Source organism: Meriones unguiculatus, chromosome 2 (assembly GCF_030254825.1).
Source record: "Meriones unguiculatus strain TT.TT164.6M chromosome 2, Bangor_MerUng_6.1, whole genome shotgun sequence".
NCBI lineage: Eukaryota > Metazoa > Chordata > Mammalia > Rodentia > Muridae > Meriones > Meriones unguiculatus.
In genome coordinates this window covers 191,124,548-191,189,523 of record NC_083350.1, presented here as the reverse complement: position 1 = coordinate 191,189,523, position 64,976 = coordinate 191,124,548, and the positions used below count along the sequence as shown (strand labels likewise).

At 44.3% G+C, this 64,976-nt stretch overlaps 3 protein-coding genes across 10 annotated transcripts; 2 read left to right on the top strand and 1 right to left on the bottom strand.

Moving 5' to 3' along the window:
• Nucleotides 1-26,042: 26,042 nt before the first annotated feature.
• Naxe (NAD(P)HX epimerase) lies at nt 26,043-28,156 on the top strand. Its single transcript, XM_021661850.2, has 6 exons — nt 26,043-26,251; nt 26,340-26,448; nt 26,554-26,664; nt 26,749-26,862; nt 27,502-27,649; nt 27,900-28,156. The coding sequence occupies exons 1-6, from the start codon at nt 26,088-26,090 to the stop codon at nt 28,100-28,102; spliced, it is 849 nt and encodes a 282-aa protein (XP_021517525.1). The 5' UTR covers nt 26,043-26,087; the 3' UTR covers nt 28,103-28,156.
• A 298-nt stretch (nt 28,157-28,454) lies between these two features.
• LOC110564399 (G patch domain-containing protein 4) lies at nt 28,455-44,074 on the bottom strand. 5 transcript variants are annotated; one of them, XM_060378587.1, is made up of 11 exons: nt 43,886-44,074; nt 40,666-40,728; nt 37,408-37,492; nt 37,196-37,316; nt 33,814-33,947; nt 33,340-33,413; nt 33,151-33,243; nt 32,981-33,067; nt 30,218-30,309; nt 29,731-29,781; nt 28,455-29,528 (listed from the first exon to the last, which is right to left on the bottom strand). In XM_060378587.1, exons 5-11 carry the CDS (start codon nt 33,890-33,892, stop codon nt 28,766-28,768), a joined length of 1,239 nt encoding a protein of 412 aa, XP_060234570.1. In that variant the 5' UTR covers nt 33,893-33,947; nt 37,196-37,316; nt 37,408-37,492; nt 40,666-40,728; nt 43,886-44,074; the 3' UTR covers nt 28,455-28,765. The 5 variants fall into 5 exon arrangements, with proteins under 5 accessions (XP_060234570.1, XP_021517527.1, XP_060234572.1 ...); XM_021661852.2 differs by lacking the exon at nt 37,196-37,316; XM_060378589.1 differs by lacking the exons at nt 37,196-37,316; nt 37,408-37,492 and having other exon boundaries at nt 40,656-40,728.
• A 3,473-nt stretch (nt 44,075-47,547) lies between these two features.
• Hapln2 (hyaluronan and proteoglycan link protein 2) lies at nt 47,548-53,101 on the top strand. 4 transcript variants are annotated; one of them, XM_021661854.2, is made up of 7 exons: nt 47,548-47,673; nt 48,139-48,201; nt 51,092-51,200; nt 51,415-51,768; nt 51,882-51,998; nt 52,119-52,301; nt 52,645-53,101. In XM_021661854.2, exons 3-7 carry the CDS (start codon nt 51,113-51,115, stop codon nt 52,926-52,928), a joined length of 1,026 nt encoding a protein of 341 aa, XP_021517529.1. In that variant the 5' UTR covers nt 47,548-47,673; nt 48,139-48,201; nt 51,092-51,112; the 3' UTR covers nt 52,929-53,101. The 4 variants fall into 4 exon arrangements, with proteins under 4 accessions (XP_021517529.1, XP_021517528.1, XP_060234568.1 ...); XM_021661853.2 differs by having other exon boundaries at nt 51,059-51,200; XM_060378585.1 differs by lacking the exon at nt 47,548-47,673 and adding an exon at nt 47,804-47,857 and having other exon boundaries at nt 51,059-51,200.
• The last annotated feature ends 11,875 nt before the right edge of the window (nt 53,102-64,976 follow it).

Here is a 64,976-nt window from a genome sequence, read left to right as displayed (position 1 = left end):
CCATCTCTCCAGCCTCTAGATAAGTGGCTTTTGTTTTGTTCTGTTTTATTGGAAACAAGGTCTGTATGTAATCCTGGGGTATCCTGGAACTCACTATGTAGAACAGGCTGCCCTCAAATTCACAAAGATCTTCCTGCCTTTGCCTCCAGAGTGCTGGGACTAAGGAGTGCACCATCAGAACCAGCTGTTGCCTAATTTTTTTGTAACCCCAACATACAGGTACTGTTGTAAGTCTCAGTTTAAGAAGCTGGGCTTAGAGGCCGGGCAGTGTCTGACAGTCTCTTGGCCACTCACCAAAAGCTGAAGAAGCTGTAGGTGATGCCCACAGACAATGGCAACTGCTCAGGGAGGAAAAAGCTTTCATCACTCTCTGGCTGTCTTTCTCTTCTTCCACTTTTATTCCAGCCAGGCCCCTGAATTTTGAATGGAACTGTCTACTAGATTCAGGGGTTAGGGAGTGGTTCTCCCCTCACAGGAATACCCAGAAGTGTTCTTTATTAATCCTAAGTGTCTCTCAGTCTAATCAAGATGACAATATTAACTATCTTGAGCCAAAGGCAGGAGTTTCACTTGAGCCTAAGGATTTCAAGGCTCCTAAGGAGTTCAAGACTCCTGAGGCAGATACAGGATCTCTGTGAGTACAAGGCCAGCCTAGTCTACATAGCAACTTCCAGGTCCACTAGGGCAACACAGTGAGAATCCATCTTGTGAAGGGGCAGGGAATTCAACCTTGCTTACATGCCATTTGAGAGGGTGATCCCTGCTCTTCTAGACAAGCTGGTCTTTGTTCCCTATGAGCCTGGCTTACACCTTAATGGAGACATTCTCTTTTCAAGGAAAGCTTCCCTGAACTGTTGGAGGTTGGTCTGATGCATGTCACTGGCCCTCAAGATCTGGTTACTGAATGGATATGCCTATCTTTGTTGTGTAAACCTGAGTGGCTGATTAAACAGTCTATACCTGGGCAGAGCAGAACGGGGTAGGCATGGCGAAGGTTCCCAGGCTTTTGAGGACAGGAGAATCACAGGAAAGAAATGGATGGGAAGAGAAGAGGAAGGAGGACACCATGATGGGTTAGTGTAAAGAAGAAATCAGGTGGGGCTGAAGGAAGGACTCCAATAATGATGTGAAAAGTCCCAGATGGAGAATAAAAGTATTTATGAGATTATAGATGGAAAATTGTTGATGATCATTAATATTTAATATTGATTTATCTTTTCAACAGCAGTTATTCTCAAACCAGCTGTATACCCAAATCACCACACAGAGACTAAGATTTATTTAATTAACTTAGAGCACAATGCTGGGCAAAAATTACTCCCTCAAAGCTCCAAGTCAGCATAGCTTACTCCCACTAAGATTTCCCACATTATACTTGCTTTTTAGTCGTATCTTAGAACCCGTTCATTTCTCCTGATGTTTCCAGGTCCTCTCCTCTCAGATCTCTCCTCCCCTCCTTCTTTCTCCTCCCATCCTGACCAGGTTGTCCTATTCTTTCCATTGCTCATCATTGGCTGGTTGTTTTTATTGGCAATACAGAAAATAAACGGTAACATGTTTACACAAACTTGAGACAGGTGATGCCTGGAATAAGCAGCACAATGTAATGTCCAGATTGAAACCAGATAGTGGGGTAGAGAAATCAACATTTGAATGGACAAGGGTAAATTGTATACATTGCACAAGAACACTATACCAACAGAAGATAGCTCAGATGAGGACGATTAAAGGAGGATGGCACTGGATGGCAGCTGGGAGGTGAATGATGAAGTTGAGATAGAATAGGTGAAATATCTCCCCAGCCTAATAAAAATTAAAAAATAATAAAATCTACCATGTGTTTGTGTCTTATTATTTGTGATAGTGGGCTAGATGATACTGCTGTGATAATCCCAGGGCTAATAATAAACATTATATAGTGCAACACTCATTTTCATTTACAACAACACTGAACCCATATGTGAGTTAGATCCAAGAACCGCAGCTTTGTCATATTGATCATAGTTACAAAGAAATCATTACAGACTATATTATGGCTATTCTTAATTGCAAGTGTGATGTGATTTAGAGACACCTAGGAGACATGGCTCTTGGTGTGCCTGTGAGCACATTTCTAGAAAGGTTTAAGTGAGGAGGACCCACCCTGGATGTGAGCAGCATGTTCCCTGGGCTCAGGCCCTGGACTGAGTCATAATTTAAAATTAGGTGAAAGTGAGCTGAGCATCAGTATTCGTCTCTGACTCCTGACTATAGAAGAAATGTGACCAGCTGCCTCACACTCCTGTCACCACATTTTCCCATCATGGCAGATCATACCTGTGGACCATGGACCAAAAGAAACCCTTCCTTCCTAGAACTGCTTTTGTCTGCTATTTTGTAAAAGCATTAGGACAAGTTGCTGTTAACACAGGTCATATGTGTTAGGGGCCTGCTCCATCTTATGCTGAGAACACCATGCTGTCACAGATTACTTACGCCTGTTTGCTGTCCTGTTACCAGCCTTCAGTTCAAAGTATAGTTGGCAAGTGAGATGCCAACAAATAACAAATAATTGAAATGGGCCACTGTATATTTTTATATTATTTCAAACATTTGCTGATCTTTGATCTTGGTTAGTTGGTTTGGTTTTGGGTTTTTTGTTTTTGTTTTTTTGGTGTTTTGTTGTTTGTGTGTGTGTGTGTGTGTTTAATTTGAGACAGAGTTTCTCTGTGTAGCCTTGGTTGTCCTGGACTCACTTTGTAGACCAGGCTGGCCTTGAACTCACAGAGATCTAACTGCCTCAGCCTCCCATAGTGCTGGGATTACAGGCATGTGCCACCAGACCTGGCTTGGTTTTGATTTTTGAGACAGGGTTTCTCTGTGTAGCCCTGGCTATACTGAAACTCTTTCTGTAGACCAGGCTAGCCTTGAACCCATAGAGATCTGCCTGCCTTATGAGTGCTGGGATTAAAGGCATGCACCACCACCACTTAACGTTTTAATCACCCTTTTATATGACAATGGTGTCATAATATTATTTCTCATGGAAATATTTAAGATAACCCAGTCCCCGATATTTATATTCTTGGTGGGTTTTCTTCCCATATTGCTAGCTTTTCAAAGTTTATAATGACACTTCAATTTGTTTTAGTAACATCAAATACACTTTTAGAATAGTTGTCAAATTAGGAAAAATCCCCATCATATTTCCTTCATATATAAGATGAATGTCAATCTTTGACAACAGCATGAGTAAAAGAAGAAATTGTTACAATTATAAAAAAAAAAAAATCCCTGCACAGGGGCTAGAGTTTGGAGTACATACTGCTTTAACATAGGACCAGAGTTCGGATCCAAGCAGCTATCATAAATGCCTGTAACTCTAGTTCCAAATGATCTGATGCCTGATTTTGATCTCTGTGAGCCACTGTGGGTGCCTGTACACACACACACACACACACACACACACACAGAGAGAGAGAGAGAGAGAGAGAGAAGCAGACAGAGACAGACAGACACACACACACAAATAAAATCTTTATATATATATAAAAGCCAGGCATAGTGGTACACACCTTTAATCCCAACACTCAGGGAAGCACAGGCAGATGGAACTCTGTGAGTTTGAGACCAACCTGGTCTACACAGAGAAGCCCTGTCTCAAATTAATAAACAAACAGAGAAACAATAAGAAGGCCTACAGGGAAATTTGTGTGTTTCATATCTCTTGGATAGTAATAAAGCTTAAATACAACGTATTGTTATGTTTTGTATCTGTGATGTTGGAGAGCAAACCCAAGGTCCTGTGTGTGCTAAGCCAGCACCGTACTTTTTAGTTAATTAGTTAGTTAGTTAGTTAGTTAGTTAGTTAATACCTGCAGGCCAGAAGAGGGCACCAGATCTCACTATAGATGGTTATGAGCCACCATGCAGTTGCTGGGAATTAAACTCAGGACTTCTGGAAGAGCAGCCAGTGATGCTCAACCCGAGCATCTCTCCAGCCCCAGCACTATACTCTTCACTGTTCACTAGTGAGTTGTTGCGGTATAGTTCCTGGAAGCCATTCCTGCACTGGGATAAATCATAATGTTGTAAGGAAGCAGAAAGGTGAATAGAAACTGCACAAATCCCAAATAAATGTATTCTAAATTCTGCTTCTCCGCAGCTAAATCCCCAAATGTCTATGGGCTTTGTACTGCTGTCCATCATAAGGGCAGAGCTAAATGGAAGCCTGTTGCTGAGGCTTTTGGTGGTGGGGGGTTGGGTGGGGGTGGTTCTAATTTTATAGCTTTTTAGTCACTTAGTAAATAGGCCCACATTTTTTTCTTTTCTTTTTCTTTCTTAGTTTCTGTTTTTTCAAGACAGGGTTTCTTTGTGTAGCCTTGGCTGTTCTGGACTCACGTTGTAGACCAGGCTGGCCTAGAACTCACAGAAATCAGCCTGCCTCTGCCTCCTGCCACACCCAGCTGTCCATTTGTCCTTTTCTTGTGGTAAAAACATGAAGTCATCAGTAGTGATGGCACATGCCTGCAATCCTAGCACTTGAGAGGCTAAGACAGGAGGATCACAACTTGAGAGCAGCCTGAGCTATACAATGAGACTCTGTCAAAATAAAAACTTTCAAAATCTTTACACATTAAAGCAGATGAGGAGGAAGAGAAGAGGCAGCAGCAGCAGCAAGCTGGACAGTGGTAGTGCACACCTTTAATCCCAGCACTCAGGCAGCAGAGGCAGGCAGATCTCTCAGTTGGGCCAGCAGGGTCTATAGAGTTAGTTCCAGGACATCCAGGGTTACACAAAGAAACCAAACCAAAACAAAACAAACCAACAAAGTCCCCCACAGTATTACCTAAGTTGTTGCCAATAACTGTACAGCATCTTTTCTACAGAACAATCTATTCCGTGTATTGCATTTTTATCTCTTCGTTCATCAGCTATCTGGGGGGCACTTCAGTTGTTTGCAGCTCTCTGCTATTCTGAATAGTGCTGCATCGAACACGGGTGTAGATGCCTCAACACAGTAACTTAATTTTCTTTAGATATACATCCAGTAGTGGGATTTTGGATTAAATGGTCTTTCTATTTTTAATTTTTTAAAAGAACTCCCATACTGTTTTCCATATGGCTATACTAATTTAATTTACATTCCCAACAATGGTAGGTGCTCTCATACAACCATATCCTTGCCTGTGTTTAGTATCTCCTGTCCTTTTAATAATAGCCATTCTTGCTGGGGGTGGGAGGAGACACTGGACTATTCTGACTGCTGATTTAACTGCTATTCATATACAGTGGCTCAGCCTACCTCACCTTTGGTGATCCGATGCCACTGCTTGGCCATCCTGGCATCTAGTCACTCCCACTGAATTTGGTTTTTCTAATTAAATTGTGTGACTACAGTTCCTGAAATAAGGTCTGGCCTGCGAGAAGAGTGATCACAGAGCTCTTCAGAGATTTTGGGGTTCCTCTCACACAAATGCAATTTTCAAATTTCATTTCTCAAAAAAAGTGCGTGTTAGGTAGAAACTTAGGTTGAAAGCACATGAAGCAAAAGATATCATAAGTGAAGACATGTGTTCTCTATCCTAGACAGAGAGGGCCAACACTCTACGGAAAATATTGGCTCTCCATCGCTAGGGGACAGAGTTTGTATAAGGTTGAGGGAAGCTAGTAGCTGCTTCCTAGAAGTCATCTGCAGTGCAGTTGCTAGGCTGGTTCAAAGCAGCAGCCTGCAGGGTGGTAGGATTTCCCTCTTTTGTCTCTTATCTGGCTCAGCAGACTGATGTCTCAGGGTGAACTCAGTATTTTTCCACTCAGCTAAGACTTATAGAAATCTTAAAGACTGGAGGAAAGCTGTTTTTTAACTTAGAGCCGTATTAAGTTTGGTCCTTTCAGTAAGTCTTCTTGGCTCTCCTAGTAAAAAGAAATAATGTTACTGGAGTTAATGCCTGAGCTAGCTAGGCTGTGCCAGCTACTCTTATGTCTACTTGATACAAGCTAGACTCCTTTGGGAAGAGGGAACCTCAGTTAAGAAAATGCCTCACCAAATTATCCTGTGGTGCATTTTCTTAGGAGTGATTGCTGTAGGAAGAGCCAGCCCATTGTGGGTGGTGCCACCCCTGGGCAGGTTGTCCTGGGGTGTATGATAAGGCAGACTAAGCATCCCAGGGAGCAGGCCTTCCTCCATGGTTTCAGCTTCAGTTCCTGGCTTGAGTTTCTGACTTAATTTTCTTGGATGATGGATTACAAAATGTAAGACGAAATAAATCCTTTCCTCCTCGAGCTGATTTTAGTCACTGTTTTTGTTTTTGTTTTTTCTTTGTTTGAGACAGGGTCTCACTGTGTAGCTCTGGCTGTACTAGAACTCATTATGTAGACTAGGCTGGCCTCAAACTCACAGAGATCCCAGAGATCCACTTGCCTCTGCTTCCTAAATGCTAGGATTAAAGGTGTATACCATCACACATGGCTTTGGTCATGCTGTTTTATCACAATAGAAATTCTAAGATAGCCACCTATCCTGAAAGGCAAATTAAATGGTCAAGAAATAGAGAAAGGATAACTATTCAGTGTGAATCCACTGTGAAGAACAAAAGTTATCTCTCTCTCTCTCTCTCTCTCTCTCTCTCTCTCTCTCTCTCTCTCACACACACACACACACACACAAACAAACAAGCATGCAAGCAAGCATGCACAAACAGTACAAATCCATCTTTGGGGTCCTGACATGGGGTTGAGGTTTAGGGTTGTGTTTGTTTTAGGTTTTGGTTTTTGGAGGCAGAGTTCTCTATGTAACCTTGGCTGTAGACCAGCTTTGTAGATCAGGCTGGTCTCAAACTCACAGAGATCTGCCTGCCTCTGCCTCCCCAAGTGCTGTGATTACAGACACTCACCACTTCACCCAGCTGAGTTTTAGGTTTATTCTGTTTCATTTATTTATTTTGGAGACAGAAAGGGCTAGCCTCAACCTGATATGCAGCCATAGATGATCTTGAACTTCTGCTCCTCCACCTTCCCCAGTGTTGGTATTAAAGGCATGTACTACCACACCCATTTATTCAGTGCTAGGAATGGAACAAAGTGCTTCCTACTTACAAGGCAAATGTTCTATCCACCAATGTAACAGGCTTCTTACTGTTGCTGCTGCTGCTGCTGCTGTTACATTTGTTTATCTGTGAGAGGCCACAGCACTCATGTGGAGGTCAGACAAATGCTGGTGACTGACTCAGGTTGTCAAGCTTGGCAGGTGGCCTTACCTATGAGCTCTCTCTCCAGCCCAGGCTTCAGTTTAAATGGAGGGCAAGAAGTACAATTTAGCAGTGCTGCTCAAGGTGTGGCCTTGCTTACCATCATTGCCAGCCAGCTCCAGTCTCTCCTGCAAAGTGACCTGACAAGTTGTCAGACTGAAATCTTCCTTCCAGACAAGCTTCTCCGTGGCTGTCACCAGGCTTCAGAGACTTTTCCTTCTCCCATCATGAAATTCCTGAAGAAATTCCAATTTTTTGGGGAGTGTTCTTTTTTTTTTGGGGGGGGTGTTCTTTTAACAGTCTAATAGCCAAAGGGAAAGGCACAAGTATCTTTAAATCTAACACTGTGATGGTCACAGCCGCTACTTAGCTATCATCTGACCATACAGTATATGTGTCATGTCAAGGAACCAATATGCAGAGGACCGACAGACGAGATCTGCCTACCCAATATCTTCAGCTCAGCTTGGTCTACACTGCAGAGCTGGCTAATTGTCCCTCTGAACTCAGTCCTGCACCTCACTTGAGCACCTCCACTCAACCATGAGTCTTGTTTATTTTCTGACCCAGGGTCTTATGATGTTGGTTGCCCTGGGATTTACTATGTAGACTGGGCTGGTCTAGAACTCAGAGATCTGCCTGCCTCTGCCTCCTGAGTGCTTGGATTAAAGGTGTGTGCCACTACCATGCCCAGCTCAAAATTGAGTCTTGGCTCCAATCTGTGACTTTGTCTTTACTTTGTGGCAAGCCCTCCAGCAGCTATTCAGTAGAGAGAGAGTTAACAAATTAACTAAGAGCCTCCTATTCCTGAGATGCCCTCTGTGTCTCCATCAGCCTTTGCTTAGAGTAAAGCCTCTTTAATCCTTTTATAGCCATTCTGTAACCAACAGATACACATACAGATATAGTAACTGTGTGATATGAGAGTTAATATTAGTAGTTACAATTGGAATAAAAGGGATTAAGAGATGGCTCAGTACCTGCCTCATAAGCACAAGGACCTGAGTCTAGATCCTCAGAATTTACACAAAATGACAGGTGTGAAGTGTGTCCCTGAGACAACCCTCCAGTGTGAAGACAAGCAGATCTCTGAACTTCATTGGCCCAAACACCTTGTTTAGTGAATAAGCTCCAGATCATGTATAGTGAGAGATCATGTATTGGCTTGTTTTGTTTTGTTTTTGTTTTTTGAGACAGGGTTCACCTGTGTAACCTGGGCTGTCCTGGACTAACTTTGTAGATCATGTTGGCCTTGAACTCACAGAGATCCGCCTGCTTCTGCCTCCCAAAGTGCTGGGATTACAGGCATAGATCATCATGTCAGGCTGCGTTTTCTAAATTGATTATTGATGTGAGAGGGCCCAGCTCACCATGGATGGTGTCATGCCTGGGCTGGTGGTCCTGGATGCTACAAAAAAGCAGGCCAAACGAGCCATGAGAATCAAGTCCTTAAGCTGCATCTTCATGGCCTTTGCATCAGCTCCTGCCTCCAGGTTCCTGCCCTATTTAATACCGTCCTGACTTCCTTAGATAATGGGCTATGATGGAAGTATAAGCCATATAAATCATTTCCTCAAATTGATTTTGGCTATAGTGTTCTATCACAGCAATAGAAACCCTAACTAAGACCTTATCTCAAAAAATAAAGGTGGCTGCCAGGCATGAGAGAATGAATACACCTTTAATGCCAACACTGAAGAGGCAGAGGCAGTCAGATCTCTGTGAGTTTAAGGCCAGCCTGGTCTACATAGCTAGTTCTAGGCCAGCCAAGGATGTATAATGAGACCCTGCCTCAAAAATAAATAAATTAATTAATAAATTAATAAATAAATAAATAAGGAGGGTCTGGATAGATGGCTCAGCGGTTAAAAGTGAATACTACTCATAACCTGTCCTCAGCACCCACATCAGACAGCTCACAGCCACCTGTAATTCCATCTCTATGGGCTCTGATACCTCTTACCTTAGTGGGCCTTTGCACTCATGCTCACATACCTATACATAGACACACACACACACACACACTATTTAAAAATAATGCTTTAATTTTTTAATTTTGTATTTTATGTGTATGAGTGTTTTGCCTGCACATATGTATATGTACCATGTGTGTTGGGGGTTCAAGGCGCCCATAAGATCCTCTGAATTTGAAGCTATAGATGGTTGTGAGTAACCATGTAGGTGCTCGAATTGAACACAGGTCCTCTGCAAGAGCCACAAGTGCTCTTAATCCCTGAGCCATCTATCCAGCCCCAGTGGAGAGTAATGCAGGAAAACAATTTCAGGCCTCCACACACAGGCATATGTGTGCATAACACAAGCGTGTAATACCTCACACAAAATTAAAAATAAAAATAGATTAAGATAAAAGAACTTGTGTTTGTCAATAATCATCTTTTAAGATGATTATTTAACTTGGGACAACTTGGCAATTTCCAGCCAACAAAGAACCATGCATGAACTGGACCTACACCCCTACAAAGATATAGCAGGTGGTCAGCTTAGGCTTCACTATAGCTTGTAAACTCAATAAATTCTGACATTGTGTAAAGACACAGACATGGCAATCTATGTTTGACATAGCAGATTCACAATACCCAGGCTGGCCTCAAACTCTCAGATTCACCTTCCTCGGACTCCTGAGGGCCAGAATTAGAGGCATGTGCTTCTTCACTCATCTTTAAGGTCTTGTGGTGATAGCATTAAAATCTTGTTACTGGGTTTGTATTAATAAACAGGCCAGATTCAGTTTTATATTTTCTTCACCATTATCCAATATCTTTCACAGTCCTTCTCACACATGTTTCCTGGCTCTCCAACTATATAAATGTGTTTATTCAAGTGATTCTTTCCAAGCCCTGTATACCTCTTCATAGGTCTCACTTGGAACCTCACTCTGGGGCCTGCTGGGACTTGAATCTGTGTACAGATCTAGCAGCAAGAGTGGTGGTAGGGTTGGATCTTGAGGTCTTGCCTGCCTATTGCCTCTGGACAGTTATACCATTTCCTCAGGGGACTCAGGGTTAACTGAAAGCCCACACCAGAGGAAGGTGGCTCTGTGTGTGTGTGTTTGTGTGTGTGTGTGTGTATCTGTGTGTGTGTGTGTGTTGGGGGGGCAGTTCCACTGGGGATGAGATCTCTCATTGGCAAAGAATATTCAGCAAAATGGAGAAACCCACATCCCACCCAGTCCTGCCCCTATTTTGTGGGGAGGGGGGAAGAATAGACATTCTGGATGTCTCTTAAAAAAGGAAAGAGGAAGCAGCTGTAGAAGGATTGGACTCCCTTCCTGATAGTCATTCAGTTCTTTCTCAGTTCCCTGTTGAGCTATAATTTTACCCCAGAGGTCTATGAGGTATCAGAGTATCTGTCATTATCTCTCTGTTTTGCTGTCAATCTTGTAAATCTCAGCTGCCAGCTCACAGTAGTTACTAGGTATTTTTTATCTCATTAGATGTAAATTTTGTCTATCAGGGTTTTTTGATTTCTTTTTGTGGTGTTGGCAATTTAACTCATACCCTAGGTAAATGATCTGCCACTGAGCTACATTCGCAGCCCACTGTCTATTACATTTTTGTTTGTTTTGAGATAGGGTTTCTCTGTGTAGCCCTGGTTGTACTGAAATTTACTCTTATAGACAAGGCTAGTCTCACAACTCAGATATCTGCCTACCTCTGCTTCCTAGGTTCTGGAATTAAAGGCTTTCAACACCACCACCTGGCACTAAATGTAATTTTATAAATTTTTTTTAAAAAAAGAAAGAAAAGAAAAGAAGAAGCCAGGCATGGTGACACTTCCCTTTGATCCCAGCACTCAGGGAGGCAGAGGCAGGCAGTAAGTTCAAGACCAGCCTGGTCTACAAAGCAAGTCCAAGACAGCCAAAGCAACACAGAGAAACCCTGTCTCAAAAAATAAAACAAACAAAACAAAATAGAAAAGGAAAAGAAAAAGAATCCAACAACAAGAAGCAGGCAGATCTCTGAGTTCAAGACCAGCCTGGTCTAAAGATTGAGTTCTAGGACAGCTAAGGCTACACAGAGAAACCCTGTCTCAAGAAAGAAAGAAAGAAAGGAAGGAAGGAAGGAAGGAAGGAAGGAAGGAAGGAAGGAAGGAAGAAAGGGAGAGAGAGAGAGAGAAAGAAAGTAAGAAAGAGAGAGAAAGAAAGGAAGACAGAGAGAAAGAGAAAGAGAGAAGAGAGAGAAAGAGAAAGAAAGAAAAAGAGAGAAAGAAAGAAAGAAAGAAAAGAAAAGAAAAGAAAAGAAAAGAAAAGAAAAGAAAAGAAAAGAAAAGAAAAGAAAAATGCTCTTTGTTTTTTTGCTTCTAGTTTGTTTGGCATGGTGGCACACACCTGTAATCCCAGCATTCAGAGAGGCAGAGGCAGGCAGATCTCTGTGAATTCGAGGCCAGCCTGGTCTACAAAGCAAGTCCAGGGCAGCCAAGGCTACATAGAGAAACTGCCTGGGAAGTGTCGAGGTGAGGGGTGTTGGTGAAAGAATCCAACAAGAAGCCAGGTTTGGTGGCACACACCTTTAATCCCAGCTCTCGGAGTCAGAGGCAGGCAGATCTCTGTGAATTCGGGGTCAGCCTGGTTTATAAAGAGAGTCCAGAAAAACAACAACAACAACAACAAAAAAAAAACCAAAGCCAAAACACCAACCAAATAAAAAACCAGAAGAGAGAAAGCAAAAAGAATACAGCAACACCAATAGGTGGTAGTGGTGCAGAGGCGATCACATCCCTGAGCCCAGTCTGGTCCACATAGAGTTCCAGGACAGCCAGGGTTATACAGAAAAGCCCTGTAATGGGAGTTTTGGTTTCTTTGTAGAGTCAGTAATGTTATGTAAATATGTTTTTGTTTTAATCCCAAGTGTGGGATTTTGGTTGGACTATCGGTGTCCATAGCTGTTAATTGTAGCCTTTGGGGCGAGGCTTTTTCTAGCTGGTAACTGCACAAAGAGGGGCCTGGTCTAAGACTCTGAGAATTTAAATTTGAGAGTCCAGAAAGAGTGGTGTGGCCTTAGGTGCTGTCGTGTGGCATATAGCAGTTTGGAGAGACTGGAGAAAGAGAGAGAGACAGCTGGTATGGCGGTTTGGAGTAGAAAGATGGAGAGTAGCTCTTTCTAGCGGCGTGGAGGAGACTGCTGGCTGCGTCTGCTCTTGAGGGAGATTTGGATATCCCTAACCAGCCAGCATAAGCAAAGGAGCTCCCTTTCCCCACTACCTTCTCCTACCGAGAGCTGGGAGGTTGGAAGGGAGGTTGAGGTCTGAACACTCCAAATAAAGTTTTAAAAAGGAGCGCTACATTATTGTTTGATTACTTATAAGTATTTTTTAAATTTTTTTGTTTTGCTCTGTTTCCTGAGACAGTGATTTAAGTATTCTGTAAGGCTCCTTCAAAAGCAGAGGGTTGGTGTGTGCCTGTGATGCCAGAGCTCAAGTGGGCCCTCCTACAGAAGACGAAACACCATGGTTGGTTACATGAGCATGAGGTCAGTCCAAGCTACGTGAGATCCTCTCTCGGAGAGAAAAAAGAACAAAGGGCAGAGAGATGGCTTGGCAGGTGAAGGAGCATGCCGCTGAGAGCTGAGAAACCTGAGCTGGAGTCCCCATGACCCACAGAAAGGTGGAGAGAACCAGCCCCACAAACTTGTTCTCTGACCCTTTTACCACGACAAGTGAGCTTTCCCAGACAACGATTTGTGTGTAAAATACATAAAATGATGAATAGGTTTGTAACAGATAAGAAACTTGATAAGTCAAAATAAACCCTTCCTTTAAAAACAACAACAAAACAACAAGAACAAAACCACAGGAGGCTGGAGAGATGGTGTGTGGTTAAGAATACTTCCTGCTTCTGCAGAGGAAGAACTCGTCAGTGCCACAACACCAGCTCCAGACAGGCAAGTGATGCACATACATACATGCAGACAAAACATTTATGCACATAAAGCTAAATGAATCTTAAGTAAATACAGTTAATTTTCAAAAGGAAAAACAAGGAAGGAAGGATGCATGACTGATCAAAAAGGAAGAGAAAAGAAAAAAAAAATCAGAATCTACTTAAGTTAGCTCAAGCTGGGCAGGAGGCTACAATCCCCACTACAAGGGAGGCTGAAAGGAAGGAGATTAGGAGCTTGAGGCCCACTGTGGCAACACAGTGCTATCTTATCCAAATAATTAAATAAACAAATATAAAGAAGGAAACAACTCCTACTGAATCTAAGGTGAAATGAAGAAACAAAAATTAAGAAACTCAGGTTCCCTTGGGATATAGACACAAAATGAGCTGGAGAACCTGGCTGTTTCTGGCATGGCTGTAATTCATCCGACAGTCCCCAATTCCTCTGCCTTTTTTTGGCTTGTTATCGTGATGGGATTGAACCTAACACTTCGTGCCTTCTGGGTAAGCCAAGCACCTCTACCACTGAGCTACATCACCCGTGACCTTTTTACTTTTCTATAGTTTTAGCCATGTAAAATGTATTTTGATTCATACTTTAAATGTTGTCATGCCAGGTATATGCTAGTACTGATGAAAAGCTGCAACAGAAAAGCATCCAGAACTCAGGTGTGTGCGTAAATTACTCTCCTTGTTACAGTGACCCAAGTTTTTGAGATAAGGTCTCATTTTGCCCAGCCTGGCCTCCAACTTGCTATATAGCTGAGGATGAATTTGAACTCCCAGTCCTCCTGCCTCTACCTCCCAGGTTCTGCGACTATAGGCATGTGCCATACCAGGTCTGGTTTATTCCTTTTCACTGTTTATTTTGAGATAGAGTTTCACTAAGTTGCCCAAGCTGGCTTTGAACTCACTCACTTTGTAGCTCAGGCAGGGCTTGAACTTGTGATCTCCCTGCCACAGCTTCTCAGTCGCTGCAATTACAAGTTGGTACCAGCAGGCCTGGATAAAACTCCCACTGTTGTGGAGTCTTAATTTAAAGTTCTTCTTACTAATATGCTGTTTCTCAGCTAAGCCTATTAACTGCATTTTCTCTTTTCTCTTTTTCTTTCCAATGCTGGCCAATGTCAGGAATGCTTTTGCTGGCACTCTGAGCTTCCTCTAAAGCTCTCCTTCCACCAGGTCCCTGCTTGCTGAACTCCACTATCAAGATTCACAATTTATCTTCACCGTTGCTTTCTCTCAAACTCTAATAAAAATTGTCCCTCGGCTTAAGAAAAAAAAAAAAAAGAAACAAAAATACAGCTTCAAATAATATTTACTCATGGTACTAGCTTTACTGAGAAAAAGAAATTTCATAATAACAAAATGTCTTTAACTTGAGGGAGATAGAATTTTTAAAAAATTTTTCCTTTTTTTATGTGGATGTAATTTTTGAAAATATTAAATTATGCTAAAGGTTTATGCTAAGTGTGGTTTTTGCCCCTCTAACCCTCATCCCAGACTCTAGGGTTACAGGCACTTGAGGCCTGTCCCACTTTTGCATGGGTGCTGGGAATTGGAACTAAGGTATTCATGCTTCCACAGCTTACTTACTGATCCATGCTTCATGCTTACTGATCCATCTCCCCCATCCTTCTTTTGGGTTTTGAGACAAGATCGCATAATAGCCCAGGCTGACCTTGACCTCAGTTTGTATTGTAGCTGATGATTGTATTGAAGTTCTGATCTCTACCTCTCAAGTACTGAGGTCACAGGCATGGTGTACCACTCTTTAATCTTTTCTTCTAAACTTTACTGAAAGGTATTACTGTCAGTATGACTCATCCATGTTGCCACAGCTGGCTCTTATAACAACTTGTTGTAGCAAAAATCTAGCTGAGGGGAACACTAGAACAGTGTGAGATATCACAGAGCAGTGAGGTAACAGCCTCTCACTGTATGCCACCTCTGGAAGGTCTCCTCACCATATTGAGAATTAAGTCTTTAACACAAGAACCTTGGAGGACACACCACAGTCAGACTTCAAAAATGTTTTTTTGGGACAGACCCCTTCAAATCACAATCCTGTCAGCCCCACAATGCTGGAGTTACAGGAGTTACATCCTTACTCTACATTTTAAGAAAGATGCATACAGACTAAACACTGTTGGCTACAATTTCCGTGGTCTTTATATCACTATGACAAACAATTTAATTATGAAAGGCATGGACATGCCAGGCACAGAGACACATGCTTGTAATCCCAGAACTCCTGAGTTTAGGGCATCTTGGACTGCATAGCCAGTTCTCACAGAGCCAACACTACATAGTAAGGCTTTGCCTCAAAAAAACAGCAAAAACAGTGCTACATTTGAGCTTGATCTGCAGCAGTATATACACCTTACATTGTGGCCTATACCATTAATTACCATTGATCCTAGAGTTTAAGATATAACATTGGGAAGAATGGAAATTCAAGGCTATTCTATGGTACATGCCTAAAACAACAGAGAGAGCCAGAAAAATAAGCCAAAAAAAAATGTAAGCCTAGTGACCTGAGTTCCATCCCTAGAACTCATCCAATGGTAGATAGAACTGATTCCCCAAAATCATCTTCTGGCTTCCACAGGAGGGCTGTAGCATGTGTACCCCCCTCATCAATAATAAGTTAAACAATATTAAAAAAAAAAAAAAGAGCTACATGAGACTGGGTTAAAAGAGGAAAAGGAAGAAGGGTAAAAGGATGGTATGGTGACACACACCTCCAATCTCTACACTGAACAGAATGAGACAGGAGGACTTTTACAAGTTCCAGGCCAGTCTGGGCTACATAAAGAGACTCTGTCTTCAAACACCAAAACAGAAAAACAGCAGTGGCAGGAAAACAGTGCCTGCATGAAACAAGTCTATTTCTCTTATTATTTCATAAACAATGTAACAGATACTTATAAAACACTGATAATATCATGTTAGGTATTATAAGCAACCTAAGCATGACTTAAAGTTCGTGGGAGCCAGATGTGGTGATAACACTTGTAATCTCAGCACTTGGGAGATGGGGCTGGAGAATCAACAAAAGTTCAGGTTGGGTATGGTGACCCACAGGCTGGGAGGTAGAAGCAGATGATTGACTATGTTCAAGGCTGGCCTGGTCCACACAGTGAGTTCCAGGCCACAGCCAGGGGTACACAGTGGAACCCCGTTTCAAAACAACAGGGCCAAGGAATGGCTCATCAGTAAAAGTTACACAAGCCTTGTGATCTGAGTTCATATGAAACCACATGAAAAACTGGGAGCCTGGAGAGCTGACTTCATCAGTTAAGAGCACTGTCTGCTCTTCCAGAGGACCTGGGTTCAATTCCCAGCCCCCACATGGTGGCTCACAACAGTCTGTAACTACCATCCCAGGAGACCCGATGCTCTCTTCTAGACTCCTTAGGTACTGCATGCCCAAGGTGTACAAACATACATGCAGGCATTACAACCATACACATAAAATAAAAATAAATACATCTAATTAGATGAGGGGTTGTTCATCTATAATCCCATCACTCCTACGTGAGGTGAGACGGGATCTTGGGCTAGATAGACTGGAGTACTCAGAACAATGGCAGAAACAAGAATGACTGCCTCAGCCGGGAGTGGTGGCCCAAGCCTGTGATCCCAGCACTCTGAGTAGGCAGATCATTGTGAGTTCAAGGCCAGCCTGGTGTACAGAGTGAGTCCAGGACAGCCAAGACTTCACAGAGAAATCCTGTCGAAAGAAAGAAAGAGAGAGAGAGAGAGAGAAAGAAAGAGAGAGAAAGAGGGAGAATGAGAAAGAAAAACAGAGAGAAAGAGAGAAAGAGAGAAAAAGAAAGACAAAGAAAAACAGAGAGAAAGAAAGAGAAGAAAAAGAAAGACAGAGAGAGAAAGAGAAAGAAAGAAAAAGAGAAACAAAGAGAGAAAGAGAGAAAGAAAGAGATAACAAAAGAGAGAGAAAGAGAGAAAGGAAGAAAGAAAGAGAGAACAGGAGAGAGAAAGAGAGAGAGAAATAGAAAGAAAGAAGAAAGAGAGAGAAAGAAAAAGAGAAAGAAAGATAGAAAGCGAGAGAAAGAAAGAGAGAAAGAGAAAGAGAGATTAAGAGAGAAAGAGAAAGAAAGAGAGAGAGATCAAGAGAGAAAGAGGATGAGAGAAAGAGAAAGAAAGAGAGAGAGAAAGAGAGAAAGAAAGAGAACAAAAGAGAGAGAAAGAAAGAGAGATAGAGAAAGAGAGAAAGGAAGAAAGAGAAAGGGAGAGAGAAAGAAAGAAAGAGAAAAAAGAGAAAGAGACAAAGAGAGAGAAAGAAAAAGAAAGAGAGAGAAAGAGAAAGCGAGAGAAAGACAGAAAGAAAGAGAAAGAAAAATAGAAAAAGAGAGAGAAAGAGAAAGGGAGAAAGAGAGAAAGAAAGGCCTGTCTTAAAACAAGGTGGAAAGTCGAAGGAGAGAACCAACTGCAACAAACTTGTTCTCTTACCTCCATACTCATGTAGCACAGGCATGCCTGCACTCACACACACACATGTACACACACAAAATAAATTAAAGCAACAATAAGTAAACAAGAAAATGTGGATAGAGGATATACAAACATTACCATTTTATGTATATGTGCACAAGGTGTATGCAAACATACTATCAATCATCTGGGTTACCTGTTTGTTTTGATTTGCTTAATGATACTAGAGATGGAACCCACAAATGCCAGGCAAGCACCCGAACAACTGAGCTGTACCTTCAGCCCCCATGTTTTTAAAATCTAAGCCAAGATTTTAGAAACATCTGAAAAGACACTAAATTAAATTAAAGCCTCATTTTGTTAAAATTTTTATATAACTAGAGATATAAGGGTGATTAGCATTTATATTTGCAAAAGTACACAGGATAGATTTAATTAACTATATTTCAAATTAAAAAGCAACTTCAAATAAACAGAATAAATAATTCAGAGCTGCTCTGGGCAGCTTAAACATTGTATGCTTTTATTTACTTGGTTGTATTTCATCTCAGTCAGTTCACTTTCACTATAACAGTCTATTACCTTAATTTATCCATTTAAACTTTCTTGCTATCTTCCATGGAATCCTATATGAACAGTTTATCTTTGCCAAAGGACAAAATCACAAGTTTTTTTAGATTAAATGGCTTTTGATGATTTATGAATTGGGGTAGCTTTCATTCTACAAAATAAAAGGAGAGCTCTCATTAAGTGATAGAATAACCAAAAGTTGTTCGTCTTGTTTTTGTTTTTTGAGAGTCTTGAACAACTCAAACTGGCCTCTATACTTGTTTCTGTAGCTGAGGCTGAAGCTTGAACACCAGATTCTCCTGTCTCCACCTCTCCAAGTGTTGGGACAACAGATTGCACTGTCATACCCAGCTGGTTTTTGTTTTTGAGATAGGGTCACCCTATGTAGCTCCAGACTAGCCTCAAACTGGAACTTCCTGCCTCTACCTCTCTAATTCCTGGATTACAGGCCTGAGTCACCTTAATGGTTTCCACTGTATTTTGTTTTTAGAGACAGACTGGCCTCAAGCTAAAGTGATCCTCCTGTCTCAGACTCCAGAGTAGCCAGGACTACAGCTGTGTTTCACTAAACTTTGTAACCAGGGTCTCCATGAACCAAACAGACTAAAACTGAATAAAGCAAACATCAATATAATATGTGTTTGCTATGGTTTGAATGTTCACACTAAAACTCATCTTGAGATGCAGTCTCCATTGTGCGGTGTTAAGGGGGTGAGATACTGGGCTAGGGAGACAGTCAAGTAGAGGAGATGCTTACTGTTCAAGCATGAGAAGCAGGGATCAGATCTCCAGCATCTATATAAAAGTCAGGAGGATATGTAGATCCACCTAGAATCTCAGTGCTTGGGGGCCACTGAGGTAAATTGGTAGCTAGACTAGCTGAATCAGATCTTCCAGGTCCATTGAGAGACCCTCCCTCAGGAAACAGAGAGGAGAGTGGTGAGGGAAGGCAGCTAGTGTGACCACACAAATGTGTATGTGCACGCCCAAGTGCACACCCCCCCCCCAAAATGAGACATGTTCAACACACACAGGGTCACACAGAAGGAAAGAAAGAAAGAAAGAAAGAAAGAAAGAAAGAAAGGAAGGAAGGAAGGAAGGAAGGAAGGAAGGAAGGAAGGAAGGAAGGAAGGAAGAAAGAAAGGGTGCAGTACTGATCTCTGATCTCACTCTACTTGGGAGACTTTTGGAAGGTAATTAAAGTTAAATGAGGCCTTTATGAGAAAGACCCTAACCCTAACCCTAGCCATCTAACCGTAACCCTAACCCCTAAGCCTAACCCCTAACCCCTAAGCCTAACCCCTAATCCTAACTCCAACCCCTAACCCCTAACCCTAACCCTAACCCCAACCCTCTAACCCTAACCCATCTAACCCTCACCCTCACCCTCAGCAAAGACCACACAGGACATTCATCCAGTCTGACTTCTGCACAATCTGTCACCTGTATCTGCTGGCCACAGCCCTTTGCAGGAACTTCCAAATATACATATTTAGGGGCTTTAGGTAGGAGTTTCTTCAGACTGGTATGGACATGTTGCTCCCAAGCAGACACCAAAATTCTCTTTGCTCCTCTTTGGGAGACTTTAATTAGACAAGAAAAGACTGGTAAAGGGATAGTGAACACTGACTCTTGCTTTTCTGGATTAGGATGTCACTACTGCTAAGACTTTTGCCAAAATGGGTCTAAAAATTACTTCCTAGCTCAGATGACTCTGGGACCACTGACCTTCTCAATGGCCTCCTTTCCATGTGGGAAACAGGAGTGGTATATACATGAGATATGAAAGAGCAGACATTCCAATTACTGTCCCCCATAGGACATCTGAAGCCACCACAACAATAGAGATGTTGTGACATTTTTTGAGCACTTACAGGTATTTCCTCACATGAGTGCATGAGGAAAAGAGAGAGCTGGGTGTGATGGAACAGACCTATGATCCTAACATGAACAAGGAGGCAGTGAAATCACTACTTCAAGGCCAGCCTTGGCTACATAGCAAGATTTTTTTTTCCAAAAACAAAACTAAGGAGCAAGGCCAGCAGGTTTCTGTGAGTTTGATGCTAGCCTGGTCTACATAGCAAATCCAGGCCAGCCAGGGCTATATAGTGACACACTATCTCAAAAACAATAAATAAATAAATAAATAAATAAATAAATAAATAAATAAATAAATAAAATGGTCCAACAATAAAACAAAGATGAGGAAAAGAAGCCTCAAAGGTTAAATGGGTTAGACTTCCAGTCACACAAACAGTACCAGGTGGTGTTAGGGTCCGGAACACGATGAAAGAAGGACCCAGACTCAGTAGCATGCAAGCAACAAAGGCTGCTTATTCTGCAGAGGTCTAGCTGGGGTTACCACCTTCACAACATGGTGGCAGCCATGGGAGCTGAAGGTCTCTTTTAAAGCCAGAGAGGGTAATTCCTACTGTGGCTAAATGGCGATCGGCTGGTGCCCAAGGAGGCTAAATGACTCAGGGCTTAGGGGCTTCTCAGACCAGTAGCTAGGCATCCTTATCTCCCTAGGCCAATTGTCTTGTTTCTTTTTCTGAGGAATGGAAATCTCAGGCCTGTTCTATCTCAGCAAGAACATGAAGCCTGTCACAAATTTGGTTTGGTCAGGCTTATTTAGCCAGGCTTTCTCAGTAGGACTGAGTTACATAAGGAGCTGTGAAGCTCCACTCTCACCTGAGCTGGCTGTACAGATTGTAAATCCAGGACCTGAGTGTGAAAAGCTTTGTTTTTATAGAGCTGGATCCTTAGAAGACTCATACAAATTAACTCACTTTTTGGTTTGTTTCTGTTTCTTTTGCTTGCAGCTAGAGACTGAAGGCATAATAGGGCATATGCTAAGCAAGCTCCAGGCCAAGGTTAGTCACTTTTTAAAAGCTGCAGGTGAATTGGATACAAGTGTGTGTGTGTGTGGGGGGGGTTACAAAGTGGACCAAATCCTAAGGTTTTAGAATAATCCAGCATTCCAATTGCTTCAGACAGTCATGAACTGATTCCCTTTAAAGATGCAAACTGGGAGTGGGAGGGGTTAGAGAGATGGTTAAGAGCATTTGTTGTTCTTCTAGAGGACTGAGGTTCAATTCCCAACACCCACATGGTGAATCACAACTGTCTATAACTCAAGTTCCAGTGGATCTCTGAGGCCCTTCTGCCCTCTGAGAGGTCAGGCATACTTGTGGTACTTAGACATACAGACAAGCAAAACACTCAGACACATAAAATAAATAAATCTTAAAAAGTTTTAAAAGACGCAAACTGGAAATTTCATGTGATTGGTATGGTTTGTATTAAAAAAAAATGAAGAATTTGGCTGAGCAGTGATAGCAGTCTTTAATCCACTAGGGAAGCAGAAGCAGGAGGATCTCTGAGTTCAAGGCCAGTCTGGTCTACAGAGCAAGTTCTAGGACAGCCAGGGCTATACGGAGAAAACCTGTCTCAGAAATCCAACCAACCGACCAATCAAACAAACAAAACAAAATAAAACCAAGGATCTACTGACTGGTCCCAACTTCAGAAAAAAAGACCCTGGTCCAACTTTGACAAGTAGCAGATGAATGCATTTTTTTTAAGGTTGAAATAAAAATAATTTATCTCTGATCATGGTAAAATAAGAAGTGAATGAAATAATAAAAAGGTGTAGAAGAAACAAAACTGAATCTTACTCTCTCATGCTTTCTGGCTATGCCTGAGATTTAAATAGACATGAGTCCAGTTATCATGGCTGGGAGTCTAGATGAACTTACCTAGAAAACAAAAAGCTTGGAATTCTATCCCCAGCATTGCAAAAGTGGGGATGAGGAAGGAGTAGGAAAGTAATCCACAGTTTTGATGATGTGCGCAACAGATATTATATAAGAGAGGTTTATTGGATGGAGGTGGAGAGATAGAGAGGAAAAGGAAAGAGAGGGACATGGAGGGGGGAGGCGCCCCGACAGAGAAAGGGGAGAAAGCAGGAGACAGCAAGAGAGCTCAAGAGCCAGAGAAAGAGCTAAGAGGCAGAGGTCCAATTTGTGATATATACCTGATACTGCTCAGGTAGCCAAGAACCTGAGCAGCATATATAGGCCATGGCAATTCCACCTATAGGACTGCATTTTATGTCAACTTGAAACAAGCTAGAGTTACCTGAAAGGAGAGAACCTCAACTGAGAAAATGTTTTCATAAGATTCATGGGGGGGGGGGGCGGCTGGAGAGATGGCTCAGTGGTTAAGAGTGCTGTCTGCTCTTCCAAAGGACCTGGGTTCAATTCCCAGCACCCACATGACAGCTCACAACTGTCTGTAACACCAATTCCAAGGGATCTGCCACTTTCACACTAATGTACTAAAAATTAAATAAATTATTTAAAAAAAAGATTCATGGGAGATGCCCAACCTATTGTGGGAGGTTCCATCCCTGGGCTGGTGGTTCTGGGTTCTATAAAAAAGCAAACAGAGAGCACCCCATGATGAGCAAGCCACTAAGCAGCATCCCTTCAAGGACTCTGCATAAGCTCCTGCTCCAGGTTCCTGCCTTATTTGAGTTCCTCTCCTGACTTTATTTGATGATGTATTGTGATGTGGAAGTATAAGCCAAATAAACCCTTTCCTCCTCAATTTGCTTTTTAGTCATGTTTCATCACAGCACTAAGACAAGCATCAAACCTTTATTTCAGCTAGTAATAAGAAAAGAAGTGGAGGACACATCTTTTAAGAGTACACTATGAAGTCAGTCATAGTGGTGCATTCCTTTAATCTCAGAACTCAAAAGGCAGAGGCAAGCAGATCTCTGTGAGTTTGAGACCAGCCTTGTATATACAATGAGACAGCCAGAGCTCATGGTAAGACCTTGTCTCAAAAACAGGCAAAATGACAAAAGACAACACCTCCCAAAGAGTATTCTATGGGAGTGGGATATATATAATTTCTGATCAAGATTTATTACATAGTCATTCTTACTTGCTGGAGGGAGACAAGAAAATGTAGGATTTCCTTGTACAGCTCCACAAAGAAATAAAAATCAGGATCTGGTAGCAAAGGACAAAAGGAGAATGGATTTAGAAGGGCAAATTATACGGTGTCTGTGTTGTTGTAAAGAATTAATATTAGAAGTGTTAGGCTATAAAATGTGTATTATTAGCCCTAAGATTATTAAGGCAGTATTATTTAACCGACTATCACAAATAATAAGACACAAACACCTTTTAGATTTATAATTTCCTTATTTACCTTTGACAGGGCAGATAATTTCCTTACACTGTCTCAATATCCTCACCATCCATCTCCCAGCCCCCATCCAATGTCATCCACCTTAATCCTCCTCAATTGGACTACCTTCCACATATAATCCCATGGTGCTTGCTTGTTTGTATTATTCGTCTGGGTCTTTTTATGCTATTATGGGAGCCCTTCCTCCAAGCCCACAAGATTTTTTTCTCCATGCTAACCCATCATGGCATCCTCCTTTTTCCTCACCTCCTGTCCCTCTGTTTCCCGTGATCTTCTCTGTCCTCCTAAGCCTGGGAACCTTAGCCACGCCTACCCCATTCTGTCCTGCCCAGGTATAGGCTGTTCAATCAATCAATTAGATTGTCTTAGGCAGGTTTACAAAACAAAGATAGGTGTAGCCAGATCTTAGCATCAGACCAACCTCCAACAGTCCGCCACACAAGAATGTTGCCATTGGATCAAGCGCCTAACCAGCCACCATTTCCTTACTTATTTACCTGGTTGACTATTCTTATCTATGCTGGCTAAAAATACATTACTGCAGAATTAAAATAGAATACTGACAAAAAACCTCTGGGACTCAGGACTCAATCCATGTGACTCTTGATTTGGATCTGAAACCATTCACCATGGAAAACCTGAAAGGCTGCATGGCAGAAACAAAAGGGATTGGCACTCAGAGATGGCCTTCATGCAAACATCTCTCATTGGTTGTCTCATGAGTTCTGTGAACGAGATATTTTTGCCGCATTTTGTTTTGGGTTTTGTTGTTGTTGTTGTTGTTGTTGTTTCAAGATAGGGCTTCTCTGTGTAGCCTTGGCTGTCCTGGACTCACTTTGTAGACCAGGCTGGACTCAATTTCACAGAGATCCACCTGCCTCTGCCTCCCAAATGTTGGGATTAGAGGCATATACCACCAAGCACAGTTTTGTTTTGTTTTGTTTTGTTTTTTGTCTCATTCTATAGCTACAGCTTCATCAGAATGAAATCAGAAAGGATAAGAGATTATTTACATGTTTCTGCAACTGGTGAATAAAGAACAAATTTTACATGCAAATTGTAGGTCAGCCTGCTGAGATACCAGCTCCACCAACCATCACTATCACTGGGCAGATCATGTTTTCTTACCTTTGAAAATAGGAATGATAGGGTTGCTGTGAAACAAAGTAATACATAGTAGTATCTGGCACATGTAGGTCAAAATAGTACCTATGTCAAATAAACATGTTTTACATTGTGTTTTAGAAATGAATCTTCAGAATCACCAAACTTAAATAAAGCCAGCCATAGTAGCCCAGACACAGGATCTCAGCAAGAGGATCAGGAATTTAAGGCCATCTTTGACATCATAAACGTAAGAGCAGTCTACACTACATGAGACAGCTTGGGGAAGCTGCAGGGGATCTGACTCCTCTGGCTCCCGTGAGCACCTAAGCTCATGTAAATATACCCACACGGAGAAACACTCAAACACAAAGCCAGCTGACTTTAAAAAAAAAAAAAAAACATTCCTCCAGAAAATCTTTAAGGAGTCTTGAGTAACATGTAAAAGGAAGCCACTCATATGCTGGCGAAATCAGAAAATAAGGCTATTGAGGTCCTGAATAAGACCTTGGAATCTTTTCCAGCCACTATTACAGCCTTAAAAATTCTATTTCCTACATCAAACAAGTAAAATAGGTATGGCAGGGACCCACAAAATTACTCTGAGAGAAAGGGCACTTGGCTGCCAAGCCTGACAACTTGTCTTGATCCCCAGATCCCACCTGGTAGATGACGATACCCACAAATTGCCCGCTGACCACTACATGTGCACCAGGGCACATGCACGCCTCCTCACCCTGTTGGTTTCCGGGTGGAAGCCAAGAAAATTCACTTCAGATACAGAGGCTTAAAATAAAAGCCTTATTTTCTGAGCTCAGGCAGGCGGCCAATTCAGGATCTGAACCACATCTCAAGGGGGAGCTGTATTGCATATTTAAAGGGTGAAAACCATAGAGCTATAGCGTTGTCTAGTCATATTTTGACATAAGGGGTTGAGCAAGGGAGTTTTCACCAATTAAGAGTAGGTCCCTGGGCCTGGGAACAAGAACTTATTCTCTCTCTCTCTCTCTCTCCTCTCTCTTCCTCTCCTCTTCTCTTCTTCCTCTCTCTCTCTCTGTCTCTCTCTCCTCTCCTCTTCTCCTTCCTCTCTCTTTCTCTCTGTGGGTGGAGTTCGATTTCTCTGTGTAGCCTTAGCTGTCATGGACTCACTTTGTAGACCAAGTTGGCCTTGAATTCACAGAGATCCACCTACCTCTCCCTCCCAAGTGCTGGGATTAAAGGCGTGCACTACTATCACCCACCCCCATACTTTTAAATGTTAAAACAAACAGGCATAGAGAGAGGTCAAATATATTCCCTAGAAGAGATAATTCTTGTATAATTAAAAAAGAGCTGCGATAGATGGTACATGCGTGCAATCCCACTTCCCAGGAAGGAAGCTGAAGGCAGAAGAATTGCTGCGAGTTCTAGGCCACCCTGGGTTACATAGCGAGCGAAGCATATCTGTACCTAAGAAGTATGGAACTCTTGCTACAGTGGGGAAAACCGAGAACGCAGGCCGGAACGAAGGTGTGCGGAACGCCTGTTAGCCTGGGACTCGAAAACTACGGCACTGGTGAAGAGCGGGTCCTGCGCATGCGCCGGGCGGTCGGCGCTTTGCGTGCCGAATGTCCGGGCTGCGGGCGCTGCTAGGGTTCGGGCTGCTGGTTGCGGGCTCGCGCCTGCCCAGGATCACAAGCCGGCAGAGTGTGTGCTGGACAGGATCTACCTGGTGGGGAACGCAGCGCCGGGGCTCCGAGACCATGGCGAGCGCCACCGTGAAATACCTGAGGTACGGCCGCGCTCTCCTGCGGGGGCGGGGCGGGGCAGGCCGTGCCCCCAGCACCCCAGTGGCGGACTCAGGCCAGGCCTTCCTTCAGCCAGGAGGAGGCTCGGGCCGTGGACGAGGAGCTATTTAATGAATACCAGTTCAGCGTGGATCAACTCATGGAGCTGGCGGGGCTGAGCTGTGCCACGGCCATTGCCAAGGTAGGTGGCACGGCGTGAAGACTTTGTCAGTAAAGGGTGGTGAAAGCTCGGGCGGTAGAGAAGACGGCGGTGACTTGCCCGGACTTTTTGCACCTCTGCCTTCAGGCTTATCCCCCCACGTCCATGTCCAAGAGCCCCCCTACTGTTTTGGTCATCTGTGGCCCCGGGAATAACGGAGGTGACGGCCTGGTCTGTGCGCGACACCTCAAACTTTTTGTGAGTATGCTAACAGTCTTTGGCAAAGAAAACTGAAAGTGTTCTGGGATAGGAGATTGAATAGCTACTTTCCTTTTCAAATAGGGTTACCAGCCAACTGTCTATTACCCCAAAAGATCCAACAAACCACTCTTCACTGGGCTAGTGACTCAGTGTCAGAAAATGGACATTCCTTTCCTTGGTGAAATGCCCCCAGAGGTAGGTGGCTTGATACCTCATCCCTCCAGTAAGTACTGCCCTTCCCCTTATGTTTTCATAACAAGCTGCCCTGTCTCATGTCTGTCTGCCATAAAAGGGGCTCTCTGAATAGAAGTGGTGCAGAAGCGCCTCCATATTGTGTGCTGCACAACTTCCCAACACTTGCAGCTCCAGGTACTCTTATTCTGCAGTCAAATGGTTCCTCCAGCATGTATTTAACTGGTTCTCAGGGCCTCATTTCGAATCTTTCCTATAGATGTATGGATTAAAGGGTAGGAAATCTGAAATAAAAAACAAAACAGAAAAAAAAAAACCCAAAAAATTATTCTGTAGTGACATACAAAGAAATGGTTTGCCCAAAATTACAGAACTGGAGCAAGGCAAAGCTAAGACCAAAACCAGTCCCTTCTGGTTTCCAGTCTCAGGCTCCCCTACACTGTCAGCCCCACTCTCCCCAGTGGCAGGCAGGAACCCATAACAGAAAATATGCCTGTGTTCAAAATAACTTGAATGAGTGACTCTTTACTCTGTGCCTTAGAAAACAATTATATCCATGCTTCTGTGGTCTGAGTAGGGGAACAGCCCTCCCAATGTGACAGCAGTTCCTGACATTTTTTTCCTCTTTCTACTCCCCTACAGCCCATGATGGTTGATGAGCTGTATGAGCTGGTGGTGGATGCCATCTTTGGCTTCAGCTTTCAGGGTGATGTCCGGGAGCCATTCCACAGCATCTTGAGTGTCTTGAGTGGACTTACTGTGCCCATTGCTAGCATCGACATTCCCTCAGGTGCTGGGTCCTCAGATGGGTGGGGGACTGGTGCTCAGGGGACTGGGTTTTTGACCCACAGTATAGACCAGGTCTGAAATAATCTGAAAGTACCCTTCCATGTTCTCCATTAGGGTTGGGAAGCAAAGGTCATGCTGGCCCTGTGGGAACACCCAAACACAATAGTACATGGGACTCAGAGTTCCTCAGGTGGGGACTCTTCTTTAGGACTGGGCCTTCTGTACTTACTCATACTACTTTCTGTCTTCAGGATGGGATGTAGAAAAGGGAAATCCTGGCGGAATCCAACCAGATTTACTCATCTCACTGACAGCACCCAAGAAGTCTGCAACCCAGTTTACTGGGCGATATCATTACTTGGGAGGTCGTTTTGTACCACCTGCTCTGGAAAAGAAGTACCAGCTAAACCTGCCATCCTACCCCAACACAGAGTGTGTCTACCGTCTACAGTAAGGGAGGCGGGTGGGCAGGTTTCTCAATAAAGACTTGGTTCCTTCTCTCTTGAAACTGGAGTCTGGCCTTAACATCAGTGGGTTATACTTTCTTTGGGGAAACAGACCAGGCATTTGTAAGCAGTGGAAAATAACTCCATTGCTAGGTCAGGTGTGATAGCCTTCACCCAGGATTCTTACTTATTTTTGATACACTGGGAGATAGATGACGCCTCTAAACAAATCCAGCTTAGCATTGTAGCAAGGAATGGTGATGTCAACTGGGAATGTCCTATAAGCCTGAGGCCCAAGCTCTCATTTATTCATGATTAGAAGCAGCCAGTCTGGGAAGATAGGATAACCCAAACCATACATCTAAGTACATGTTTGTTTGTTTAATTCTGTTTTGTTTTTAACCTTCACAGTATTTAAAAATGAAGACATTTTGCAGGGTGTGGTAGTGTATGCATCTGATCCAGGCACTCATGAGGCAGAGGCAGGTGAATCTCTATGAGTTCTAGGAAAGCCAGAGCTATATATTAGAGAAATCCTGTCTCAAATAAACACACAAAAAATACATTTCACATAAGTCTACATTTTCAGACTTTACCAGACACTCCTTTAAATATGGACTTCTCTTCTCACCACCCAGCTAACCTTGAGAAGGAATCAGCGGAGATCCACTTTAGGCCTTCAGTCCCTCCTTCCACTTCTTCTTTTTGGCTCTCTGGTCAGTGCTGATGCCAGCTCTCTCCTTTGGATGTGGCTGACTTCTCTTACCTTCATTCTCTGCTTTCCAAGTCCTGCCATCATCATCTTTATTGCATATATCCAAGACCACCTCCTTACAACAATGCTGTCTTTTCTTCTTGTCTTGTCTTCTGACCTTTCTCTCTTCTGTTAGGACGTCCAAGATGAAGTCCTCCCCACACTGCTGCCACTTCTTACTGCTTCTCCAGGGGTCAGTGTCTGCTTCACTCTCCGCTGCCTTTGGCCCACCTGTCACATCCCTGCCTCCTTCATCACAGACTACCATCTTCCTCTCTTCGTGGTGTTGCCTCTTCTTTTTCTTCCTCTTCCTGGAAGACTGATCAGATTGCTCTGTGCTCAATTCTCCAGGCCCACTCACTCCTGCAGCCTCTTCCTCCCCACTTCCTACAGCAATTCCCTTTCTCTCATCTTTCTGCCTCTTTTTCTTCTTCCTGCTTTTCCTGAAGCTCTTGTCAGTGTGTTCAAGGAGCTCCTCACCTAGATTCTTCTCAGTTGTTGCAGCCTCTTCCTCTTCTTTATGCTTCCTCTTCTTTTTATTTTTTTGGGAGAGCTCGCTGTTAGTCTGTGGTTGAGAGGTGCCCTCATCCTTTGAGCCTTTAAGCCGAGCCAGGAAGGCCTGCTCTTGGGCCTGCAGGCGAGCAAGCTTGGCCTTCATTGTGATTCCAGCCCGGGCAGCCCTAAGAGAGATGGGTCAAAGTCAGCAAGCATATTAGAGAAAGTTGAAAATCGAGGGAAGGGAGATGCCTGGCTTCAAAAATGACTGTGTCAACAACAGCAATTATTCCCCTGGAATGAAAATAATTGAGAGGTGGCATAGAATCTCCTCAAGCATAGGCAAAAAAGATGGAAGATCCAGAAGGCTATGTATATGTAACTTACTTGTGTGCTGTTCTCCCCTCACAAGCTTTGAATAGCATCTCATCAGTCAGACTGTAAGGGCAGATGACAAGTCACAAACAGATATGGTGAGAAGGCTTGATTTTTTTTCTGTCTAAAAAATACACATCTTGACTATTTGTTCAAAACCCGGCACTTTTGAAGTGCTAAGAATACAACGATTAACACAATCTAATTAATTCCATAACACCCTCCACCCCAACTCCCCCTAGAGCCCAGTCAAGCATTATGTCTAGTTGTTCATTCTCTTTATTTTATTTTATTTGGTTTTTTCAAGACAGGATTTCCTTGTGTTTAGTCCTGGCTGTCCTAGAATCACTCTGTAGACCAGGCTGGCCTTGAACTCAGAGATCTGCCTGCCTCTGCCTCCCGAGTGCTGGGATTAAAGGTGGCCCACCACCTGGCTCATTGCTCATTCTCAGTCCCAAGGCATCTCCTCCCACATCTGGGTACCAAAATAAAGTCTCACATCTTTGGAGGTATGGGTTCGTGGTTGTCATCATCACTGCAGCTCCCCAAGTCTCTGTTGGGCTTCTCTTCACCTGAGGTTAGTGTAGCTGTCTAAAAGAAAAGGATCATGGAAATGGATGAAGCCAAACCAGTACCATTACCAACTCTCTTCCCTTTCCGAAGCCCGTAGGAACTCCCTGCCCAAGGCATGAATCTGACAGCCCTCACCACTGTTCCTTGCAGAACCATGCAGCCTGCATATTTTGATTTGGGAAGGAGATAGGTCACAGTTATTGGGAAGTGGAGCAGCCAGGGCTTCTCTGGCTCACAGCTGGCTGATAGTAGAACGAGCAGGGAAAATTGCTCTGTGTCACATATTTGTTGAACTAGAATAACAGAACCTATTATGGGCCATGTAGCTCAAAATATACAGTAGAATGATAATGAAATGGGTCCAGGTGGGGAGATACTCAGCTGGTAACACTTGCTGTACAAACATGAGGGAGGACCTAAGTGCAGATCTCCAGTGCCCTCATAAATTCTGGGCAGGTATGCTGACCACCTGTGATCCCAGCATGCAAGAGGTGGAGATTAGATTCCTAGCAAGCTAGCTAGGTAGCTAGACAAACTGGAAGGCTCTGGATTCAAGTGACTGACCCTAGCCCAATATATAAAGTAGAGATCAAGATACCTAATGTCAACCTCTGGCCTTCAGATGCATGAGCACCTACACACATGTACCCACACATATATAAACATATATGCACCAAAAACAAACAACAACAAAAAATAATAATAAAACAGATGGGGCCATCCAGATGTTATATAAAAGTCCATAATGTGGGCAGTTATGATGAATGTTGCCTGTCCCACCGATAACTCAGGCCAGAGTTTAGGGAGTGATATCTAGAGAGTGCTTATGGTCAATCTGAAAGTCAAACAATGGTTAGCAGGTAAAGGGCAAAGGGAGAACAACTGGCAGAGAAAAGGACAGGTAGGGGACAACACAGCTTCTTGAAGAAGAAAAAACAGACCTGCTGGCCAATCTCATTAAAAAGGATGGTGTAGAATTTTAATCCAGCAACATGGCTGCTCTGGGAAGGGATCACATCCAAAGACCTAGGTCTATGTAATTAGGCTGGAATGTAGCTACACTCTGGATTATAATGTGGTCTGGGCAGAATACTGATATTCTGACCCTAACCCTAACCCTAACCCTTAGCACATACCTTTAATCCCAAACAATGAAGGTAAGCTTAGGTTATAGAAGGAAGCAGCCATGTTTGAAGGTGACGTCTAATTTAGGGGCAGACAAAGACAAATGAGAGAAAAGTTTGACAGAATGAGTCGGAGATAGGATACACTCAACTCTCACAAGAACAGGAAAGGAAGGAGAGGCTACTTAAGAGCAGTGCAGGAAGAGAGAAAGGTTTGTAGGTTTTTTGTTTTGTTCTTTTTTGTTTTAACTAAAAGTTGATTACTGGGACAGTTTTACAGAGACAGGTTGCACAGAGAACAAGCTGGACACAGGTTAAGACAGAAAGCTAGAGAAGGAGCCAGAAGATTAAAACACATTGACAGAATTAGTTTGGACAGGAAGAGCAACTCAGAAGCGAAGAGAAGCCAGTTTGAATCAGTCATCTAGAGAGGAGTTTAGGCCAAAACAGCTGAGTTGAACCAGCCAGTGAGAATTCAGAAAGAGCTAGAAAGGCTTGTCTCTCATCACCACCCAGGAAATAAAAACAGCATTTACAATTGAGCCAGACAGTGGTGTTGCACCCTTTTAATCCCAGCACTCAGGAGGGAGAAGCAGGTAGACTTCTGAATTAGAGACCAGCCTGGCCTACAGAGTGAGTTCTAGGACAGCCAAGGCTACACAAGGGAAATCCTGTCTGAAAAAAACAAAACAAACAAAAAGGATCATGATATGTTTCAGAGAAAACCCTAGGGATGCTTTGTAGGGGGTCAGCTAACTATGGTGGAGAGTGGGACTAGAAGCAAAAAGGCTCTTAAAGAGAGAGGCAAGGATGTATGTGGACCTATCTGCATTGCCCACGTGGCACGCCTGGGTTGGCTACCCAGAGGCTATTTAAGCTGTGGGCTGGCTTTCCCCAGGGTCCGAGGATTGTTCAAGGTTCCTGAATAAACTGCATTGAAAAAAAAAAAAAGAGAGAGAGAAAGGCAAGGACTGCATGAACTGAAACAGTAGATACAAACAGATGTAGAAACTGGGAAGGATTGCTAGATAAGTTGGAAACCCCTGACCACAAAATCTATGTTCACTAACTGCTAGTTTTCTATGGCTATAGTGAAAGACGCTGGAGACCCTGGCTTCTATTCTTTTTGTATTTACTAGCCAGCTGTGGGCTCTTCAGCAACCCATTTTTCACTCTTTCAGTCACATATGTAAAATAAGGATGTACAGGTAACCTCTCCAGACTCTCCTGGCTTCTAAATATTTTTAAGGTAGACATCAACACATCCTACCCCAGCAGTTCCTGACTAAATGATGGCCCTCCCTCCCTCACACTGTTCTGCGCTGCTTCCTGCACCAATGGGGGGATGTCCATGGAACTTTAACATCTCAACTCTGGATGAAGGCATGGGCACAGAAAGCACATCTAAGCACAATGAGGTTGTGTGAACCTAAGTGTGGCAAGGTTGGACACAGGATCTCAAGTGTGCTAGGATATCCTGAGAATCAGCTGGTCACAAAAGGCAATTGATCAGGACCCAGGGGAGACAGAGGAACCCTGGAAAGCTAGAGCTCTTACTGTAGTACCTTCACAAACTTCTGATACAGTAAACTGGGCTTGGGATGATTGCACTGGGTGGTCTCCTTGGAAAGGCGCCTTATCTGCACTCCATCCTGTTAGAAAGTATCAGTGAGAAAGTGGCATGCTATACCTCCCTAACCCACCCCAGGTCTGCAAGTTTCTGACAAGCTCACACCTTTCCTGTGTCCACTACCAAGCTGGCTGCAGTCTTGTTGAAGAGATCACTCCACCAGTGGTTTGTAAATTCCTTGGCAGGGTCGTGTCCCACCTCCAGGTGAATAATAAATGAAAGTCAGTTTGAGCACTGCCCACCTGCCCTCACAGGTCCCCTCTCCCACTCATGCTGACCACCTCCCAGTCTTACCCCATGGGTATCTTGCTTCAGTGTCACCTTGAGGGCCTGGGTGATGCCATTCTCTTTCCTGCCCAGGCCCTTGCCTGCAGAGGACAGTGAGTGATTTATTTTGTAGCCTGCCTTGAGCCCTCACCAAGTCTTCCTCAGCTCACTGTCATTCCTTACACCAGTCACTGGGTATACTCTGCCTTTCAGAAACCTACCTCACTCCATTCTTTCTAGTCCTGCACACTCAATGAGTTCCTCTGTCTGAGCCAGACTATCTTTTTTTGTCATATCTCTACTGCCTCCTCTAGCCTACCCAACCACTTGTCCCTCATTATCTCCCATTGTCCAAAAATGGGAATTTTCCCATTCTTCCCTTTTCCAGATGGGCAGAAAAGTTGTACTTCTAAAGATTTCTCTTTAAACTCCTTTCTCCTATTACTGAACTGACATGGGGCCTAAGGGAGTTGGGAGGATATGGAAGAGGCTCTAGAATACCTTGAGTCCATCCATGCTTTAGCAGCTGCTCTTCAGCAAACTTCATCCCACGACTCTTGACCACTGGGGTGATACTCATGGTGGGCAAAGGGGCTCCCACATCAGGCTCTCACGAGGGAAGATGTGGTACCATCCTAGAATAGGTAAATAAAGGGCTGGAGATGCAGCTTAGACAGCAGAGTGTTTGTACAGCACACACAAAACCCCAGGTTTCAACCCCAGCAACATGTGAAACAAGGCATGGTGGCATACAAGTGTGATCCCAGCACTTGGAATGTGGAGGCAAGACGTTCAGATCATCTACAACTCTATAGAGGTTGAGGCTAGTCTGTGCTATATGAGACCCTAAGTGAGTAAAAATGAAAGGGGTGGTATGATGGGCCTGGGGCTGTATCTTAGTCAGGAGAATGCTTGCCTAGCATGCATGAAGCCAGGGTTCAATCCCCAGCATTTCATAACCAGGTGTGGTTGTGCATGCCTGTAATTCTAGCACTGGGGAAATGGCAGCAGAAGGATCAGGAGTTCAAGGTCATCCTTGACTACAAAGAAACTTGAGACCAACCTGGAATACATGAGACTCTGTAAAGTGCCTAAAGTACATAAAGCTGCTGTGTAAAGCTTTTTTTCTTTTAAAAAAAAAAAAAAAAGCTTATGTGTATGTATGTATACCGAAGTACATGAATATTCACTATATGCATGCAAGGACTGGAGTTACAGTTGTGAGCTGCCACATGACATTCCTGCACATGCACACATGTGCACAAACACACAGAAAGAAGCAAACAAACACTCCAGGGGCTGGAGAGATAGCTCAGTGGCTAAGAGCATTGGCTGCTCTTCCAAAGGACCTGGGTTTGATTCCCAGCACTCACAACCTTTAGTTCCAGAGGATCAAGCACCTTCTTCTGGTCCCCTCAGGGAACCAGGCATACATGCGGCACACAGAGGTACAAGCAGACAAAACACGCATACACAAAAATTCTTTTTAGATTTATTTATTGAATTAAGCCACTAAATCCATAGTAATTTGTTATATAGCAATGAAACTAATGCACAAGATAGCAGCTGGCAAGAGTCTATTAGAGGAGATGAAATTATTGATGTGATGTATAAAACAAGTGGGGCCTGGAGAGATAGCTCAATGGCTAAGAGCACTTGCTGCTCTTGCAGAGAATAGGGGTTTGGTTCCCAGCAAGTACAAAGCAGCTTACAACAACCCACACCCACTTACTGGCATCACGCATGCATTGGATATATATACATGCAAGCAGGTGAAACACTTGTGCACATAAAATAAAAATTAAATTATTTTAAATATCCAGCTGTGGTGATGTACACTTTTAATCACAGTGATAGGGAGACAAAGATAGGTAAATCTCGGCCTGCCTGGTCTACAGTTTCAGGACAGCCTGAGCTGTTATACAGAGAAACCCTGTCTCAAAAAATTTAAATATAATAAAACAACAATTCTGCCAACCCTGTGTGTGGCATATCTTTAATCTCAACACTTAGAAAACAGAGACTAGGGCTGGAGAGATGCTTAGTGGTTAAGAGCACTATCTGCTCTTCCAAAGGACCTGGGTTCAATTCCCAGCACCCACATGGCAGCTCACAACTATCTGTAATGCTGATTCCAAGCGCTCTGACACCTTCACCCTAATGCACATAAAATAAAATTAAATAAATCATTTTAAAAAAAAGAAAAAAAAAACAGAGACTGACAGATCTCAGTGAGTTGGAGGCCAGTCCCATTTACACATTGAATTCCAGGCCAGTAAAGAAGGCAAAATAAGACTATCTCAAATATAGATCAATGATAGATAGATAGATAATATCAGATTGGATAGCATTTCTCAAAATGTGACCCAGGGCCTCCTTTGGAATGAGACTTTTCCAGAGACCTATGAGGTCAAGCTCTTTTCTCAGAAATCCTCCATTACTTGCCTTTTCTCTCCTCTTTCTCCCTCCCCATCTCTCTCCAAGGTTTCTTTGGGTAGTATTGGCTGTCTTGGAACTAGCTCTTCCTGTAGACTACTAGGCTTGCCTCAAACTCACAGAGATCTGTCTGCCTCTGCCTCTCAAGTGCTGGGAGTAAAGGCATGTATCACCAATGCCTGGCTCCCTCTTTCTTCTGACATCATAGACTATAGTTTCCCAGGTAACACACCAGTGATAACATTGCTTTGTTAAGGGAATATACTCTTGTGTATGTGTACTCCAGTGTCTAGGAACATTTTCCAATTCTGCATAGCTAAATGCCAGCAAAGCTCACAAACTATTTTCCCCCCCAAGGGTTTCTCTATATAGCTCTGACTGTCCTGGGACTTGCTCTGTAGACCAAGCTGGCCTTGAACTCACAGAGATCCTCCTGCCTCTGCTGGTATCAACAGCATGACACACCACTGCCTGGCTGCTCACAAACCCTTTAAATTGGGGCAGGGTGTTAGTAGGTGTCTCAGGAAGAATCTCATTTCTATCCACCATTCCACTGAAAAGGATGATTACATGAAACCCGAATGATAACTCAACCTGAGCACAGCAATAGAAAAACAGGGTGAAGAAGTGGTCTTACCCTCTTTTTTTTTTTTTTTTGAGATAAGGTCTAATTAGTCTGGCTGGCCAGGGATAGACAGGTGCCTGCCTCTCTTCCTTGCTTTTTGAGTTCTACCTTGCTTCATGATATGGAAACACAAGTAAAATTTAGATGCTGAGGTCATCTTACAACTGCCACATCTCAGAAATTATCTCTGACTATTTTAACAGTAATAATAATACGCCACACTTGTAGTGCAATGACTTAACACCAACCTGCTACTAACTGCTTCACATGGATCCTCTCTCTGTAAAGAATTATTTATTATGTGTACCGTGTTCTGCCTACATGTATGCCTGCATGCCAGAAGAGGGCAACAAATCTCATTCTGGATGGTTATAAGCAAACATACGGTCGCTGGAAATTGAACTCAGGACTTCAGGACTTTTAGAAGAGCAGCCAGCGCTCTTAACCTCTGAGCCATCTGCCCAGCCCCCGGATCGTCTCATTTATGCCTTCGAACAATCTTATTAGAAGGTATTACTTATCCTTAATTTACGAAGAAATCGAGCACTGATAATTTTAGTTACTAGTTGAAACCAAACTGGCAAGCAGTAGATCCAGGATTGGTCGAAAGCAATTTCAGAAGCAGCTACTTTGGAACTTTACAGCTTGTTGCGCTCTCTCCTCTACGTAAGACTTTCCACATCCTATTCTCTGTCACAGTAATTCAAAACCACACTCCCCGGAATTCGGAGACACACTTTATTTCCCAGCCGGTGACAATTACAGCGAGAATGCGTTCTGCGTTGAACAGAATGACACAAGCAGAAATCGCGTTTAACGCACTTGGAATGGACAGGCGTGGGCAGACGCAACCAGATCTGTGAAGGCTGCAAGTACACTGTGAGGTGCTGTCTCCTCTCCAGCCAGTTTTCTGGGACGGCCAGAGCCACCCGTTTGCAGCAGCCTAGAGGGGCCACAGCCGCAGTATCAGCAGGGTAGAAATACTCTCAGATCTTCGTCTTTGCTCCCGCCCCTGGGGAAAGTAAGCCCCTTACCGTCAGGACGTAGTCCTCCCTGTAGAAGCACGTGTCACGGCCGACTTGGGCGCCACCATCTTCCCGGAAGTGCACTTCGGTCCTTCTAGGATGCAGAAGGCAGAGACGCCCTGACAGAGGCCACGCCTCCAGATGGTTGCCACGGACTAAAAGCGAGCTTCCTCTTTGTAGCCGCTGGAAGCCAGGGCTCGGTCCTAAACTCGTTTTCTGGTCCCTCCCCGAACCAATACCGAGCTTTTCAGAGGCCGTGAGACGCCTGAACTTTATGGTCACGAACACTAGGCTCTATACCTAACTGAACCGCTGTAGTTCAGTTGGACCAGCACTGCTTGACACACTATGTTGGGTCAGGACATTCCTCGATACTTTCTGAGAGAGTTTTGCTATATAGTCCTGGCTAATCTAGAACTTGCTTTGTAAGTCAGGTTGGCCTTGAATTTGCAGCAATCCTGCCTCTGCCTTCTAACCTATATTGGCTTATAGGAATACATCACCAAGCCCAGTCACACATTGTGGGTTTTATTATAGTGTTCCAGGGCATGCCAAGAAAATTCTACAGTCAGGTCCTCCCTCAACTTTCAGCACCATTCCCCCTTCATCTCTTCTACTGGAATCAGGCATAGTAGGACACACTTGTAATTCCATGACTTAGGAATACTGGATCAGGGGAATGGCTACAAGCTCTAGGTCAGCCTGGGCTATATAAGGAGACTGTCTCAAAAAAAGAAGAAACTGATGGACATGGTGATGTGTTGGAGGATGTTTTTATACATTGTGTATTCAAATGCTGATTTCTGTACCCAGAGATCTGGTTGCAGTCCAGACTTTGGAATTGCCATTTTTATGAAACATCTCCTGTCTCAATGTTATATAAAAAGTGTTCTCCAGCAGTTCTGATTGGTTAATAAAGAGCTGAACAACCAATAACTGGGCAACCAAACTTATAAATCCAAAGGTTATAATGTTGTATTTGTGTTAGCAAAAACTGACTTAAGATGTATGTTTAGTCACTTATGGCTTTGCTAACTTTTTAAGCTTTAGCTATTTTAAGAAATTTATATATATATATATATATATAAATTTTATATATATAATTTAAATATATATATATAATACACCATAAGATGATTAGAAAAATGAGTTTTCCAGTGTCTTCATGGGCTGTATTTATGGTTCAAAATTTACTTGAAACTAAAATACTTCAATTCAAAAACTGTAATTTTTATAGCTCAAAAAATTTCTCTCTCTCTCTCTCTCTCTCTCTCTCTCTCTTTGAGACAGGTTTCTCTGTGTAACCCTGGCTATCCTGGACTTTCTTTGTAGACCAGACTGGCTGTGAACTCACAAAGATCTGGTATGAACTCATACTTTTGTCTTTCAAGTGCTGGGTTTAAAGGCGTGTGCCAACACACCAGGCTCTAGCTCAAAATTTCTAAGAGATTATAAAAATTCTACTCTTATGAGAGTTACTAAAGATAATTAAGACAAAATTATTGGTCAGTCACCTTTAAAATGATCAAATTCTTTAAAATGTTCAGAACTATGTTTGTAGTCATGTTAAATACAAATGTAATTTATTTACAGAGGATGTGATGGCTATTCTTGGTTGTCAATTTAACTACATCTGGAATAATTGAGACTCAAGCTTCTGGATACACCTGTGAGGGATTTTCTTGACTGCATCATTTGAGGTGAGATTTGAGGTAGGAAAACCCACCTTACATCTGGACTACACTATGTGGTGGCAGCCTACATAAGGGTCATAGAAGAAGGAAGTTCTTGCTCGTTTCCTGCTTGGTCTCACTCTTACTTGCAAGTTCATTTGTTGGTATAATGTTCTTGTGGGATGTATATAATTTACCTTTGTTCATTCAAATGCTGATATCTCTACCCCACTATCTGATTTTAATCTGGACATTGCATTGTGATGTTTATTCTAAGCATCACCCGTCTCAAATTTGTGTAAACATGCCACCATTTGTCCTCTGTATTTTCAATAAAACAATCAGCCAATGCTCTGCAATGGAGAGAATAGGGTGGGACATTCTGGTCTGGAGGGGAGGAGAAGGAAGCAAGTGGACGGAGACGTCAGAGATGGGTAGGAGGAGTTGGCACCATGAGGAGAGATGAATCAGACCTGAGATATGACTAAAAGCAGCTATAATGTTGGAAATTCTGAATGGGAAGAGGCTATGCAGGCTTGGAGGTTTAGGATAGAGTAATCATTGCCCAGCATTGTACTCTAGGTTAATTAAGTAAATCCTAGTCTCTGTGTGGTGATTTGAGTATACAGCTGGTTTAGGAATAACCACTGTTTAACTAAAAGATAAATCAATAATAAATATTAATAACCAACAACATTCATTCCTGCATTGACATTAGCACTTCTTCAACATACAGTGATGACTAACTGAGATGTCCAGCCTTGTGGACCAAACAACTATGGGAATTTTGGACTTTCATCAGGAGACCATCATTGTTGGAATAATTGGACCACAACCTATAAGTATCTCTAGTAAATAAACATGTGTGTGCATATAGTCATTTAAATATTTATCCTATCAGTTTTGTTTCTCAAGATAATCCTGACTAATACAGGTTATTTTGGCTCACAGTTTCACTTCCACAGGGTAAAATGCATCAGACATCACAGTGTGTAAGTCAAGATAGCAGGAGCATGAGGTAGCTGGTCACATTGCATTCATAATCAGAAAACAGAGACTAATGAATGCTGCTTCTTAGTCATATATATATATATATATCTTTCCAATTAAGAAAGTCCCCTTACAGGCCCAGAGTTCATTTCCTAGGTCTCAGGTGATTGAGTCTAGATCTCATCAAGTTGGCAACTAAGATTAATCAATTGTAGGCACCCTCACCTCAGTCTAGCAGATTGAACCCATTCTTCAGTTCCCAGATAAGTTCTGTTCTCCTATTCTCTCCAGAACTTTGAAAGCAAACTGAATGCAAATGAGTCTCAGAATAGGTCTCTGGGATGATAGCAGGACTCCAGGCTTACAGAAGTTCTATGTTAAAACTGGGCAGGCTTATTCCCCTGCAGGACATCTCAGGGTGTCTTTTTCATACATACTCATTCAGACTCATCTAGAAAAATTGTGGCAGCTCAGCATAGCTGTTTCTAGAAGCACCCATCCCAATCTTTGCTATTGGAAGTTGCATGTTAACCTCATTGCAGAACAAAAACAAATGTGTAACAAGGCCCCAGACTGTAGGCCCTCAGACCTTACCACAACTTACTCCATAATGGAAGTTCCATTCAGGCTGTAAAACTCAGCATGTAAACAGCACCACCTGCCAAAACTAAAACAAACACCAAATCTATCAAAGTCCATAATTCAGGAAAAGTCTCTAAATAAACTTTTTAGCTTCTGTAGCTCTGCTTCTGACTAACTGTTCTTGGTAATTGAAGTATGTCAACCCAAAACATGTTTGTTTGGGGTTTTTTTGGTGTGTATGTGTATGTGTGTGTGAGAGATTAAAAGCACACCCTGAGAAAGGCTCAAGGCTACACTGGGATCCCAAATACCCAGTGTAGTCACTGGCCGCCTAATAAATACTTTCTATTAGCTTAAACTCATGTCTAAGCAGTCTTTTATGGTGAGTATCTCACAACACATGGGGAAATAAGACCTTCCAAAAGTCTGGCCAGATCTGGTATAAGCAAAACCATAAAAACCTTCTCCTCATCTGCACCCACATCCTAAAGTTCTCAAACAACAGAGAAGCAAATAGCAATTACTCTGCCCTCAGTGTCTCCAGAACTGATATATGGGGATGCTGTGAACAGAGGAACCTTGTACACAAGCCTACCACCTGACTGGGTCCTCAGTCAAACAGCTATCTCCCTGTCCAAAACAATAGCCTCAAACACTGAAGAAAATCTAGGAGGGCTTCCAAGTGTTATACAAGAACTCGGCAGAACATCTCAAAATTATTTGGTAGAACATCAAATCTTATCAGGGTAGAGGTCATAGTATAGGATGTGTAACATGTCAAATTTCCGAAAAATGGATCAAGGCATGGTCAAATTTAAGTTTTTACAGAAAACAGGAATGAACTTATTTTGACCTTGTAACAGATGGCTTCTAATCTTAAGATGGAGTCAGGTTGGTCCATCCTCCAATAAGGTCACCTCCTAATCCTTCTCAAGTAGTGCCACTCCCTAATGATTAAGCATTCAAATATGAGCCTATGGGGGCCATTCTTATTCAAACCACTACATCTTAAATCAACTCTATTCCTACTTCCACAGGCTCATTCTGTCTCTCCTGCCTGTACTTCTCCTCTCTCCACTGTTGCAGGAATCAATAGAAAGGTGTTGGGCTAATATTATATATTATTTGCCCTAAGATTATCATGGTGATATTATTTAACCTGCTATCACAAATTAGGAGACACAAACACCTGTTAGATTTATAATTGCCTTATTTACCTTGGGCCAGGCAGATATTTCACTTGCCTGCTTCAATAACCTCACTACCCATATCCGTGTCCCAGCTCCCATCCAATGCCATCCACCTTAATTCTCCTCAAATGGACTACCTTTCATCCATAACCCAATGGTACTTGCTTAGATTCTCCATCTGGGCTTTTTCATGCCATTATTGGAGTCCTTCATTGGCCCGTGCGGTGTTTTCTCTAGGCTAACCCATCCTGATGACCTCTTCCTTCTTCTCTTCCCATCTGTCTGCCCTTCCCATGATTCTTTACAGGATTCTCCAAAGCCTGGAGACCTTAGCCACATCTACCCCATTCTGTCCTGCCCAGGAACAGGCTGTTTAATCAATCAATCAGACATGTCTAGGCAGGTTTACAAAACAAAGATAGGTGTAACCAGATCTTAAGTACCAGTAATGAGCATTAGACCAACCTCCAACACTCCACCTTCCTGAGCAATCTCTCAGTTTCACTCTGTTTTCAGTCCACTAGTTTCTCCAGGAATGAATGAGAGCAATTGCATGATCCATCACAGCCAATCAAATTAAAACACTCCTCCTGCTAAATGATTAGATGACCCACGTCTTCAACACACCCTGAACTAACCCCTCACCAATGAGGCAAATTGTACAAAACTCTCCCATCCCTAGATCTCCACCCACAATCAGCAGGAAGACATCCCCCGCCCAAAAAAAACAAAAAACAAAAAACAAAAAACTCCAGCTCTATTTCTGGAAACTCTCCCCCCCCAATCCCCTGACCCATTCCTTATATCTTAAGAGTTGGGATATGTTAGAATATAGCCTAAATATGCTCTGAAGACCCTGACCATGTTGTAACTTTAGCCCCTCACTGCCATTGCCTAACTCAGTCAGCCACAATCACCTGTATTCTGGTAGCTGGGGCAAGGTAGTTTCTAAATATAAAATGGCTTTGCATGGACAAACGACTCCAGAAACTTCAAGCTTACACATAGCCCCAGCAGATGCTATCTTAACTTTCCTTTCTCCAAACCCCCTATATAAACTTTAAGTATCTATCTCCTTCACTCTTCAGCAGACGACATTTTTCTCATTGCATTAGTCAGGGTTCTCCAGAGAAACAAAACTGATAAAAAACAGTGAGCTTTGAGACCAGGAGAACAAGGTGGGCTAACAGAGTGATTGGTCAAGATCTCATCTAAAAGGGCAGTTGGGCAAAAATTCGGTTTCATGGCCCACCTAACACAGCAGTGGACTGACAGTTGCAAGCAGATGGTGGGTGACATGATTGTTCATAAGCAACATTCAGTCACTGTATCTTCAACAGCTCTGAGAAGAGCTCCTGGTCCTCTGGGCCTCTGCTAGGTTGGGGTGAAAACATAATGTCAGGAAAGACCACTCCCATCCCCAAGCTCTGCCCTCACAGCCTCCTTTGGTTCTGAGCAGGTATTGGGCGACTCCTCCTCAAGGGTTCCAAATAATGGGATCAGAGTGGAGAACAGTTTGCTAACTCTCAGCTAGGACTTCTAGGCTGGCAGGGCAGCGGCCTCTATATAGACAGCGCAAGGAGGCTGTGCCATATTTTGCCTTCCTCTCTCTCTCTTTTCTTCCTGCCTTACTTCCACCTGAGAAGATGTGGTTGTTGAGAGTTACTGGTGTCAAGTCTCTCAGTTCCCCGACCTTCACCCTTGCCCTTCTTCCTATTTGAACACTAACTTATCGCGGGCGCTTTAAGCGTGATGTCCTCGTGGCTCATTCTCAGGCTCACCCCTTGGTGTGGCAAGATCCAGCCACCTAGAGAAAACTGTGGATCCAGATGTGTGAAAGTCACTGAAGTGGAGTGGAGCCCTGCCAATCACACCTACCCCTCTCTCAGCCCCTACAGTGGCATCTTGCCAGCCTTTCCAGCAACTCATGCGACCACCTGGTAGTAAACTGGCACCACGATTAACTATACCACGGCCATCAAGCCGGAAGCTGCGGACGGGGAGTGCAAGCCTCTCTGGGGAAGAGATGTGAATTCAAACCGGAACACTTACCTGCTTCCTCTTCACAGGGTCGGGAAACCTGAGCAGAAAATAGCCTTGAGTACGCAAACCGGCGTTTCAGCATGTGTTCTTCCCTCAGTCTTCCTCAGAGGTCTTCTGCAGCTAGAATAGTTCTGAGCTGGCCAAGCTCAGTCCTTCCCAGCTGTAGAAACTCAGTGTACCTCTAGAAGAATGAAGGCAGATGGCCCCAGAGCACTCTAGATTTGCCCCTCCTCTCCTCTGTTTGCCTTGGTAGGAGCCAATCGGATGCATCGGATCCGACTGTCCTGAATCCTGAGAGAGCAGACTCTTCTCAGCAGTGACGAATGGATAGGTCACAGGAGAAGAGGAGGGTTTTAGTATCAGGATTGGGGAGTGTGGGGGGTATGCTTAGAAAAGGGCGGTCAACCTGGCTCTGAATAGTGTAACTAACCCCCTTGGCCTCTTGTTAGGTATGCCCAAATAAGTCTCTCAGACTTAGAAAGACCAAGAGAAGAGCAGAATTGTTAGCAGAAAAATTGTAGGGCTGGAGAGATGGCTCAATAGTCCGTAGCACTGGCTGCTCTTCCAGAAGACCTGGGTTCCATTCACAAAAACCCACATGGAAGCTCACAACCATCTGTAACTCCAGTTCTAGGGGATCTCATGCTTTCTTCTGACCTGTACAGGTAGCATACATGTATGTGATGCACAAACATACATACAAGTAAATCACCTATACACATTTAAGGGGACAGGAACTGGGGGTGGGGGGGGCGGTGCTTAAATGCCTTTAAACCCAGCATTCAGGAGGCAGAGGCAGGTGTGAGTTTGAGGCCAGCCTGGTCTACACATCAAGTTCCAAGGCAGCCAGGGATACATAGTGAGACCCTGTTTCAAACACAAACAAGAAGTCGGAAAGTTTAAGTCATAATTTAGCTTTGGTGCGCAGCATCATCTTTCTCATCTCTAGGGAGCTAGAAAGATGGCTCAGTGGTTGGGAGCCTAAACTGCTCACGCAATTTAACCTGAGTTCAGTTCCCAGGACCCACATCCAGGGGTCACAACTATTTGTAACTCTAATCCAGGGGGACCTGACACTCTGGCCTCCTCAGTAGCTCCCATGCACTTACTCATATTCAGACACATGAATGCTTAAAAATAATAAATGAAATCTCTTTTTTTGTTTTTTTTTTTTTCCTGAGACAGAGTCTCTCTATGTAACCTTATCTGTCTTGAAACTTGCTATGTAGTTCAGGCTGGTTTCAAAAGAACTGCCTGCTTCTGCCTCCTGAATTTTGAAATTAAAGCTGTGTGCCACCACTCCCAGGTAAAAATAATAAAATCTTAAAAAGGAAAGGAGGAGGAGAGAGGAAGATGAGGAGGAGAAGAAATTTGAAGCCTCAAGTTTCTAAATTGCTGTCTTGGTGCATGCAGGTCCTCTGCACTGATAGAAGTCAAAATTCTTATCCTGAATTGTTGATGGGCACCTGTCTATATGGTGTGCAGAGATGAAAACCAAGCCCAGTTTACACCTCAGCTCTGTGCATGTGTATGAATTCTAACTCAGTCTGTAGGAGTGGACTTCAGCAGGAGTTGAGGCCAGGGAGACTGTACAGGAAGTAGATTTCTACCTGAGAGATTAAGGATCCTCCTCTCCAGAATCTTTTTAAGATTTACTTATTTATTTTATGTATATGAATGTCCTATCTGCACATTTGCCTGCATGCTAGAAGAGGGAAACGGATCACACTATAGATGGTTGTGAGCCACCATGTGGTTGTTGGGAATTGAACTCAGGACCTCTCGAAGAACAACCAGTACTCTTAAGCCATCTCTCCAGAAATTTATTTTTATAATTTTTTTTTCAGGCAGGGTTTCTCTGTGTAGCCCTGGACATCCTGGAACTATGTAGGCTAGGCTGGCCTCTTGAACTCAGAGAGCCACCTGCCTCTGCCTCGCAAGTGCTGGGATTAAAGGTGTGTGCCACCACAGTCAGCTATTTTTATAATCTTATTATTTTATATGTGTGAGTGTTTGCCTGTATGTGTGTCTGTGCATCACATTTGTGCCTGGTGCCAGAAGAGGGTGTCAGATCTCCTGGGACTGGAGTTATAGTTGTGACCTGCCGTGTGAGTACTGAGAATTGAACCCAGGTCCTCTGGAAGAACAGCCAGTACTGTTAAGCTCTCTCTCTCTCTCTCTCTCTCTCTCTCTCTGTTTTTATTTGTTTTTGAGAAAGGTTTCACTCTATAGCTCAGGCTGGTCTCAAACTCATGGCAATCCTCCTGCTTCAGCATTTCAAGTGCTGACATTACAGATCTGAACCACCATCCTTGGCTTCTTCAGAATTTCAAAATGTTATTGTTATTATTGTATGAGGGACTGCAGGTTGAATTTGGGTGTGGAGGTCACAGAACAACTTTTGGGAGTCAGTTTTATCTTTCCACTTTGGGTTCTGGTGATTGAATTCAGGTTACCAAGTTTGTGGTTTTACCTAATGAGAGTCTCACCAGTCCTCCTGAAAATTTAAACAAAGTTTATCCACTGGTACAGAAGGGAGGAGGAATGCGTAATCAGATGACTTCTATTTTAGAGAGCTTCCAAGGAGCTGGGGAGATGGCTCAGTGCTTAAGAAAGAGCACTTGTTGCTTTTGCAAAGTACCTAGCTTCCGTTCTCAGCACCCAAGCTGTGACTCTCACAGGCCATAACTTCAGTTCCACGGTGTCTGGTGCCCGTTTTGGCCCTTTTAGGCACTACAGGTGTGGTACACAAACATATCCACCGGGGGCTGGAGAGATGGCTTAGAGGTTAAGAGCACTGCCTGCTCTTCCAGAGGTCCCAGCAACCACATGGTGGCTCTCAACCATCTACAATGAGATCTGGTGCCCTCTTCGGATGTGCAAGTGTACATGCAGACAGACCATTGTAGAATAAACAAACAAATAAATACGTGTCATCTGGGTGTAGTGGCACATGCCTGTAATCCCAGCACTCAGGGAGGCAGAGGCATGTGGATTGCTGTGAGTTTAAGCTGTCCTGGTCTACAAAGAAAGTCCAGGACAGCCAAGGCTACACAGAGAAAGCCTGTCTCAAAACAACAACAACAAAACACCAAAAAAAAAAAAAAACAAAAAACAAAAAAAAAAAAAAACATATCCACCACCATACATCTAAAATCAACACTCATACGTTTAATAATAATAAAATACAATAATAGTAATTAATTATTAATAATAATAACTGAAGAACTTCCATAATAATAATAATAATAACTGAAGAACTTTCATCGTCCCTCCTTGCTAATAAGAGTCTCATGTCCCCTCCTAAGGACAGAAATATTTTCATGTGATTTCTACCTCTCCAACAGCAATCCAAGCTGCTCCCCTGTGGCCCATGGATGAGGTGGTTCCCCAGTATCATACATAATCTCTTTATAATCCTAGAGTTTGAAGCAGAGGGTGCCCCATTTCAGTCTTCGCCTATCCTCTTCTCTTTGGATGTCAGTTTCTGCTCTGATCCAATCATCCACCCAGGCCTTTTTCCGGTGGTTTGTGCCAGCCTGTCCTGCATCCCATATCCCCAGCTGTTGACATTTCCATGCCATTGCCCAAGGGATGAATAAAGGGGCCCTGTTATCCAACAATAGAAGAGAAGGCAGAGACAATAGGAAATTGTGTTTCCAGTGGGGTGGGGAAAGAAAGGGACAGACAGACAGAAAGAGCCAGGGTCCTGAAGCAGCCTGACATCCTGAAAGTTTGAGTCCCATCTTGAGAGTCTCTTCTAAAAGGCCATATGTAGCCTGGTACGGAAGGCACAGGTGAGGCCTTTGGTGAGGGGAGGGGCAATTCTGTTATTTGGATGAGGTTCATATAGAAATACAAAGCTGGATTCATACCTAGGGTTTGTCTCCACCCCTCCTGGCCCAACACCCTTGTACTTTCAGTCAGACTGTCCCATTCTAAGGATAGAAGTACCAGGGCCTGCTTTCTGCATTGTTCTAGGTAATCGCCTGGGTTGCTTGCTCTGTCCCGCATCATTCCAACCCAAGTCTTGACCTGGCCCTAGGACATCAAGTGCCACAGATGCAGTCATGGCTGGCTTAGTGTGTACTGAATAAACATAAGCTTTAGTACCTTGGCTTCTTTGAGCACAGGAAATGAGCCTCTCTGGAAAAACATCAAAGGAGCCATAGCACTGATCAGGTGCCCAAGCCCTGAGACTTTAGGGTGCTTTGAACCCTCAGGATCCTTAACAGAACCTCCACTGGAACTTCTTCCTTCAGGAGGACAGGAAGCTGCTGCACACTGCTGCCTCCCTTTGTCTCTGAGAAAAGATCATCTTACAGGTAGGCAATGGGCTGCCAGCTACTGTATTGGTTTCTCTCTGCAAGGGGTATGAAAATGGTATATGTGTGCTTATCTTGAAATACAGAACTCTAGATCAGTGACTAAGAGCTTGAGCCGGTCCAATCGATCTCGATTCAAACCCAGCAAACCCTCCTTTCACAGCTGTGTCTGCACCTGTGGCAGTTCATTGCCTCCCTGGATGGCCAGAGGAGTAAAACCATAAGAATATACTGAAGTGCCTAGGTCGGATTGGATTTAAAAACACGTCAATGGTAGCTTATCCTGGATCACTCGTGGTCTATTTTTTTTTTAATTTTTATTGCATTTTTTCTTAAATTTGTGTTTGTGTGTGGTATGCTTGTGCCGTGCTTGTGTGAATGGATTCAGAGGTCAGCCTGTGGGAGTTGGTTCTCTCCTTTGAACATATGGGTTCCTAGGAAATGAACTCAGGTCACTGGGCTTGGTGGTAATCACCTTTACACACTGAGCAATCTCACCAGCTCCTAAAGATAAAGGTCACTATTATTTACCAGGTTGTCCTATATGGACTCAGGTCCCATACACTTTTTTTTTTTAATTGAGAGTCTCTCTGTTAAGCCCTAGCTGCCCTAGAACTCTCCATGTAGACCAGGCTGGCTTTGAACACAGAGATCCACTTGCCTTTTTCTCCTGAGTGCTGGAATTAAAGATGTCTGCTACAATGGCACTTCCCTTTTTATTATTGGAAAGTTGTTTGTTTGTTTTTTTAATTGTATGTGTGTATGCTAATATGGGTGTGTGCTCATGAAAGTAGGTGCCCTAAGGGTCCAGAAGAGGGCACCAGATCCCCTAGAGCTGGAGTTACAAGCAGTTGTGAGCTGCCTGGCATGTGTACTGGGAACCAAATTCAGGTGTCTCCAGGCCCAATTGAAAAGTTCTTTTTTGTTTGTCTGGTTGGTTGGTTGGTTGGTTGGTTTGTTTTTTGTTTTTTTTTTTTTTTGTTGTTGTTGTTGTTGTTGTTTTGGGGGGGTAGTTTTTTGGTTTTTTGCTTGTTTGTTTGAAACAGAGTTTCTCTGTGTAACCCTGGCTGCCTCTGCCTCTTGGGTGCTGGGATTAAAGGCATGAGCCACCACCACCCTGTGGAAAGTTTTTAATGTAACTACTCTGCTTCTCCAGCTACAAACTGGTCTTTGGAGCCAATGCTTTAAATATTCTTCAAGGCCTTTCTTTACCCAATCCCATTATCCTCATCCCTCCTGTCCTTAACTGTTTAATAGTTCAATAGTTAAGCAACTGTTTAATTGTTTAATAGTTCATAACAAAGCAAACACACCTCGGCCCTATTCTATCTTCTAAAGTATGCATTACATGCCAGGCACTATTTCAAGTGTTTCACAAGTACATGATTAAGTTGCCTAATTCTTGCAGCTGCTAAGTGTAGTGTGTTAGTCATGCTTACTATTGCTATGACCAAAATATGCTACAGGAGCACCTTAAGGAAAGACAGATTAATTTTGGTTCACAGTTCCTTGCAGGGAGTGTATAACTGCAGTTCTCACCTGGATGGGCCAGGAAGGGAATCCTGGGGCTTCATGTATTTTCTTCTTTTTCCTTTTTTTTTTTTAACTTGGTGCTCTGCCCATGAGAATTCACTGCCCAGGTTCAGGGAAGGTTTCCTATTTAGTTTGTTTCCTTTGGCTACATCCTAACAGACAGAAGCAGAGGTTTTTCTCAGAGTCTACTATGTAACTCTAAGTCCTATCAGCTTGACAGTGAGGACTAGCATCACAGGTGGGTACTGCAATTACTGCTCTTCTAATCAAGACACTGAGGCTGGGGCTAAGTTACCTGTTTAAAGTTATGCAATAAGCATATGGAAAAGCCCAACTTGTACAATGAATTTAAAAAGGAAGTTAAGGGGTCATCAGTCCACCACTTGTTTTTTAAAAAGTTCAAAGAAACTACAACAGCTGGAGATATGCCTCAGAGGTTAAAGAGCACTGAATGCTCTTCCAGAGGACCTGGGTTCAATTCCCAGAACTCACATGGCAGCCCACATCTGTCTAACTACAGTCCCAGGGGACCTGGTGCCATCTTCTGGCCTCTATAGGCACCATACACACATGGCGAACACAGACACGCAAGCAAAATACCCATATACATAAAAATAGATTTAAAAAAAATAAAAAGTATAGAAACTGCAGGGGGAGGGGAGAATTCATGGCCCAGACAACTGCATTTGAAACTGTTTTTGTAACTTTTGTAACTTGTATAGTGTAACTGTATAATGCATTGTAACTTCTGGAAAATCTGTGTCAGCCAGTAGGTGCATCTGCACTGCTTTCAAATTCAGGTAGTTTAGACAATGATAAGGGTCTCAGGAAAAAGTTCCTAGTCTGCTCCAGTAGACTTCATACATCACAGTGAGACAGGCTCAAGAATGAGAGGAGGTTTTCCAGAAGTAAGGCCCAATTTTATGTCTCTCAAGTCCAGTGTGCCTGGACCCCAGTGCACAGTCAGGGTTAGGGTAGGGCAGACGTTGACAGCAGGGAAGGCTGGATCCTGGAGCCTTGGAAGCTGCATAAAGGTTCAACTTTATCAGCAGGCGAGAAAGCCAGTCTTTCAAACAGGAGAAATCATACTGAATTTGGCTCTGGGATAGAAAGTGATGCTGGCAAATGAATACAGAGATTCAAATCCCAATGCTAAGCTTGGGAAGCAGCTGGGATAAGGAGTCCCAGAAAGGAGATGCTAAGTCAAAACTTGCTGACTGAGAAGACCTGTTATGCGTCCCATTGGCTCCCACCTGGACAGATGCCTCCATATACCCAGCAGAAAGCTGATCCTCAACTCTGCTCTCCTCGTCCTCCCATACAGTGGTAAGGGGTGCCTACTATCTGTGCCCTGCAGACAGTGCCTGCTGACACCATCATGCCAAGCCGGATACCTGTCCCTGTGCTCTACTGCTTCCTTCTCCCCTGGGCATTCACCATCCTTCACAAAGCCTTGGGGAACCCGGGTAAGACCCTAGCCCAGCCCCCAATCAGTACACTAGGGGTGGGAATCAAGGGATGCAGACCTAGAAAGGGAGCTACTGAAAGTAAGTAGGAAGAATCGGTAGGGAGAGGTGAGGGTGGTGCCAGTGATCGGAAGAAAGCCTCTGGGAACTAAGTCTGAATGGGCACTTGGGGCAGGGAAGATAAGATGCCTGCCACTGTGGCCCCTCTGCTTAGCCCTCCACCCGGGTCCCCACTATCTCCTGCCCCCCATCCATGAGGTCATTCACTCTCGTCGTGGGGCCACGACCACACTGCCCTGCGTCCTGGGCACCTCGCCTCCCAGCTACAAGGTACGCTGGAGCAAAGTGGAGCCCGGGGAACTCCGGGAAACGCTAATCCTCATCACCAACGGAATGCACGCCCGGGGCTATGGGCCCCTGGGAGGACGCACCAGCTTGCGGAGAGGGCATCGGCTAGACGCCTCCCTGATCATCAAGAATGTGCGCCTGGAGGATGAGGGCCGGTACCGCTGCGAGCTCATCAATGGCATCGAGGACGAGAGCGTGGCACTGACCCTGCGCCTAGAGGGTGAGCTATTCTGCACCAGCCCTGCTCTTTGTGGCCACCTCGCCTCTGCCGGCCTCGCTTGCCGGCGCTCCCCGCCGCACCCCGCTGCCCTACCCAAGCTCTCCACTCCGCAGGTGTGGTGTTTCCGTACCAACCCAGCCGGGGCCGCTACCAGTTCAATTACTTCGAGGCGAAGCGGGCATGTGAGGAGCAGGACGGACGCCTGGCCACTTACGGCCAACTGTACCAGGGTGAGCGGCGGATCCCCGGCTGATGACCCCCGGCTGCACACCGGCCCCGGCGAGCTTGCAGGGAGCTCGAGTCTGGCTTGCGCCGGTAATTCCCCTTCTCCCTGCCCCCTCCTCCACCAGCGTGGACCGAGGGGCTAGACTGGTGCAACGCCGGCTGGTTGCTCGAGGGCTCGGTGCGCTACCCTGTGCTCACCGCGCGCGCACCATGCGGCGGCCAAGGACGGCCAGGCATCCGCAGCTACGGACCCCGCGACCGCAGCCGCGATCGCTACGACGCCTTCTGCTTCACCTCGGCCCTGGCAGGTGAGCCAACTGTGTGCAGGCGGCGCCCGGCCAGGGGTCACCGCCAGGAGGAAAGATTCGGCCAGGCCGAGTGAAAAGACCTCAGGAGGTGGTTGGAGTTGACGCTATGGACAGGGCCGGGACCGTTCAGAGCCCGGGATAGTGGGCGGAGACTGGAGAAAGGATGGGGCGGGGCCCGGTGTCAGAAGCGGAAAGGAAGTGGGTAGTGCCGCAGCCTAGGCACGTTGTTCCTCCGAACGTCCAAGAACACCGTCTTGCCAGGGTCTTGCCATTTCCGGAGCTTCGTGGCCACGGCCCCAGGTCCGCCTGCTTTGGCCGGCCGGTCACTCGCTCACGTTCCTAGGCCAAGTGTTCTTCGTGCCGGGGCGGCTGACGCTTTCTGAAGCCCACGCGGCTTGCCGGCGGCGCGGAGCTGTAGTAGCCAAGGTCGGGCACCTCTACGCCGCCTGGAAGTTCTCGGGGCTGGACCGGTGCGACGGAGGCTGGCTGGCGGACGGCAGCGTTCGCTTCCCCATCACCACGCCGCGGCCGCGCTGCGGAGGTCTCCCTGACCCCGGGGTGCGCAGCTTCGGCTTTCCCCGGCCCCAGCAGGCGGCCTACGGGACCTACTGCTACGCCGAGAAGTAGGAGCGCACTGCCCGGCCACGCGCGACAGAGTGGCGGATCCCCTCTAGACAGAGGAGGGCCGAGCCCCACACCTGCCTTTCCAGGCCAGCGCGGCGCTCCGGGCTTCCGGGTAGAGGGGCGCCCCGGGCATTAACTGACCAATAAAATAACATGGCATCTCTTCTGTTCGATAAGTTGTAGGGCTTGGAGTACGTGAGTGAGAGGGTCTGGCCCTGGACCCAAAGTACCTACTGCACGTCTACATTTTGAACAGAGGTTTTATTGCCTCTATGGTCCAGCAAAATACGGGGTTTGTGATGAGAGGGTACCAACAGCGCAAAGGAGAGGAAAGCTCAGCTGGCCCAGGCTGTCTTTACGTCTCTCGCCATCTCCCCAAAGGTTTCTCATTCAAATTTTCCGGTAGCACTCCAAACTCCACAACTGTTTGGACACTACAGAATAAATATTCCGTGGGTCTAAATATTCCGTGGGTTTATTTTGAGACAAGGTCTCTCAATTCATCACTGGCTCTCCTGGAACTCCCTATTGTTGATCAGGCTGGCCTTGAATTCACATAGATCATTCTACCTCTACCTCCTGAGAGCTGGAATCAGACCCAGCTAAAGTCTTCAATTAAAGACAGTAAATTCCATGTGGAGTGAAAGCACAGCAGTTAAGAGAACTTGCTGCTCTTTCAGAGGACCAGGACCTACACCATCTGTAACTCCCATTCCAGGGTCTCCAACTCCCTCTTTTGACCTCCATGAGCACCAGACAGGCACACGGTACACTTGCATACTATAATAAATCCACTAGGGAAAGATACAGACAACTATGCCCATTAAGACAATTACAAGTAAACAAGCCCTTGTTTTTGGCCTGTGATCAGGAGTGGGTTTGTGCCGCTGGGTTTCTCAGTGCCCAGGCTCAGGGTACAGCATTTTTAGACACAGACCACAGTTACACCAGTGTTAGATGAGAGTCAGGGTAAACTTTCAACACTTGTTTTTGGCAGAACATAGTAGTTATTTTATGTATAACAAACCAATTATTTTTTTACTTATACCTTCTTCATTTATTGTAAGCATTAATTATTTTGGTTAATATATCTGGACCATGGTCAGAGTCATGGAAATCCCCAATGTGTAGCTAAGCCAGATGTGACTGTGGAGGAAGGGGCAGAGAGCTCAGAATGGAATCAGGACAAGACATTCTTACCTTAACCACTTCACTTATTCATTTATTTAAGTTACCTTTAAATCGTTGATTTTTATTAAGGGTAGCAATCTGTTAATTAGGGAGAGCCCGATCATTACACCTATGAGAATAAAAACAAACAGACCAAGGGGACCTGTGAGTCATGGATTCCAAAGAAACAGCTATGGTACCAGGGATTATTGGTCTTTTTATTATTTTTTGTTTGTTTCATTTTGTTTTGTTTTTGAGCTGGGGTTTCACTCTTTAGCCTTTGGCTGTCCTGGACTCTCTTTGTAGACAAGGCTGGCCTTGAACTCACAGAGATCTGCCTGCTTCTGCCTCCCAAGTGCTGGGACTAGAGGTGTGTGTTCCACTGCGCCCAGTTGTTTATTATTTCTAAGGGCCAACTTATTTGAATAGTCAGGAATGCATTTTAAAGAAATCAGGTAAAAAAAATTAAATCTATTGTTTTTAGATACAGCAGAACTAATAAAATTCTGTCAGAGTCCAGTCCTGGAGAGCTGTCAGGGTTACCCTATAAGAGGCATTACAGCTAACATTACCATGAGTCCAGAGGGAGGAAGGGGCACTATAATCCTTAAAGAAATAACCCTGAACAAACCCTGCCAGACCCTCACCAAGGAACTTCCAGTTGCCCTAAGACTTGCTGAAATCCCCTGTCCTTATGCTGAAACTTCAGCCCTTTCCCCCCTCACTGACATTGCCTAACTCAGTCACCCTCTAACACCTGCTTCCTGATAGTTGGGACAAGGCAGTTTCTAAAGCTAAAATGGCCTTGCCTGGACAAAACTCCAGGAAATAGAGACTGCAGAATGGCAGGTAGCCTCATGCAGCTGCATTTAACATCTCCATTTCCAAACCCCTTATATAAACCCCAAGTGTTTCCTTCCCTTTTTGAACTCACCCTTTCCCCTCAGGAGAATGTCTGCTTTGGCTGTTTGAAATAAATAGTCTCTTTTGCCCAGGTTAGATTGGTTTCTTTTTACTTCTGTCTCTTTATGCTGCCTCAGGGATAACCATCCCTATCTCCAGGCGTCCACTGTCAGATTTCTTAAGCTTTACTGTGGGAAGGCCCCCTGAGTTCAGGATTTCTAACAGCAGGCTGGAGAGCTGGTCTCCTTTGTCTCTGGAAAGTGACTCTGAGAGGCTGGTCCAGGATTTTTCCTCCTCAGGCAGTGTTGTCTTCTTTACCCAGTCATGGTGGGTCCACGTGACATGAATAACTTAGTGCTCGAATGAATGTCCTTAGTTGAGCCTGCTCTGCTGACTTGCCCTGTGGTGGAGCCTGCCTTATACTATTTGAAACCCTCTGGGGACTTCTAACAGAGGAAGAATTGAAAGCCAGGGTAGGAGGCACGGACAATTGCAGGTCCTATCCCAGGCAGGTGGCAGCCTTAAGTACAAGAGTCCCGTGTTCACAGCATCCCCTTATGTCAGTTTGGAAGGCACTGAGAGCAGATTAATTGCTATTTGCCTCTCTGTTGCTGGAGACATTTAGAATGTAAATGCAGATTGTAAAATCCTTTTCTGGAGATGGGAGAGTCCATCCCTTGTCATGTGAAACATGAAGAATCATTCATTTTCTCTGTAGATAAGGAGGAGGGTTTCCAGGTTTGACCTACACAGCCAGAGACAGGAGCAGCAGACTTCCTGTAAGTATAATTCCCATTCATTCTTCTCCTGTAATGAAGCTAACATGCACTTGCCTCTGATGGGGTCTGTGTCCCATCCAAGGAAGAGGGTATTATTTGAGCCTGGGGATGTCCTGCCATACAAATGTATTATAATTTAAGCCATTTTATTCAAATTTTCATAACCATCTTTTAAAATATACCTGATTTTAATATTATTTTATATTAAATAAACTTTAACTTTACTTTAAACTTGTTTTGAGTTACATGTTTTAGGCTTAACTGACAACATAAATAGCTACATAATGGGAACTATAAATTAGACTCTCCCTCTCAGCTTATCTCTGTAAATGAATTACATTTGTTCTTAGCTTGACTACAAACACAATTTGGGACACATTAACGGTATTTGATTACTTATAAGATCATTATCTTTTCAGGAGAGTGAGACAGAGTTTCTCTGTGTAGGACTGGCTGTGGGAGAACTTTATCTATAGACCAGGCTGGCTTTAAACTCAGAGATCCACCTGCCCAGGTGCTGGGATTAATGGTCTGCACCACAATGCCTGGCTTTATTATCCTTTGTGTCTTAAATGCCTTTAACAGTTTACAATAAATTAGTAATCCTCATAAGATTAGAATTTTATAATTCTATCCCTAAGATTTTTCAGCCTTAAAAATTATAATATTTAAAATTGAATCTCAATATTAAACTAAACTTTAAAACATAGATATACTTCATGAAGAAACTAGGAACTTCATTTTCTGATCCTTTTATAGCACTTTTATAAAATATCACAGTTCTTTTATATGACTCAATTTCTTCGAATGGCTAAAACTTAACAAAATTAGCAAAGACATAATGATTAGACATATAACTTTAAGTCATTTTAAAGCATGAATACGTCATTATAACCCTAAGAATTTATAAATGTTAATCATCAAACATATATAATTCTTAAATCACATCCTCCATAAACCTTGTGAAGCTTTCTCAGATCTTCTGTGAGTTGGCTTTAAGCTTTCATGGTTTTATACTCATCTATTATTTTATCATTCTTAGGACATCTCTCATGGCATGGTTGCACATGCATGCAACCCAGCACTTGGGAAGCAGACTTTGAGGCTACCCTGGTTTACAAATCAAGTTCCAGGACAGCCAGGGCTACACAGCGGAAACCCTATCTCAAGAAAGCCAAGACAACCCAAAAAACAAAACAAAACAAACAAACAAACAAACAAACAACCTGTCTTTGTTTATGAAACTACATCATGACCAAGACATTTTATAAAAGACAGCATTTGATTGGAAGCTTGCTTGTAGTTTTGTTATGCCCAGTTCGTGAGACCCCCAAAGACCTCTGCTGCAAAACACTTAAGGGTTTATTGGATACAAGCTCAAGCCTGAGTTACAAAGCTTCCTGTGGAAGCATGAGAGGCATGTGGCAGGGCGGTCTAGGGGGAACAAGGTTTTGTTTTTTTTTTTAATTACACTTTATTCACTTTATATCCCCCCATAAGCCCCTCCCTCCTCCCCTCCCGAACCCACCCTTCTTCCCCCTTCTTCATGCATGCCCCTCCCCAAGTCCACTGATAGGGGAGGTCCTCCTCTCCTTCCTTCTGATCTTAGTCTATCAGATTACATCAGGAATGGCTGCATTGTCATCTTCTGTGGCCTGGTAAGGCTGCTCCCCACTCAGGGGGAGGTGATCAAAGAGCAGGCCAATCAGATTCTGTCGGAGGCAGTCCCTCTTCCCATTACTATGTAACCCACTTGGACACTAAACTGCCATGGGCTACATCTGTGCAGGGGTTCTAGGTTATCTAGAACCTGGTACTTGTTGTCTTTGCAGGGGACCAGAATTTGGTTCCTAACACCCACATGGCAGCTTCCAACTGTCCTTGACTCCAGTTTCAGGGGATCTAGTTCTCTCTTCTGGCCTCTGAGGACACCAGGCACATACTAAGTGCATATACATACATGCAGGTAAAACACTCATAAACTTAAAATACAAATGATAAACAAATCCTTTAAAATTGCTTTCCAAGGTGATAACTACTAAACCATTTTGCTATAATTACTAAAAAAGAAGTCATCCTGAGATATCATGTAAGGCTCAGGGAGTGAGCAGATAAACAGCACCTCCAATAGCCAACAGCAAATGGGAAACTTGGACTCAGTAGCTAGGCTTTGTTCTCCTCAGCTTGGTCTCCTGGACATGCTATGTCTTGAGACATTGCACAAGCCAGGTAGTAAATTCCTTGTACACACAATTGCCTGTAGCAATTAATAACTACTGACAATAGTACAGCAGCCGTCATCATCCTCATCATTTAGGATCAGCTAGATTACTCAGTCCTTAAATTCCCAAAGGTTGTCCTTTCGCCCAGGATTTCTGCTTCCTCATAGAGGGGTGCTTATCACTTTAACTATTCAGGGCCCTGGACTACAGCCCGGGAATCCCAGCATTCTGGAGTCTGAGGAGGAGGACTTCCTGGAGTTGGGGTCCAGCCAAGTCTGCATAATGAGTTCTGGGATAGCCTAGGCTGTCTTATGAAAATAAAAAATAAAAAGATAATCAAATGTCATCAATCATCCAGGCAGAAGAAAGAAAGGAAAGAGCATTGGAGGAATCTCCTACCCATGTCTCTCTTGGGTTTTCCCAGCCACAAGAGGGCAGAAGAGAACAACCTTACTTTGGTGGGAGAGCCCAAAGTTTGATAAACCACACCAGCTCTGGATTCTGGGTGTATTGACAGCCACCCCTTTACACTTCCTGAGTTTGCAAAGTTCTGGTATATGGTGAAATTATGGTCCCAGAAAGCCAAGATCCAGGAGTCCAGCAAGTCAAACAGCAGGAGACTACCTTCCTTCAGGGCAACAGTATCAGGATTTGTCAAGAGATCATATCAAGTGCTGGCTATGGTGTTGAATGTCTTTAATCCAGCTCTTGGGGGTGAAGACAGGATCAGAATTCAAGGTCATCCTTGACAGAGCAAGTTCAAAGCCAGGATGGACTACAATAAAACCCTGCCTAAAGAGGCAACAGAGATTGGCAGAGATGGCTCAGTGGGTAAAGTACTTGCTTCACAAACATGAGGACCTGAGTTCAAATCCCCAACACTCAGATAAAAGCTGAGTGTTATGGGAGTGGACACTTGAGGCTTCCTGGGGCTCTCCATCAGCCAGTCTTGTCAAACCAGTGGCTCCAGTTCAGAGACCTTGTCTCAAAGGATGAAGGTAGAGAGCAATAGAGGAAGATGCCCTATATGGACCTCTGGCCCGTGCATTCATACACGAGTGCATATATACATGTGCACACACAAGTAAGTCCCACACCAGAGATGAGACAGGAGAAAAGAAAAACAAATAAACCACAAAGCAGAACAAAACTGGGCCATTTCCCCCTCAAGTTCCTACACTCTAGATTTTTGGGTTTTTTGTTTTGTTTTGAATTTCTCTGTGTATTCCTGGCTATCCTGGAACTCACTCTGTAGACCAAGCTAGCTTCAAAGTTACAGAAATCCACTTGCCTCTGCCTCCATGAGTGCTGGGATTAAAAGTGTGCACCACTATCGCTGCTGCCACCACCACCACCATCTGGCCTTCCACATTCTACATTTAACTGAGTATCTTTGCAATGTCATTTGGCACGATCCTCTGCCCCTGTAACTATATTTAAAAGTTTAATTAAGTTCCATTTACTTTTTCCCCAGGAAGAGTCTATAAATGGCATTGTCAACTTCTCTTTTGCCACACTGGGAAGCACACTATGGCAGCTGTTCTTTGTGATGCTAAGACTGGCCAGTGATGCTGTCCCAGAATGCTGTCTACCGAGTCTTTATGAAATGCACCATTGGAAGTCTCTTACAGCTTCTCATATGACCACAGATTTGGTTTAAAACCACAGAAGTCAGAATCACAGTGTGAGCAGAGGTACATTTATGAAGCAGCTTTGCCTCCTCCTTCCCCCAAGCCCTACCTCTGTGGTCACCATGTCTCCTCCTCCTCCTCCTCATGTGAATGTCTCTTCTGTTTCTCAGAAGGATACACCTTGAGATTTACCCACTTTGCAATCCCAAGATAGTCTCATCTCAAGATCCTTAGCTGAAGTTAAATATGTGTATGTGGGGGGGGAGAGTGAGAGATTGTGTTGTGCAGGGTTCTCAACATATGGTCGTGACCCCCTTTGAGGTCAAATGACCTTTTCACAGGGGTTGCGTATTAGATATCCTGCATATCAAACATTTGCATTATGAGTCATAACAGTAACAAAATTACAGTTATGAAGTTGCAATGAAACAATTTTATGATTGGGGGATCTCCACAACATAAGGAACTGTATTAAAGGGTCACAACTTTAGGAAGGTTGAAACCACTGGCTTAGCATTTAAGAATGATAGCTGCTCTTTCAGAGGACATGGGTTCAATTCCAAGCACCCATATAGTGACTCACAACCATCTGTACCTCCAGTTGCAATGGATCCAATGACCTCTTCTGGCCTCCTCAAGTACTACATGCACACAGTGCACAGACATGCAGGCAAAGCACCCCTGCACTTAAAAAATACATATATATGCATGAAATGACACCAAAAGACCCCACCTAAAGTAAGTCAATCACAGCTTCCAGGAATTAGGAGAGGGCACCCTAAAAGCCAACATCACTGGGGAAAAGGCTTTTGGACAGGAATAGGGCAGTGGGGCAGAAAACCAGTCAAAGTTCTCCAGAGTAGCAAAGCACAGGGGCTCAGTAGAGAAATCAGGGAGATGGGATTATTACCTCTGAAAATCCTTTCTCCATGGCAAAGGAAGTCAGCTGTGACCTGGGCAGCTCCCTTTTGGACTGTACCTTCCTGGAATGTTAATCTAGCATTCCTGCTTTGCCCTTGATCCAGACAGCTAGATCACCAGAGCAAAGCCTCTCAAGAGACCAGATGGTGTCAAGAGACTGCTCGTGAGGGTGAGTGCTGAAGGACATGGGTCATAGCCCTGCTGGATCCTCGGTGCCTCATGCTGACTCCATCTGTTTTGTCCCTGATACTTCAAGGTGGTGGCCTGCTATAATTTATTATTTATTTATTTAGAGACAGAGTCTCACTATGCATCCCATGCTGGTCTGGAACTCTATGTAAAAGAAGCTGACCTCAAACTTATAGGGATCCATCTGCCTCTGCCTCCTAAATGCTGCAGTTAAAAGCCTGTGCCACCAAATCTGACAATTCTGATTTTAATTTTTAAAAATATTTATTTTAACTCATGTGTATGTAGTGTGTCTGTGTGAATGTATGCCGTGTGCGCGTGTGTGTGTGTGTGTTTGCGCGTGTGCACCTGTATGTGTAAGAATGCCCATGGAGATCAGAGGTGTGGGATCCCTTGCAGCCTGGGTTTCATAGGGAGGAACTCCTGTCTCAAAAGAGAAAACAGAAGGGAAGGAAAAGAGAAAGGGGTGAGAGAAATGGAAGGGATGAAAGGAGGAAGAGATAGAAGGAGGGACGGAGGGAGGGCTGGGGTGGAAAGGTGAGACTCAGCTAAAATGCTTATCACACAAGCATGAGGACATGAGTTCTGATCTTCAGCCTTATGTAAAAGCCAGGTGTAGCTGTGAGCTTCTGTGATCCTAGCAATGAGAAGACAGAGACAGGAAAATCCTTGGGGCTCACTAGCAGCCTTCACAAGCTCTGGGTTTAGTGACAAGGTGTATCTCTCTTTTGTTTGTTTTGGGAGCAGTCACTATTATGTAGCTCTGGCTGTCCTGGAACTCCCAGGCTAATCTCCAGTTCACAAAAATCTACTTGCCTCTTTCCCCGAAGTGTTGGAATTAAAGGCATGTGCCACCATGCCCACCAGACGAAGTCTATCTCAAAAATAGGTGGAGGAAAATAAAAGGAGACACTCAACATTGACCTTGACTACCATGCATGCACACATATATGCATGCACATACATATATGCACACTGATGCACATGGCTGTCCTCTGAGCCAATCATCTTCAGGAGTTCGGCTATGTAAAAAGATCATCCCAGCTGTGCTTGTTGTTTACCCTTCATAAAAGAAGGAGTGTCAAGGGTCAAGAGAGCCTTAGCACTATTAGGAGGTGTGGCCTTGCCACACCTCCTAATAGTGCTAATAGTGCCACTCCCTATAGCCAAACAAGCAAACACATGAGTCTATCTGGGCCATGCTATTCAAACCACCACACCTGTTGTATGCCATTTTTCCCTAACTTCATTGCAAGTGGCCTGGAGAGGAGATGAGGGGCAAGAAGTTCCATCTAAGCAGCTACAGGAAAGCCCGCATTCCTGCTAGGTAAAGACTTTCTAGCATGAAAGTCTTTCTTTGGCAGGAAATAATCACCCACACTCCCAGGTTTTTGAAGAGCCCATGGCCCTGTGGACATCTCCTCCGTTGTAAAATGAATCCTCTTGCTCAGAGGTCATGATCTCAGGGACCTTGCAAGCGCTCATCAGTTCTTTTCTGCTGTGGACATTGGTGTTGGCTAGGTGCTTGTGAAGACAGGCAAATCTGTTTTTTGTTTTGTTTTGTTTTTGTTGCTGTTGTTGTTTTCTTTTTTAATTTATTTAGTATGTATACAGTGTTCTGCCTACATGTACACCTGCAGGCCAGAAGAAGGCACCAGACCTCATTATAGATGGTTGTGAGCCACAATGTGGTTTCTGGGAATTGAACTCAGGACCTTTGGATGGCTCTTAACCTCTGAGCCATCTCTCCAGCCCCTTGTTGTTGCTTTCGAGACAGAGTTTCTCTGTGTAGCCCTGGCTGCCCTGAACTCACTTTGCAGACCAGGCTGGCCTCAACCTCACAGCAACCCACTTTACTCTGTCTCTGTGAGTGCTGGGATTATGGGTGAGCTCCATTGTGCCCAGCCCCTGGACAGGCAAATCTGGCTCAAGATCTACACTGTTCCCTCTGGATCAAGAGATCCGTGTCAGTCAGTCTGCCCCAAAGCAGCTGGTAGGTCCCAAGGACTGCCATCCTGTGCAGGGCCAAGCTTCCATCATGGAGCATAGGAGCAGCCCTGGTGAGAGGACAGTCCTGCTGAGGAGGTCCAGCAGGGTCTTCACAAGCACCTTTGGGGACTCTGCTTGCGGGCCCATACTGCATGCCCTGACATGGGCACAAGGGCTAGTTGTTTCTCCCCTCCCTTCTGAGTGTTCTGAAATGGGACTGACATGACTGTTCACCATGTGCTGGGCAAAAAGCATTCTATGCAGGGGTTGAAGAGATGGTTCTGCCATTAAGAGTTCTTGCTGTACGGGCTGTGGTGGTGCACACCTTTAATCACAGCACTCAGAAGACAAAGACAGGAAGATCTCTGTGAGTTTGAGACCAGCATGGTCTACACAGTGAGTTCCAGGACTGCCGGGGCTACATAGAGAGACCTTGTCTCAAAAGAGTCAAAAACAAAACAAAAACAAAAAGCATTTGCTGTTCTTCCGAAGAACCTAAGTTCAGTTCCCAGCACTCACATTAAGTGGCTCACAACCACCTGTAACTCCAGCTCCAGGAGGATCCAATGCTTTTTTAGGTCCCAAGAGCACCTGCACACAGAGATAAAATTAAAATAAAATAAAAATAACACATACATGCTCTAACATCAAGACCATTCAAAAAGGTGTTGGCACCGTCTTACATATGGAGAAACTGAGGCTCAGGAAAAAGGTGCATGCTCCAACATCACAGAGGATTGAGACTGCAAGGAAGGTGATGCACACCTCTTGTACCTTTGGTGGTCTCCTGTGAACCTGCCCCTGGTGTCACATGCTTGCAGATCCAGATCCAGGCTCCAGCTCCCCCACAGCTGTAGCATCTCCTAGAGTCATGCCCTGACATTTCTATGCTGGTCCCATACTTCCTGGCCCTCTTCTGAGGCTATCAAAGTCCCTATTCTCTGAGCACAGCTGTGCCAGCACTCAGCTCCTCCCAGCCAAGAAGCCAGGTGTCTGAGCACTGTGGGGGCTGGCTGCTAATGCAGGAAAGGGTACAAGTCTGAACAGCCCCTACCAGTGACCACTTCAGATGGACACACAGTAAGAGCCAGGGCTGAAGAGGGGTGTTTGGGAGGCAGGAACTTTGAGAGCAGCTTGTGTTCTCACCACAGCTTTGGCCTATATGGGAGCTATTGGATTCTGGAAGCAGCAGGAGATTGCTGGTTCTTTAAGACTTTAAGGAAACGTCTCCAGGGCAGGCTGGGAGGCAGCCAGCTGCACCATGTGGGGAGGCAAGTCTGGCCTCCTCCTAGCTCGCCTCTCCTCCTCCCTCTTTTCCTGAGCCCTTGGTGCAGCAATCCAGGGCAGGCAGCTTCTGATTCAATCACCAGCCCCTGTGATGCTGCACCATCCAGAAGATCCCTGAGACTATGTGAACCATCATACTCTGTTGCTAGGACACAGGTTTGCAGCAGTAAGGCTGCTTTTCCTCTCTCCATTGGCTACCAGTGCCAGGATCCCTTGTCTAAGATCTAGAGGGGCTGCACTAAGCAGGCCTGGAACCAGTAGCCCCTCAGATGGAGGTTAGAAATGGGTCAAGATGCCAGACTCCATAACTGGAGAGAAGGTACCTATTGGAATTGGCTACATTTGAGTCTGGCTAGACTCCATGCAAATGTCCACAGCTGGCAACAAAGGAGGTCTTCATAATGCCCACTTTCTAAAAAGGGCTCTCTCAAAAAGACCCAGACCCTGTGGGCTGCTGAGCCCCTAGTCAGAATGACTGGGGCAGACCTTCATAAGAGTGTGAATGATTCCATAGGGGTAATAGGGACCCTGCTGGGTTGGTGGGGTTACAACCCAGAAGTAGAAGAGGGTGGTTCAGAGGCCAGGGTATCCCTAACAGATAGCTGCCTGCTCTTCTGGCTCTTCTGGCCTTAGGAGCCTGCCTCAGGAGTCCCCCAGGCTGTGCACTATGAGCAGGGGAAGGGGGGCACAGAAGACTCTTCCCCTGTCTTCCCTGGTCATAATCAGCTTTTCCCAGGCAAAGATTGTGCTATATCTGAGACACCAACTGAACTGAATTGCAGTCCCTTGCTTTCCAAATGACACCTGGTGGACCTGCAGCCCCATGAACCTTACATGAGCCATGCAGGTGCTTCACAGACCTGGCACCCAGAGCCTCAGAGTCCTTCCCAGCTGCTGACTCCACTAGTCTTAGGGCCCCAAACAGGGTCGGGTCCACAGCTGGCTTTTGGTTTACAGCTT

Bases quoted from the DNA above. Each gene is read 5' to 3' on its own strand.
- LOC110564399 (XM_060378589.1), bottom strand. From the start codon at position 33,892: ATGAGTATCACCCCAGTGGTCAAGAGTCGTGGGATGAAGTTTGCTGAA. The intron at 29,782-30,217 runs GTGAGACTTTAT...CTGCCCTTACAG, and splicing joins GAACCCATACCTCCAAAGAT to TCTGACTGATGAGATGCTAT. The intron at 29,529-29,730 runs GTAAGTTACATA...CATCTCTCTTAG, and splicing joins GAGGGGAGAACAGCACACAA to GGCTGCCCGGGCTGGAATCA.
- Naxe (XM_021661850.2), top strand. From the start codon at position 26,088: ATGTCCGGGCTGCGGGCGCTGCTAGGGTTCGGGCTGCTGGTTGCGGGC. The intron at 26,252-26,339 runs GTACGGCCGCGC...GCCTTCCTTCAG, and splicing joins GCCACCGTGAAATACCTGAG to CCAGGAGGAGGCTCGGGCCG. The intron at 26,863-27,501 runs GTAGGTGGCTTG...ACTCCCCTACAG, and splicing joins TTGGTGAAATGCCCCCAGAG to CCCATGATGGTTGATGAGCT.
- Hapln2 (XM_021661854.2), top strand. From the start codon at position 51,113: ATGCCAAGCCGGATACCTGTCCCTGTGCTCTACTGCTTCCTTCTCCCC. The intron at 51,201-51,414 runs GTAAGACCCTAG...CCCTCTGCTTAG, and splicing joins CAAAGCCTTGGGGAACCCGG to CCCTCCACCCGGGTCCCCAC. The intron at 52,302-52,644 runs GTGAGCCAACTG...TCACGTTCCTAG, and splicing joins CTTCACCTCGGCCCTGGCAG to GCCAAGTGTTCTTCGTGCCG.